General features: G+C 34.0%; 4 protein-coding genes across 4 annotated transcripts; 1 reads left to right on the top strand and 3 right to left on the bottom strand.

Annotated features, from left to right (window-relative positions):
• Nucleotides 1-11296: 11296 nt before the first annotated feature.
• LOC140047736 (extracellular calcium-sensing receptor-like) lies at nucleotides 11297-16651 on the bottom strand. Its single transcript, XM_072092770.1, has 5 exons — nucleotides 16069-16651; nucleotides 15436-15776; nucleotides 14977-15195; nucleotides 13789-13918; nucleotides 11297-13068 (listed from the first exon to the last, which is right to left on the bottom strand). Exons 1-5 carry the CDS (start codon nucleotides 16649-16651, stop codon nucleotides 11297-11299), a joined length of 3045 nt encoding a protein of 1014 aa, XP_071948871.1.
• An 8952-nt stretch (nucleotides 16652-25603) lies between these two features.
• Nucleotides 25604-26173, top strand: LOC140047735 (uncharacterized). Its single transcript, XM_072092769.1, has one exon. It carries the CDS (start codon nucleotides 25604-25606, stop codon nucleotides 26171-26173), a length of 570 nt encoding a protein of 189 aa, XP_071948870.1.
• Nucleotides 26174-42014: 15841 nt separating this feature from the next.
• LOC140047031 (uncharacterized) lies at nucleotides 42015-46317 on the bottom strand. Its single transcript, XM_072091827.1, has 2 exons — nucleotides 42287-46317; nucleotides 42015-42101 (listed from the first exon to the last, which is right to left on the bottom strand). The coding sequence occupies exon 1, from the start codon at nucleotides 46272-46274 to the stop codon at nucleotides 42936-42938; it is 3339 nt and encodes a 1112-aa protein (XP_071947928.1). The 5' UTR covers nucleotides 46275-46317; the 3' UTR covers nucleotides 42015-42101; nucleotides 42287-42935.
• Nucleotides 42112-57427, bottom strand: LOC140047032 (uncharacterized). Its single transcript, XM_072091828.1, has 3 exons — nucleotides 56996-57427; nucleotides 55540-55974; nucleotides 42112-42352 (listed from the first exon to the last, which is right to left on the bottom strand). Exons 2-3 carry the CDS (start codon nucleotides 55839-55841, stop codon nucleotides 42337-42339), a joined length of 318 nt encoding a protein of 105 aa, XP_071947929.1. The 5' UTR covers nucleotides 55842-55974; nucleotides 56996-57427; the 3' UTR covers nucleotides 42112-42336.
• Nucleotides 57428-60948: the final 3521 nt, after the last annotated feature.

The following is a 60948-nucleotide window of genomic DNA, read 5'->3' as shown; positions in this document are numbered from 1 at the left end:
GTGGTTAAAAGATGAACAGAAAATACTATTACTAATGTTTCAAACAAAAAACATATCTCTACACAACTTATCCTTAGACAGTAATGTTATGCAATATGATACTTTAAATTGTTTCAATTTCAAGTAGGCCTACTAGTTTTTATTGCTGTCCACGAGAACATTTTGATATAAACGTCAAGCTCAACAGTTCTTTTCAGAATGCTAGAAGTAACTTGCCATGTGTATCCGATTAAACGCACCGGGCATTTATTGTTCAAAAGGGTTTTTAGGGGGAGGGGAGGCATCTTTATTTGGGGTATAATATGGTAACATGTATAATCAAATAAATACCACCTAGATGTAAAAAAAATACAGCACAATTAATATAAAAAATGATAACATTATGTCAAAATGCTTGGTAATTGTAGATTATGGTAATTAATGAAATGTGTTGTGATACAATTATTTTGTAAATGCATGTGGCGGAGCGTTTATTCCACATGATGATCTATTGAAGGGAATGGAGGCTTTTATTCAAAGCGGGTGTTAATTCGAATAAATACTCGAGCTCAACAGTTAAGAATGCTAGAAGTAACTTACTATAGTTACCCGAATAAAAGGTCCGGGCATTTAGTTATTCATGGAAGGCGTTTATTTTGTTTGGGTGTAATAATGGTAACATGTATAATCAAATAAATACACCCCAGATAAAAAAAAAAAAAATTAATATAATAAGAATAATAACTGGATCAAACCTCATTCTATCCTGTTGCAAGTACAATCATGTAATAAAAGGTATCACAGACAACTATAATAGACCAATTCATTGTCATTATTCCGTAACACTGTTGCATAATATTTTTGAATGTTACCGACAAAACGTATACATAATATGTATAAGTTTTGTCGGTGTATATTATACACGTCTGTTCCCAGTGTAGATAATAAAACAATATATGTTTCTGGAGATTTATTATCAATACCACTAGAAACTTTGACATGTTTTAGGTACTGAATTCATTGACAATAAAAGCATCAGAAGTTATCATGATAAAATCATACTACAACACTGTACTACAGTACACAAGGGTGTTTTCAGGAAAGCTGGACATATTGTACAATAGTAATGAAGCTATGTATTGGCATTTAAAAATATGCAAAAGATTGTCAAATTGTAGTCACAAACAAACAGATGATAGAATGAAGATCCATTATGAGTGCAATTGTGTCAGGATAATGATATTTCATTGTTTTATATCATTATACTGGCACCTGGAAGAGAAGATCCATTTAATGTTATCTATGACAGTGTCACTTTTATTCTAAAAGACAGAACCATTTCGTTAAAAAGCATAAAGAAGAAAACGAATCTCTCAAATAAACGGCACCATTCCCTCTAATAGAACACCATGTGGAATACGCCCGCCACATGCATTTACACAATAATTGTATCACAACACATTACATTAACTACCATAATCTACAATTTACCAAGCATTTTTTTCACTTTTTGATATTAATTATGCTGTATTTTTTTTTACATCTAGGTGGTATTTATTTGATTATACATATTACCATATTATACCACAAATAAAGATGCCTCCCCTGCCCTTTGAACAATAAATGCCCGGGGAGTTTAATCGGATACACATGGCTAGTTACTTCTAGCATTCTGAAAAGAACTGTTGAGCTTGACGTTTCTATCAAAATGTTCTTGGGGACAGCAATAACTAGTACTTGAAATTGAAACAATTTAAAGTATCAGTTATTGCATAACATTACTGTCTAAGGATAAGTTATGTAGAGATATGTTTTTTGTTTGAAACATTAGTAATAGTATTTCTGTTCATCTTTTAACCACATTTTCTATTACAATGAATGTAAATATGTATATTTCGAACAATTTGATATCAAATTTAAGTTTCTACGACCAGTACTTACAGAGATATGAAGATGCCATGATATGTGGGTCAAAGGTCAGAAATGGCATTTCTGATAATTTTTGACTAAAATGTCCTATTAGATTGAATATGAAAGCATGCCTTCTGAACATTTTGAGACTAAAATTGACTTGCTGCGACGAGTGGTTGCCGAGATACAAGTATCTATTTTTATTTGTTCATATAACCTTTGACCTTGACCCTTTGACCTTTTGTAACATTTTTAAAAATGTGCTACAAAATAATAAATATTTATTTCAAACAATTTAAGACCAAAATTAAGTGTCTACGATCAGTAGTTATGGAGATACATACATGCCCTGAGGTGTGGGTCAAAGGTCAGAAATGGCATTTCCGGTCATTTTTGACTAAAATGTCCCATTAGACTGAATATAAATGTATACCTTCTGATCAATTTGAGACCAAAATTACTTCGCTGTGACCAATGGTTGTTGAGATTTAAGGACATATTGGTGTTTGGTCTTATGACCTTTCACCCTGACCTTTTGACCTTTCGCCACATTTTCAAAATGTGTAACCAAGCCAAAAATGATTGTTTGACCACCCTAAACCAATTTCTGAAGTCAAATTCTCTGGACCTCAAAGTGCATACGAAAGTTGATCTAGCTACTAGAGTACAATGACTCATCATATAATTGTGGTTAAATTTTGAAGGATCAGGGTTAAAAATCAATGTCCACAAAAAAATAAAAAATAATAAAGAAAAAACTCTCAGTGGGAATTGAACCAGCGATCTCAACTATGTGAGAGGCTAGATACATAACATTACACCGAACTCTCATCCACAACTTTGTAGTGTGCAGTTAGCCTATTTACACTTAGAACTAATTAAAATATATATATATATTTTCCGGGGAAATTTTATGTAGGAGAATTTTACAGGAGGCGGAGGTTTGTACTCTCGGAGTACTCTCTATTTCATAATTAATACGCCGTACATTTATCCTCGGCATGTGGTCTCAAATCAGTTTAAATGTGCTCTCCTTAAAAGAGCACTAGGCCTACAGTACATCATTATTTCTGTTTTGAATTTTGCTGTACATATTATATAGTAGGCCTAGTTTATATTTACAATGTCATGTATCATCAAAATGTTATAATTAATTGACAATGAAAAATACAATTTAATTCGAGTAAACGCCAAAAACCGGAAATAAAAGTTTTCTTTTAAAGAAATTTTCAGGTAGTATTCAATGCAGTATGCTATTAGAAAACAAAATTGCCACGCCCATAACTATAAAAACACAGGCCCACCTGGTTGACATTTTATAGCCGGTCACATAAAATACTCATTATAATATATTATTATATATATAGTAGCATTATACACTACAAGATTAAGACTAACTATATAATACGTTTGTAATTGTTTAAATAGAAGTACAAAACGATTAGTTTTTACTTCCTTATATAGTTCAACACTAATCATGCGTAATATTTTGTTCCTAATTTACACACTGTAAATAATATACTCTCTATTTGATTATAGAAGTATGTGAAAAACAGTTTTTAGTCGTGGGCAAACGCGACTCTACAGCTCACTATGTCGGTCGGTCGGTTGGTCGGTAAACACTAACTCAAATTTGAGCACGCGACTGCAGCCATGTTTGACCTTGTTTACTTTCTTTCCAGGTTCAAATCGGCTCAAATGTTCTTTGACGTTTACATGGTAGGCCTAATAAATACGGTACCCTCCACTGTATTTGATGATTCATTTTCAGAACTATATGCTCGAGGAAGTAAGAACAACCGTACGGTTCCTCTCCTAGGTTTAAAGTTTGCCATACTGTGCGTTTTTAATTGTTCCTAATGTGTACACTGTAACGGGTAACGGCACCTTTCATTTGGATACGTCTATAAACTATGCTAGTTTTTTTATATAGAGGAAATAAGAACAGCAATAAGTTTTCACTTCCAGGTTCAAAGCTTTAAACGGTATACCCTTGCTGTTATGCATTTTCTATACAAGGTTTCTCAACAATGTGCCTTTTAATTTGTCCACAATGTGTACTGTAATTAATACCCGTTACCACATTGTGATTGTTTAGCTAAATTAATGCTGATTTTCGCAATGGAGAAAGTAAGACGAAATTAGTTTCACAACTTGTTCACACATGGTATAAACGATCAGTTATGAGTACATCACCTTTTGACTTTGTTCATAATACGTGCATAAAGTTTTATATTTGATTGTAAATTTGAACCATGGTTGATGTAAGATTTAGCCTACGTCATATAAGTGCTGTTTTTTCCATGGGGTATTTAAGATAAAATTACATTTTGCTTACAATTCTTCTACTTTTTTTGTACCGGTTTGTGTTATTTGCTTGTAGTCTTGATTCATGGTCTTGTTTTGGCTTTTAAACGTTTAGTCTACTGGTACTGTCACTGGTCCTTTTACCGTGATACTAGATCACTTATGGACACTACATGTTGTTTCTCAAAACAACATCACTTCCGCAACCCACTAGACCACAATTGTATAGCCTATATATGCATTTTATAATTTTTATTTTTGTAGCTGAACGTATAAATGTTTCTAGGTATGTGATTATTAGATTCGCTGGTTTTTACCATGCTGGATTCAAGATACAATTACATTTTGCTTTCCTATTTTACTGCACTGTTTGTGTTATTTGCGAGGTCTGCATTATTTATTGGTCTGGTTTTGGTTTTTAAACGTTTAATCTATAACGTATAAATGTTTCTAGATGAATTCGCTGGTTTTTACCATGTTAGGTGTAAGATCAAATTAGATTTTGCTTCCCTGTATGGTTTTTACTGTGTTATTTTCGAGGTCTTATTGTCTCTTATTTTGGCTTTTAAACCTATAAGTATAATGTTTCTATAAGTATTTGATCATAAATATGTTGGTTTTTCCATGATGGATGCAAGATAAAATTAGATTTTACTTTTCAATGTAAGCCTATATATTTCTTGTAGGACTACTATTGTTATTTGCGAGGTCTTAGTTTTGATTGCTTTTCTTTTGGTTTTCAAACCGTTAGTCTCAATGTAAAATTGTTTGTTTATGAACACTATACAGTCTGTCGATAGTACAATGAGTTTTACGGCTTCTTATTATAAAACAATAATGGCTTGAATACTTATATTATTGCCCGTTATTTCATAATATTCCCTGTCCCATATTTTGTTTATTATAGGCAGGCCTGGCGTTTTATTGTATCAATCAAAAAACATCAAGTTATACTTCCTTCCCTATTGCTAAATAAACATACAATAAACAAGCTGTGTATAGATATGTAAAGTATATAAACCGCAATGAATTACCGTATATGACATTGTTCGATTTCCATGGACAACTACTATCGAATCCATGGATATATCCGATCATGAGTCACCAGAGTACGTCACATGGTCACATGTACATTATTTTTAACAGTAAACAAATACACGTATGATATACACCAAGGACAATAAATATTCTATCTATCCTTGTACTGATGTCATCGATAATAATAGACAAGATACATTATCATAAAATAATTTCATTATTAAGCATATCTATAATAATTAATATTAATATAGCCTATTGATTATATCAAATTATCTTTTCAGAATGTGTTAGATATGATAAATGTTGTTTCGGAGTCTCAAAACAAACGTAGGCCCCAACTATAATAAACTGAATTGACTGGTCGACAAACGCATAAATTAAACGCAACACCACAATAATTGTTTGGTGTCGCCGAAGCTTCCATTTATTTGTTGTATTGGCTACACCCAGCACGAAGCTCAATTGTCGACTGACCCGCAAAACAACCTGTGCAATGTTTATATATAGCTAATTTGCATAAAGGTGTAACAAAGAACAATACAGTATGCTCTATTGCACACTGATGTATTCACCTTCTGAACAAATGTTATTGAACAAACGCTTTTAATTTTAAATACAGGGAGTAGTAATACACTTTCTTAAACTTAATTCAGACAGTATCTTGGACGTGGTGGATACAACAAAATATAAAACAAGAATTCAAAACAAACTAATTCTTATATAAAATACAAACTTTCAAAATTTTTACTTTTTCTTAAACACTTTAAAAACAATCTATTGTATCAGGCATTAGGACTATTTTTGCAATTAATCAGAATTAAGCAAACTAAAATCATTATTGCTTTTGGAATTTTCTTTTTTTCTGAGAAATATTATGGAAAAAATGTAAATCATAATATGCATATGGTGATTGAATTATGACCCCTAGAAATGGGAAGTCATAATAGTATAATGGTTATCTTAATATTACTGTATCAAAGTAAAATACTTTATTTTAAGGTCTAACAAAACACAAACAATTCAGGTTGAGAAAGCAATTTGTGCAATAATGATCCACAGACTAACCTCTTATAAAATTCAAAATTAATTAAATCTGTAGTTTAAAATTAATTACTTGATAATTATTCAGGCTACGTGTTATAACTATATTTTAATTATTCAAATCACTTATTAATTTCTTTTTTCGTATAGCAGAGTGTACATGGATATTCCAATTAAGAAATCCGAATTGCAACATTTCAGTACGTGACAAGTATAGGATACTATTATATAGGCTATGTCATAAATAGTCTATTTTGAACAACACTTATGTATTCAAACAATAAACAACATAAATAGTCTATTTTGAACAACACAAATGCATTCAACCAATAAACAAACAACAAAAAGAACTGATTCAGAAATACAGCATGACTCACTCTACTCCAATAATACACCGTGTATTACCCTTTTAAGATCCAACTATTTGACAATAGAAATGCATTTTTCGGAAATTCCTTTTTTGACAGATTGAAACATGTTTTGATAAATTCTGAGAATGTGAAAACAGCATTACAACTAGATTGGCTTAGAATTGATTCATCAAACTCACACTATCTAATATCATGTTCCACGCGGCCAAGTTAGTGTTTACCGACCGACCAACCAACCGACCAACCGACCGAAATTGCTGAACATGTTTAAACATGTTTAAAATGTTTAAAACGATTTACATTTTTCACGCTGCTGCTCTAGCCCGCTACGTCACACGAGATGACTCATTCATTAGATGAAATCAAGCAGCTTTATAGTACTACACTTTGACATTTTTGTTAAAATGGAAACTCCACTATAATTTATTGGTACCACCTGTTGAATCCAAAAACGGCTGAGAAAAGAGTCTAACGACAAATCCCAAAGCATTCTGGTATTTATGAGTCCCATGATATAATTCGCTGTCAGATAATCATTGAATTATTATCAAAACAGTCCATTGAAGTTTTTGTTTGTAATAGGATACTTGAAGTATCTAGGCGTGATGAAGTGACCCCCAGACTTGACCTTAGCAATAACAATAAGCGAGCAGCGTTTTTTGTAAGAAATATTCTTGTTTAATTTACACGTATATGAATCTCTTGAGCAACGAAATAGCTAAATTGCCTCAACACACTCATGAATACCACTGATTTCGCATCGTGATATTCTACAAAACACTTGATTTTCATGTTCCCACCTAAATTAAATATCTCGGCTATTATAAATCGGATTTTTTTGGATAGTAGCTCAAAATAAACTGTAGACAATACTGAACATAATGATATATGTTTGAAATTGTAAAGTTACAAAAAGGATGTGTCATTTTACGTTTTAAAACTCACCATCCATTGCCCGCTGACAGTGTGATGTCAATGTTTTGCCTATTTTCTAAAGCCCCACAGTGTTTTATTTGCAATTTTGGATAGTTTCTTAAAAGAAAGCTGATTCCTTACATACTTTTCTTATGAGTATTGGCTTAAAATAGACTGTGTCAAAATAGCAAAATCTATTTTGAAAAAATCTAAAAAATCCTCAAAAAGGAGGCAAAATTCAAATAAGGTTTGCCTGTGTTATCAAGCCTTCACTTGACAGACCGTTTGATTGTAGCTAAGTTTGGGGTTAATTTTTCATTATATAATTGTACGTAGCATTTTAATTTTTATATCATTCTAATGTTTGATATATAAGGAACAATTATTAGGTGTTATTTAGTTCTATATGTCGTGTTTTATATTCACAATTGCCAAATTAAGATACCTATGTTTGAGTGTTAGCGAGCTGGGATCTACCATTTTTCACTCGGGTAATGGTTATGATTATCTTTCTGTGACCTGTTTAATGAATAGATGGTAATTATTACAAAGTCTGGAAATGTTCATACTTTACTAGTTTATGTCATTTTAATTTTTTTGGTTAAAAAATGTAATCATTAATTATGGAAATTAGTTGTAGTCATAATAGTTGACCCCCCTATATAATGGACGATGACAAGACTTGGGTTGCATGAACTTGGTATGAACCGATAAGTAGATAAACAGCTCAATACAGGTACTGTACATATTAAAAATCACTGTTTGGTCCCGTTGCAAAATTTGCCCCAAGAGATTCATAGCGGCGGCGTAGCCTGAAATTTCGAGTTGGAAGGTGAATCAAATAGGCTATGATGACATTATTAAAGAAAGGTCGTAAAACAGAAATCGGGCAAAAAGAGATCACAGACTAATTGCAGAAACGGAGCAGAATGCAATCCCCTTGACTAGTCATAGCCCGTCTCTCAGTTTAGAACGTGTTATCTGAGGTCACGTCAGAACCTTTTCAACGCCAACGGGGTTATAGATAGATACCGTATGAATGTACTTTTACCTGAACATTGTCACTTACTCTATGCATTTGCTAATTTTTAACCCTATAGATAACCTTTATTAAACTATAATATCCATTGTATTACATAATGGTAATCTTTTGACCTAGATTCAGATAACAGTGCTTACTTTTGCAGGCTATCTCCACAAAATTGAGGAAGTACTTCACGCAACTTCAAGAAAAGTTCCCCTTCAATGTTTTTGTTCGACCTTTAGCTTCTGCTTTTCTATATATCAATGATTGACACTAATAATGGTACCATGACATTCCATGTAATGTCATGGTACCATGACATTACATTGTATAATACATTACAATGTAGTCGGAGAGTGAATAACAGATTTAATATAAAACTTTGGTTTATTTCGGTCGTTATTTTATAGAATTGCTAGACCAATATTTCCAGTCGATATCTCGTCGGTATCACGTTTATCGACATTAAACACCCTGCACCTGTATCGCGTCTGATGACGGAAAGTCCCATCTACAACATCTACTTCCTAATTAATATACTTAACCCTCTAAAATATCTAACTACTCTACAGTAGGCTTATCCCATAGGGGACGAATGTGACTGTGAGGATTTTTAGATGCACTGTTTTCTGGTTTCATATAACTTTTATCCTTATGATAATTATATATTAATCAACAAAAACACAATATATCTTTGGGACATTTCCCGAATGTTCTACTTTCAGAGGAAATCACCGAAGGGAATTCCAGTAGAATTGTTTCGAAACAATTTACGTCAACCAAGCCACAAAAACAAATACTAGACACAGACCGAGAATCTTCCATTTTTTATTTGCATTGTTTATAGGCCTATTAGTCACAGCAATGTTTTAAATTGTCTTTGGATCACTACTCATCAATATCATTATTTCCTGATCCACCCGGACGTTGCTATATCGGAAGCCATCACAATGGCAATTGTCTTTCATTATATTTAATATGACTATCCATGATAAGTACCTTGTGTCTCATAACCAGCAGATTAAGGCAAGTATTATGCAAATTGCTGAATACAGTCACTTGTTGCATTTGTTTTTACCCTTATAACATAAACGTTAAAATACGATTCCAATTCCAATTGTTAGCTGCACCGTAACGCAGGGGGAAAAGTCGCCTGGTTTAGCACTCCCAAGGGGCCCTCCAACACTAAAGTAGTTGCATTGAGGTTTTTCATGCTCGGGGCCCCGGCCTCTGGGTTTAGCCAGTGAGAGATAGTCGCCACGTCATGTATCACTGCACATTGTTAATGCACTGAACAAACAAAGAGAAGAATATCGGATGAATAATTATGTCAGTTATAACAATTAGGCCAAAGTGCTGTAATTTGATAATTTACTTTTTACACTTCATTACTGTTTTGTATTCAAAACAGCATTAGGCCTAAACCTAGTGAAATCAGGTCTAAAGTAAAGACGAATTAATTGTATTACCGAATACGATAATAAAGCTCTAATAACACAGTATATATAACAGTTTAAATCCTAATATATAGGCCTAGATTAAAGCTATAGAACAAGAATTTTTTTAGGGGAATTTTTGAAAAATAATTGCACACACAAGAAGTTGGGTCCAATTTCAAAAGTTATGACATTGTTCAGGGCAATAAACAAGGTAATAAATTAAAGGAATACCTCTCTTTCCTGACTTTATGACTCGAATACTGTATCATATGGATATTATCCTTGTAGAGGGAGACATACACAATAACAACATTTAGTGATCAATGATTTTATTGTTATATTAACGATTACTTGTTTAAATTTGTTCTGTACTTTTTACTTTTTACTACCAGATAATGAACCACACGCAAGTAAAAGTTCAACAGCTATTCCAAATTTAAATTGTGTGAACTAGAAGTAAGTAGAAGACCTACACGATATTGTTATAAAGATCAATGACAGTAAGGTTACTTCATCACTATTTCTCTTCTACAGAAATTGGAAAGAACACGTTAGAACACGTGGTTATTCTTTTAAATTAAAATTTAAGTTCTCACGCACAAATTGGACGAGGGACTCATTTGGTCGAAAAGCTATTATATTATGGAATTCGTTATCGGAGGATGTAGTAGCTTCAAGATCAAGCAATCAATTTAAGTCCGGTCTTGAACGGGCATGGTCCAACCACCCTCTTAAATTTGCGCCATATTCAAGAGTTGATGTAATTATCAAGAGGGGCTTATAGGCATAGCCTAGCCTCGACTCCGGACCCAGCATTGCTGAGCTCCGGAAACAAGTAAACAAGTAAGTAAGTAAGTAAACAAGTAAAGGGTTTAGTTTAATCCCTTGCTTGTAATCGATAACGTACTTTTCAAGTAGTTCTTTTATATTTTCTCATTTGACAGCAAGAAACATGATTTTCATGATATTTATTATGTTGTTGCCATGTGCTCTCAGTTGTCTTTAATTTTAACTGTTCTAGCAATTTGAAAATTTACAATGACAATCCTCATCTAGTTGTGTAGTTGTTCTGCTTGAATATTTAACAATCTTCTTTAACAACTCCCATAGCAGGTTCAACAACTAATTTCCTCTAGTTTTTATAACACGTAGAAACTGAATCTTCTCCACCAGCAACCGGTTCAGCAACTAAATCAAGGTCTTTCTCTTTCAAATGTTCTTTAAAAATATCAAATTTGTCCTCTTGATCTACAGAAACTGAACTTTTTCTAACAACTTTCCACGTCAGTTTCAGAAACTGAACTATGCCGATAACTAAGTGATGCTTTAGACATTCTCAAGTTTTCTTCATTTATCTGATCTCCAGAAGCTGGAATTTCACTAACATCTCCCACCACAGGTTCATAAACTGAATTACGTCGATCACTAAGTGATGCTTTAGACATTCTCAAGTTTTCATTTAGCTGATCTCCAGAAGCTGGACTTTCACTAACATCTCCCACAACAGGTTCATAAACTGAATTACGTCGATCACTAAGTGATGCTTTAGACATTCTCAAGTTTTCTTCATTTATCTGATCTCCAGAAGCTGGACTTTCACTAACATCTCCCACAACAGGTTCATAAACTGAATTACGTCGATCACTAAGTGATGCTTTAGACATTCTCAAGTTTTCTTCATTTATCTGATCTCCAGAAGCTGGACTTTCACTAACAACTTCCACAACATGTTCATAAACTAAATTACGTTGATCATTAAGTGATGCTTTGGAAATCTGCAATTTTTGGTCTATCTGACCTCCAGAAGATGCAGAGCTTTCTCTTACAATTTCCACAACATTTTCAGAAACTGCGTTTCGCCGATTACGCATATTTTCCTTTTTTAGTGGTTCAGTGATAATTTCTACGCTCCTGTTTGTTTCATCTACAGAAACCGAATTATCTTTTCTTATAACAGTAGATCTCATAGTGGAATTATCTTGTTGTTTCATAACAGTAGGTCTCATAGTGGAATTATCTTGTTGTTCTGTGCTGATTTCAAAAGAGGCTGATACCGTTCTTATCGCCGGGTTACTTGCAGAGGAACGAACTGAAGCCTTGTGCGAAGCTGCTGACTCGAAGTAAGAAATAGACCGGCGTTGCGTGTGCACCAGAGTCATTCGCCTGGACTCTTCAATTGTGTTTCTTTCTGGACAAAATATTATTACGTAAACTTTCGGCATAAAAAGACATAGTAACAACGTATATGCAGCAAAAACAAGAACCGCTAGTTGTAATAACGTCTTGAGACGCCCTTTTAAGAGTAAATATGGCGGTAAAAGTGTAAGCCAGACGGTATAATATGCTGCCATTGTGATTGTCATGTGACGAGATTCGTTGTAGTTTACCGGAAGGTGTCTGGCTCGAAAAGACAATATGAAACAAAGAGTAGCAATGATCCAATTGTATGAGTATACAGCAATTATAGCAACACCTGTGTACTGGCACTGTATGTATGTTATATTAGGTTCTTCAATGTAAACAACATACGGTGGTTGGTAAATTAAATAAACTGTTACAGATACAATTTCGATTAGAGTGAGAATAAACACGAGGATGAATTGTAAATGATGGCCCATCAACCATTTTTTGTTCAGAGATGGTAAACGAGATTCGAAGATAGTTAACACGCGATGTGTCTTTACAAGAAATATCGATAAAGCGATGGTGACAGACGGGCCTTGTAATGCGACTGCTAAAAGGCATTTGAAATATGACGGCAATCCAATATGAATGAAAGGAAGAGAAAAGTCTAATAAAAGACTAAACAGCAGAAGCATGCTGAGGTGATAATTAGATGCTTTAACGATGGGCGTGACTCGATATTTAATGAATATCACCATGACGACTAACGTTGTCAAATGACCAATAAACGCTAGAATGAGTCCAATGTACGTGCCGATATCTGTCCATTCTAAGTAATCGATAATATTACTTTCGCATCTCCCGAGTTGCACGTCGAAATATTGATGCGGTTCGCACTCTAAGCATCCGATTAAACCTGAAAATACGATTACAAATTAATTCAAACTATCAAATTAAGTTGATGGAAATGATGCAACCTATAAATAATGTATAACACGTAATTGTTCACAATAGTAACAGAGGCGATTTAAAACACATCTTACTAAAATTACAAAAGCGACAAGTTTATGGTTTAATTATTGAGTAATAAAGTTCCCTTAATTTTATAACTCGTCTGGCGCATGTTTGTTGAAAGTACAGCAGGACAAAGACTATTTCTATAGGAGAGTAATTAAAACAACTTTAGCACAGCAATACTTTATTATCTCGTACTGGGAGATAGAAAATCTGTACGGTTATTCGGTATTTGCCTAATTGGAAATAGGGTTAGGTCGGGTAGCTACAGTATGTAGGATTTGTTGGGGATGTTAATGACAGATTGTACCGATAGATTATAAGCATTTTAACCATTCTCGATAATGTGGCTGGTGGGGTGGAGGGTACCCGCATTGGAGTCTATCTTTCCTAGCAGCTTTATAATTAATGTACTAACAAATGATGTTTATGGAAGATAATATTAAAATTAGTTTTTTGAATTTATACTTTTATGTTAATTATATTCTATAGGCCTATTCAATAATAGCATAAATCACGATTGCTAAACATATTTTGCGAGTGACTGTCCTCTTCCAATTTCCATTCATTTAATCAGTGAGATAAATTAATACATTTTGTTTGCGTTTGTGATAAAACTTACCTGTTGAACTATTTAGAAATGGAATAGAATTTTCGCATTCTAGGCAAATAGTACAGCACTGCCGCGAGTGATGTTGTTTAATCTCATAAGAACCCGTCTTGCATGGCTCATGACATGTAGAAACTGGTATCTAAGAATAAATAACGTCCTTTTATTATTTACTTAATCCTATAATAAAACTTAAAAGAAAGTATTAGTAGGTCGATACACAGATGACGCAAGCGGATACCCAGAAGCGAAGATTTTTAATTTAAATGGACGTTTACAATGTATGAAAGATAATTTTTAGATGATTAATATTTGAGTCTGACTCTTCAATTTGTAAAAATCAGAACATATTGCAAATTTATTTTCAACAGTTAGACTGTCTTATGTACATTACGTGTCATCCTCTGTGCTATGTATGTATACGTTGTTTGACTTTCGTGAGGTTAACATGATATCTAAAATATAGTTAATTTAATATGAAACTGAAAATGTTATACAATGTTTAAACTTCGTATTGTTGTCAATGCTTTCGGTTAATTTAATCACAAACAATCTGTTATACAGTAATTTGACAAAGCGTTAATTTTTGTTTAAAATTAGAATGTCAGATTGAATTTTGTTTGATTTTTTATCCAACAAATATTAATCGTTCAGTATTTCACCAAAGTGGTAACATAGTAACATTATTTTATAGTAATGTTTAAACTGCGTGATGTTATTAATGTAGTATCAGCCAAGCACGTGATCTTTAATGGACTATTCATCAGTATAAAAACATGTTACTATTTGTTTTATCTATGGTAAATAATTGTTATGTTCGTGATATCCAATTTGAGTGCTTTACAAACGCGATAACATACGGTACTGTTGAAGAGGAAGATTCAACTAAATAGATATCTACAATCTGAACCAGAACCATTAACACATACATTCAGTTATGTTATTTATAGTTATTTTGAAAGAAAAACAAATTAAAATGAAATAAATAGGCACTGTACACTATTGTCTGGCACATGAAAGCCCCAAACTGGGTGTCCAAATGCGTTTTTATATCAACTTAAAAGGTTCTTTCTCCGGAATTTCAATTATTGAAAAAACTTGCTAATCCCTGTGGCATCCAACATAATAAAATTTCTAGTTTTTTTTAACCTTAACATTGACCATAGAGGAGAAATATTAATTCATAAAAACAAAACTTACGTTTTCTTCGGAATTTTGAAATACTGTTTCTGAAATGTTGATTCTTAATTCATTGCTGCCCGACATGGTTTCGCTGTACGTGCCAACAAACTTTCTTACTACGCCATTTGTTTGTTGTTCCGTGATTTCTGTTTGATAGTTTACCAGAATAAAGTTAGTAGGAGAGTAGTTGTTTTTGTCAAAATAAAACTGCTTTCCGTCTGAACCGATGAAGTTCACCTAAATAAAAAGGTGAAATTGATTAAGTTTGAGAAACAGGCCTATAATTTTAAAAAAAAACTACTACGCAACATGGATGGATCAACTTCTCTGTTAAAAATTGTTGAAATAAGAAAAATAACTCGATGAATAATCACAATGAGTAATTTCTTAATGTCTGTATTACTGCAGTTATTAATATTTATGAAATACCATCTTGCCTACCTTTTGTAGATTGTCTACGAACGCAGTCTTATTTACCGTTAAACTACCTTGGTGGTCATCTAGAGTACTTGTCAATGAATGCGCTATGGCCTCTACGGCTCGTTCCACATTTCTGTTTTTAGCTTGCACATTTCCATGTAAAGATTGTAAATCATTACATATAAAATCTGTTACAATATATTTACTACAAGCTAACGCATTGCCTGTGTTTTCACCAAACTGGTTGTCACGTGAGCTGTTGCAAATGCTTTCCAAACCGGTGTACCATTGACTGCCAATTTCATGCTGGTCATGTGGTTCTCGGGTGATGCCCATTCCTTGAATGTATGGTGTTATGACAGAGTTCGTTCGGTCTTTAGGTATAACCCAAACAAGGTCTGTAATAAATAAATATGTTATTCTTACTCTATGTCATGCGATTGAGAAAATAGAAAATTTATATATATGTGATAATTTGAAAGCAAAAAAAGGAGTAAAATAGCATAGTTTGCAGTAAACATACCTAAAATACTATTAAATTGGTGAAAGAATAGCGTTTTCCGAAAATTGGCTTATGCCGTGAAAACTACTGAACATTGTTGTTGGATATTTATGAAAAACACCATGAAAGGAAATGTATTAAATAGATTATGTTGAATGAATGGTCAAATATTAGGTGACAATGCTTACCAAAAAAGGTTTCATCCGATGGCAAACTTATAATATCCTTAAAGTGATAAATATCTAAAAACGAAATTATTACTTTAACTTTCGCAAAATCTGTTATAGTCTGTTTAAGTGACATTTGATCCTCTGAGACGTAACCTGTCATGAATACCTCGAAAGCAGAGCAGATATTATACATTGGAGCTTCTGATAACACGTGACTAACAAACAGACGACTGTCGGACGTATCAGGAGCAATTATACCTATCCAATCCCAACAAAATTGACTAAGAAGCTTTAAAATCGCGCTAATAATCGAACGCCAATTTTCTCCAACATAAAAAACGTTTTCGTTAAAATCTTGAAACATTTCCTGATGGTTATCAATTATTATTGGAGTATGAAACGCTTTAGAGATTTCCATCATACTTTTGGTAATGCCGCTGCTCATTGTTACAACCAAACTGATTAAGTTATTTGTTGTATTACATAATCCTTCAAGTTGTTCAATATCATTCCTTACTAAAGATATATCGCTAAACATGACGACTCCTAATGTTATGTTTTGCAAAACATCTTCGTTAACATAATCTACTGCCGCTAACATGTTTATAGTGATGTTCAAAATCGAATGCGAATCGTCTGAAAAATCTGATGTTTCTCCAGAATCTACGTATCCAATGAGATAATCTCCTGGTTGGTAATAGATGACTTTCGATGATATAGATTTAACATGTATTATAACTAAAACATACATACAAACGAAAAATGAAATATTTAACCGGCCATGAATCATTGTTCTAGGAGACTTTGAGTACGATGAAAAAATCCATTACTGCAGATAAGAAAGTCTATTTCATTAAAGAAGACAAGATAAATGAGTCAGAGCTTTTTGTAAGAAAACAGACAATAAATGCAGATTAAACGATGCTTTCAAATATAAAATACAGCATTATTGAATTTTGTCTTAAATGTATGCAAAAATGCCACTTAATAAAATAACGACTATTCAAGAACCACTAAATAAAATAACTTGTCTGTATCATCGGCTCCATAAAAAATTAAATTTAACGCTCAACAAAACAATATATACAACTCAGTCAAATTGTATCCACTAAGCTGATGACCGTTGGAAAGTTTCTATACTGGAAACCGTTAGTAGGGTTGTTGTAATTTCTCGTCAAGTGACATCAATCCTTGTATACCGTATTTAGTACAGTAAATCGGTGTCTCTCGTTAGGCCTAAATCGGTTTCTCTCGTTAGGCATATTGTTCTTTACAAACGTACATTAAAGCGACTTGTTACCTCAAACGCATCCATTTGGAACGTAACTGTATATAAACGTTGAATGTAGATTAGACTCAATTATCAGTCTGAGGTATATAGGTATATTCATGCTTTAATACAGTTACTATTATTGATTAATTTAGATGAATATCACCGACCGCGGTATTAATAGAAGTAGTCATCTTCAAGCGTGTTTAATGTCATCTCATCTCATTGTACTAAATCTTATTAAACAATTCGCACAATTGTGTTGTCCGTAACCATAAGAAACAGAAATACATGATTGTATTATCATCGCGAAATCATCTAAACAAAATAGCTAAAAGAGGGATAATTCTGTACATTTTTCTTTTGTGCGATCTCGTTATGCGTTGATGTTTTTTGTTCAATAGAAGTAGATAATATAATATATATAATAATATTTGAATCATTCCTAGCGGGATGGTTAAAAACGGATTTCGAACCAGTATTGGATTGTAAACAGTATGGTAACGTGAGAGGAACTAGTACAACACACTACTTAAGTAGATATGTTGAATACGGTTATATCCAATATTGATGTGCCAGGGACCTACGCCACATTATGTACAGTTGATTTCACAACTGCGTTTGATAGGATAAACCATAATGTTGCTATTTCAAAGATGATAGAATCTGGTGTTAGACCGTCGATAATTCCAACGATTAGCAGTTTTCTGATGAATCGCACCCAGTGTGTGAAATTTAAGGGACATTGTTCTGGACTAAGAACTATAACGTGTGGGGTCCCCCAGGGTACCAAACTGGGACCCAGCATATTTACTGTTATGGTGAATGATGCGGGTAACATCACTGATAATCGTTGGAAATTTGTGGATGATCTAACACTGGGAGAAATAATTAATATAAAAAATAATAGTACATCATCAGAACTTCAATCCCATTTAGATTCCTTGAGTTGTTGGTGTAAACAAAATGACATGCTACCCAAGCCTTCGAAGTGCCATGTTATTAATATAAATTTTATGAAATCCCAAATAAACTACCCCCAATTTACTATAAGTGGTGAAAAAATTGATACTGTACATAGTATGAAATTATTAGGTCTTGAGCTACAAGACAATTTAGGTTGGGATATCCAAATCAAAAGTATTATCTCTAGAGCAAGTAGAAGAATGTTTCTTCTTTATGCATTGAGAGGATATAGTGCACCTATTGGTGACATGTTAAGTATTTATCAACTCTATATTCGGCCGCTGACTGAGTATGCATGTGTTGTTTGGCACTCTAGCATTACAAAACATCAGACCAATGAAATTGAGAGGTTGCAAAAGCGAGCATGCAAAATTATACTTGCCCAGGACTATGACAGCTATGATACGGCCCTTACTCAACTTAAAATTACCAGCCTTGCTGAACGTAGAGAAAAATTAACATTCAAATTTGGAGAAGGTATCCTTAAGTCAGAGAGACATCGTAATATGCTGCCTGCTGAAAGACCTAATATATCTAGATTACGTAACCCCAATAGATTTACATTACCTAAAATAAAAACTAACCGATATAAAAATTCAACGATTCCCTATATTATAAACAAATTAAATTCCTCCTGTGAAAAATTTAATTAAAAAAATATATAATAAATGATTGTGCAATATTACCGCCTAAAATAATCAAATGAAGAGCACTGCAGACAACGTTTAATATTAATATATACTGTAAACTTTTATTTTCCGAAATTTAATATATTTTTGTAGATTTTTAATGTTGTGAATATTTTAGTGAATAATTGTGCAATGTTGCCACCTATACTAAAAGATAATAATAATAATAATCAAATAAAGAACAGTGCAGATAGGTTTTACTTTAGTATATTATAATGTAAATTTTTCGTTTTTTTTTAAAATAAAGGTGCAATTGTATTTTCCAAAGTTGTGTATATATTTTAAGATTCTTAATATTTTAAATTTTAGTGAATAATTGTGAAATTTTGTAATTGTATATTCCGAATTTATTATTGTAGTTTTTATAGATTTCATTTCAATATTTTTTATTGTAATACAAACGTTATTAGCTATGTGCTATTGTTTTTGTAATTTTATATATACCGTAATAAATAAATAAATAAATAAATAAATAAGTAACAGGTTAATTTTCGATTTTCAAAAGAAACAAGTTAAGAATAGAATTAAAGTTCATGGTATAATGTGCGAATTCGCATACGTAGGCCTACGTTATGTGGAATTCTAATTTAATCTCCGTTATGGGTCTGAGCTTTCAATAGTAGTGTGATCCTAGAGGAATCTAAATAATTCCTCCAGGATTTAAGAAATGTCCGTGCTCAGTGTTAATCTTAAGGGGATGGCTAACAATAAAATTATAGTAACAAACATCCTTTCTCTTCAATTCAATATTATATAAATGATATATGCCAACTATTAAAACAAATACAGCCTTGATTTCATTGGATATAGTAATTTTAATTAATTTGTAAATATTATAGTGTATAGTATCATAGTGATTATTACATAATTATCCACCAAGCGACGTTCTGATGCTTAAAATATAGCGAAACAACCATTAATATAGTCTGTCATAAAAAATGTTCTTAACGTTTGAATGAATCTATTTATATTTCCTTAGTTTTTAGTAGATCTAATGTACCATGTTTGTCTAGAATATTACTACCCAGTGAATTTAACCATAATTACAATGCTATTATTTTATATATAACATTTTCTCAAATGATTAGACGTTTTATAGTTGAATGATCATTTCTTAACAAATCTATATTAGATATGGAAACAATTCTATTGTCATGATTACACAAATGATTAACACATACCATTTTCTTATAATAATATAGGCCTAAATAATTCTTGTATGGAATACATTTAGTCATATGTTGATAATGAAAACTATAATTAACAGTTTCTTTTAATCATCAAGGGTTAAGGAACTGTTTGTTGTAAGAGAAAGGTAAACACTTTATTTAAAATTAAAATTATTGGAATGAAAAAAGTGTTTACATAATATTAAAAATACGCTCTCACATCTTAAATTCGAATTGGTCACATTAAAACTGAATTAATTATTTTTGCAGAAAATATAAAGTCTTTCGTTTCTTATATCGTTTAATAGATAAAAAATAGCAAAAAGTATTTTTTTATTTTACTTTCATTTTGGCAACCTGATATTTGACTTACATGACAATGATTTAACAATACGTGCTCTATGTGTAGAAAACAACAAAGAAACACAAGAAAGTCGCACTAGAATCAACATTTCTACAAAATTGTAAAACGTTCGGAGTTTATCAAATATTGAATAATATATGTTTAAACAATGCAATTAATAAAAAGATATCTAATATATAAATACACTTACATCTATTGTCCCTTACAATTAGAAATATACTACATTATTGTAAGGCCTACTACCAGTAGTATAATCATACATGTATTGTCTAAATTTTAGTCCAGTTTCAAAACTAAACTAATTTCAGTATAAATTATGTATTCTTTAAAATCATAGTTTAGTATAAGAAAATTAACGCTTTCTATGTAGATATAATAATTATAATAAAAGTATTAAAATATTTAGTAACCTAAATAGGCCTGTCTACTTACAATGGATTCATTTAATATTAAAAGTAATGTTTGATTACTAAATTTGCTTATAGGCTAGTCAATCTAGCAAAAAAAACAGCCCAAAGTGAAACAAATTGCAAACAGAGATTTTTCTTTTTTAAATGGTCATATATGATGAGGAGATCAAAATTTGAGCATCACACCTCTGTCACTCATCCCGATGATATGCAAATTAGCTTAAATATGCAAATTAGGGTGAAATTACAGGGTTACCATATCGCAAAAACTACTAGTCCGAGAGAGTTGATTTTTTCACTGATCTATTCAAAAGGTATATATTTATATTTACTATAATGAAACATTTTACGAAAAAATGACCGGAAGTACAACATTTGACCTTCGACCTCACTTCTCAATGTTTGCATATACAATGTGACTAAAATGTCTGTAGAGACTTTATTTTGCCCTCAAATGACCCAGACATAGGTTCCTAATAGCCAGCATAGGATCACTTTGTAATTCCCAAAATCACACCTTTGTCACACACCTCGAAAGTATGCAAATTAGTAGTACAATTTAAATAAAATATGCAAATAAGGGGAAAAAATTACAGTTGTCCTATATCTCGAAAACCACTAATGCTAGAGAGCTGATTTTTTCACAGCCGTATTCAGAATATACATATTTCTATTTGCTCCAATAAAACATTTTACAAAAAATTGACCGGAAGTATGACATTTGACCCTCGACCCCATTTCTCAATATTGCATATATAAATGAAACTAAAAAACATTTTAGTTTTTGTTTTGGACTCAAATAACTCGGATACATGTTTCCTATAGTCAGCTTTGTAATTCCCAAAATCACGCCTTCGTTTTGGCATGGTTGGAATTCCCTTTTTTCGTATTAGTTTATGTACAGCGCTTAGAGGTTTCACAACATTAGGCGCTATATAAATCCATGATATTATTATTATTATTTCTCAATATTTGCATATAATGCAACTAAAATGTATGTACAGACTTTGTTTTGGCCTCAAATGACTCGGATACAGGTTTTATATAGCCAGTATAAGTCAAGCACCTCGAAAGTATGCAAATTAGTAGTACAGGCTATATGAAATATGCAAATTACAGTGAATTGCCTTATGTATCTCGAAAACGCTAATGACCGAGAGAGAGAGAGATATGGCAACTTTCTTGTACTACTGATTTGCATACTTTCAAGCGAAGTAACAGAGGTGTGATTTTGAGAATTACTAAACAGTTCTATGCTGGCTATAGAAAACCTGTATCTGGGTCATTATTGAAAAAAAAAATTATCGAAAGTATGACATTTGACCCTCGAACCTATTTCTCAATATTTGCATATAATGCAACTGAAATGTATGTACAGACTTTGTTTTGGCCTCAAATGACTTGGATACAGGTTTTATATAGCCAGTATAGGATCGTTTAGTAATTCCAAAAGTCAAGTAACTCCAAAGTATGCAAATTATTAGTACAAGTTATATGAAATATGCAAATTACAGCCTTATATATCTCAAAAAACGCTAATGACCGATAGAGATATGGCAACATTCACCTCTTGTACTACTAATTTGCATATTTTCTAGGGAAGTAACAAAGGTGTGATTTTGAGAATTACTAACAGTTCTATGCTGGCTATAGAAAACCTGTATCTGAGTCATTTGAGGCCAAAACAGTCTGTACAGATATTTTAGTTGAATTATATGAAAATATTGAGAAATAGGGTCAAGGGTCAAATGTCATAATTCAATCAAGACAATTTTTGCGTAAAATGTTTCATTACAGCGAATATAAATATGTACATTCTGAATCAACTCTGGATTCAAATCAACTCTACTAGCATTAATGGCTTTCGAGATATGGGAAGACTGTAATTTCACCCCTAATTTGCATATTTCATGTAACTTGTACTAATAATTTGCATACTTTCAAGGTATGTGACAAAGATGTGATTTTGGGAATTACAAAGAGGTCCTATGCTGACGATAGGAAAACTGTATCCGAGTCATTTGAGTCCAAAAAAATTATCTACAGACATTTTAGTTGCATTATGTATGCAAACATTGATAAATAGGGTCAAGGGTCAATTGTGGTATTTCCGGTCATTTTTTCGTAAAATGTTTCATTAGAGCAAATATAAATATGTACATTCTGAACAAGTTTTTGAAAAAAATCAACTCTCTACCTTAGCGGTTTTCGATACATATAGGAACCTGTAATTTTACCCCTAATTTGCATATTTCATGTAACTTGTACTAATAATTTGCATACTTTGAATGTGAGTGATACAGGTGTGATTTTGAGATTTACTAAACATTCCTATGTTGGCTATTAGAAACCTGTATCCGAGTCATTTGAGGGCAAAACAAAGTCTCTACAGACATTTCAGTTTTCATTGTAATATTGAGAAATGGGGTCGAGGGTCAAATGTCACAGTTCCGGGAATTTTTTTGTAAAATGTCTCATTACAGCAAATATAAATATATACATTTTAAATATTTTAGTGAAAAAATCAACACTCTAGCATTAGCGGTTTTCGAGATATGGCAACGCTGTAATTTCACTCCCTAATTTGCATATTTAATATTACTTGTACTACTAATTTGCATACTTTCGAGGTGCGTGACGACGTTGTGATGTTAGGAATTATAATACAGTTCTATGGTGGGTATTGAAAAACAATATCCAAGTCATTGAGTCCAAAATAAAGTCTCTACAGACATTTTAATCACATATTTATGTAAATATTGAGAAATGGGGTCAAGGGTCAAAATTTGGTACTTCCGGACATTTTAATGTAAAATGTCTCATTAGAACAAATATAAATATATATATTCTGAACCAGACTGTGCAAAAATGAACTCTCTACGATTAGTAGTTTTTAAGATATGGTAACCCTGTAATTTCACCCTAATTTGCATATTTAAGCTAATTTGCATACCTTCGGGATGAGTGTCAGAGGTGTGATGCTCAAAAAATAATCACCTTATCATATGTAACCATTTAAAAAAAAAAAATCTCTGTTTGCAATTTGTTTCACTCAAAATGCTAGATTGTTGACTAGCCTATTAATGTTTAGCTTTAGGTTTTTTGTTCTTAAAAGTTCAGGTTATTAATGTTTAGTTATGGTAATACTCCAGACAATGATGCAATGATTAGCGATTAATTATTTTACTATAAGCATTAGTAGGGCATATATATTCATATAAAATATGTTTAGTATTAATATAATTCATAATTCATAATTCAGATAATATTTATTTAGATAATAATGAATGAATATGTACAAAATAGAAAAAATATATTAAAGTGAACATAGATAAAGCAGTAATTGGTAGTCATTATTATAATGGATCCCTTCTAGAAGTTAAAAACTTGTCTCGTAGGGACCCACAACAAAACACATTACTAAAAAAATAAAAATAAACCTAGAATATATAATTATATAATTTAGGATAAAAAATTACAGTATAATAATAACATAACTAACATCTTCTTTATCAAAATTATTTAAATTATATTTCAATAGTTTCATGATATAAATGAAATAAATACCGATATTGGTAAATGAAAAAAATATGTATACATATAATTTATGTATATATATAGTATATACTATATATACATTATATATAGTATAGATTAAAGATTGCAATAATAAACAACAACTAATATTTTGTGTAAACATAAATAGTATATGAGTATAAATAATGATAATAAGCATATTAACTAAGCAGTATAATATTTAGATATATAATGATTCTTTAACTTTTTTCGGAAAGTAAATAATGATATTGACGTTTTGATATTTGGCGGGATATGATTCCACAAATTAGGACCTGATATAGTTATAACAAATTTAGTTTTAGTAAGTCTAGCAAAAGGAATGTTTAAATGAGAAGATAGAGATGACACTTAGGTTTACTTAAAGGCAATAAGATAACTTGAATAGGCTTGAACATCATTAAATATGACGATAATTTGAGGATTGTTAGGATCATTACAAACACTGTGAAAGCCATCTGGTGGTGCCAACATGTCAGGTTTTCCTTGTGTACATTTCCCCACAAGAACATGACACATGTAGATGTGTTTTTGTCCGTTTGCATTTCGTATTGAATATTTGTCACGAGCAGAATAACCAGCAGAGGTAGCGAAGTATGTTCCTTGCCCATAATAAGTTGCTGAAAGAAATAAACAAATTTTAAATAACTTTATAGCTAAAATAATTACAATGGTTAATAATAATGACAAAAATATTTGAAAGGCAGAGACATTGGGTGAGTGAGCACGTACAACTTTTTTGCTCTCGATTTTCACCTTTCAAAAAGACATTTATCTTTGTTTTTTCCCGATTGTATCATTATCATCGTAAATAGCATCTAGGACTTATCATGTAAACTTTTAAAGATGATGGTCAATGCTCTGTCGGTGTAAATAAGCAGTGAGTATTTTACCCCCATGATACCGCATCTATTGCCATTGGCTCGCCGTTGAAAGCACTGCAAGGTTAACTATTACTGTGCTAGCCATATGCAAATCAAAATCCTTCAATAAGGTTTCCAAACATCTGCGTCACTTATGCAAATTAGTAAATTTGGCCGAAATTACCAGCTGTGATTGTGACCTGATATGTAAAACAGTGGTGGTACTGTAAAAAAGCAAGTGTAATCATGGCCCCGAAGTTAGATGTTGATAAGCTGAAGAAAGACTTGCTTCAGGAGCTGACTACTTCTATTACTGAGACATTAAACAAAGCATTTGATAAGCTGCAGGAGCAAATCAGTAATATTGAAACCAGATTGGACTATTTAGAACAATATTCACGTCGTAATAACCTTAGATTCTACGGTTTACAGGACTCGACAAAGTCAACTGATGATTTGGTGGCGGAGGTTATTCGCGACAAAATGGGTATCACTTTCAAGTCCGACGATATTGAAGTATCTCATCGAATCGGTCCTATTACTGACAAGCCTAGGCCAATAATTGTTCGGTTCAATTCAATCAGGACCCGTAACAATGTGTTTGCAGCCAAATCCAAACTGAAGGGTATGCCGGTTTATATCTCGGAAGACCTAACAAAAGCAAATTTCAATCTCTTTTGGAAGGTAAGACACCATGATGGAGTTCAACGTGCCTGGACTAACCGATGCAAGATATGGGCCCTGTGTAAAGGTGAAGAAAAACCCAAGCATATCAAGAATGAAAATGATTTTAAACGACTGATTGCTGAACATTAAGAACGTTTAGACTGTGCGGTGTCATTAACAGTACGTTTCTTACCGACAGAGTTTGACCATTATTTGTTGATTTTAGATAGCAAAAACGTGTTCTCTTGTTTTTATTTCAATGTTTACTATGTTCGTTTGGCTAAGTGTTCTCATATGTGCTAGCGTTTTTAAAGTGAGTACTTTACTTATTTTTTTTACTGATAATGGATAATTTATTTATCATAAATTTGGGGCGTAATAATGTTCTAATGTGCAAGCTTTTAATGTGCGGCGATATACATCCAAATCCTGGTCCGGAACAGTTTACAGTTTGCCATATTAACATACGTAGTCTAATCGTTCCAGGTAAACTAGCTGAAATTCAACACCTAGCAAATTTAAATAACTATGATATTATTGCTTTAACAGAAACATGGCTAGATCAAACTATCTTGAACCATGACATTTTACTAGACGGTTATCAAGAACCTATTAGAAATGATAGAAACCGCCATGGCGGCGGATGTGCTTTTTACATATCTAATTCTATACACTTAGTTAATTCCCATATTTGTAATGATCTCTTGTCAGATGTGATAAGGTGTGAAATACAAGTTTCAAACTGGACGATTTTGACTTATGTATGTTATAGGCTCAGGATCTACTTGACTATTTTCAAAACAGTACTAATAACTTTGTTTTGTCTCGACACAGCTTAACTTTAATGATGGGCGATATGAATGCTCAAAATAACAACTGGTACAATGATGGAAACACAAATAGATTTGGAAAATCATTTTACGAATTTTTACAACAAAACGGTTTAACTCAACACATCAATATGCCAACACGTTGTATAAAAGACCAACGGTCTTGTATTGACCATATAGTTACTAGTCAAAATGTATATATTAATGATTTTGGTGCATTGTGCCCACTTTTAAATTGTGATCACAGTCCAGTATATGCAAATATTGATATTCGTATCACACGGGACAAGCCATACAATCGTAAAATATATCTTTTTGAAAAAACTGATTTTAATTTATATCGTAATGCTCTTAATTCTGTAAATTGGGAAGAAGTTTATTCATCTTCAAAGGTTGAAGATGTTTGTCATAATTGGATTGACTTATTTAATAATTGTGTTGATAACTATATTATATCTAAAATTATAACTGTGCATCCTAATGACAAGCCTTGGATTAATGCGCATATTAGAACTCTTATTCGCAAAAGAAATCGCGCCCATTCCACTCGAAATAACTCAAATTCGCATATGCAACGTTTTAAGAAAATTCGCGCAAAAGTTGTTAAAGCAATAAGAAAAGCTAAACAAACTTTTTTGGATAAACAATTTGATGTATTAATGAATAAAAACTGTGATTCAAAAACTTGGTGGTCTACCATAAATTCAGTTTGTAATTCCAAACAATATTATAAGATTCCTCCAATCAAATTAAACGATGATGTCCTAACTTTAAATAGTGAGAAAGTTAAAGCGTTTAACAATTATTTTAAATCTCAATCGTTTATTCCTAATCATGATGATTTTCCTTCGGACTTCACATATAGAACTGCATCGAGACTCTCAACTCTCAAATTATCTGTTGATGAGATCATGAAATTATTAACTATGCTGGATAAAAACAAGGCGATGGGACCTGATGAAATTCACAGTATCATACTAATAGAATCTGCTGAAATTATTGCACCCCATTTGACAAAGCTTTATAACTTCTGCATAAGCCAAGGATATTTTCCTGTGGAATGGAAAAAATCAAATGTCATTCCTCTGCATAAAAAAGGCAATAAATCCCTTATTGAGAACTACCGCCCTATATCCATACTTTCCAACTTTGCAAAAATTTTGGAGCGTGCAGTTTTTGATATAGTATATAAATACTTTGTGGATAATAAACTTCTTACTCAATTCCAATCTGGTTTTACACCAGGTGACTCGACAACGTATCAACTTCTTTATCTTATAGATACATTTAATAGAGCTTTAGATTTAAGGAAAGAAGTAATCTTGGTATTTTTGGATATTTCCAAAGCCTTCGATAAAGTTTGGCATAATGGGATTATATACAAATTAAATCAATATGGAATTAATGGCACTCTTCTAAAATGGTTCCAAAGTTACTTAAACTCACGTGAGCAACGTGTTATTATTGAAGGAACTACCAGTCCTTGGGTGACCATTACAGCAGGAGTACCCCAAGGATCTGTTTTGGGTCCATTTTTATTTATTGTATTCATAAATGATATGGTTGATAATATCAAATCTAATATTAGTTTATATGCAGATGATACTTCGTTATATGATATTTGTACAGATCGTAATATTTCAGAACAAAAATTAAATGGTGATCTTAATGTCATTTATAATTGGGCAAAAAAATGGAAAGTAACATTCAATGCTAACAAAACGAAAGCTATACTGTTTACACGTAAACATTTAGATAACTATGTTAGTTTAAATTTCAATAATGTAAATCTACAATTTGTAAATGATCATAGGCATCTTGGTGTAATGCTTAATGCAAAACTCAAGTGGGATTCCCATATCCAATCTGTAATTAACAAAGCGTCTTTATCTTTAAATATGCTACGTCGTGTCAAACATATTCTACCTCGACAGGCTCTCTGTCACATTTACATATCACACGTTAGACCATTAATGGAATATGCAGCTCCTGTTTGGTGTAATATCCCAGATAAATTAAGTGATGAACTAGAAAATATCCAGATTTCTGCAGGTAGAATATGTACTGGTGCGTGGAAACATACAAGTCATAATGCATTAAGACAAGAATTAGGCTGGTTATCATTGGAAAAACGTAGACAATTTCTTAACCTAATACTGTTTTTTAAAATTATTCATAAGTTAACACCAGTGTATCTTTACTCCTTATTTAATTTTTCTGACAATATTGAAGTTTATAACTTGCGTAACATCCGAAATATAATAATTCCATTTTGTAAGACCACATCATATCGTTTATCTTTTGTCCCATCTATTATAACACATTGGAATGAGTTAAATAATGAAATAAAAAATTCCTCATTTCTTGTTGAGTTTAAAAAATTGCTACTGAAATCCAATTTGTTTGAAACAAAAAAACGTTCTTATTATGATACAGGTGATAAGAAGATTAACCAAATTCACACTAGAATCCGACTTGGTTTCAGCTGTCTCAATTCGCATTTATTCTTACATGGACTTCGGGACAATCCAAATTGTACTTGTGGCTTTAATGTTGAGAATCCGCTTCATTTCTTATGTTACTGCCCTAATTATAATACACAAAGAGATATTCTACTTGTAAGCGCTAACTCAATTATTGAGGATATCTTAGCCAAGGATTTTTCTTTAACATTTAATTTTACATTTTTAAGTGAAATTTTTATTTTTGGTTCCGATCTTCTTTCGAATTATGAAAATGCTTTATTATTTTATTATGTACAACAATTTCTTGTTAATTCTGGAAGATTTAATTGATGTTTCTGTTAGTTGTTTTAAAATGTTGTATTTGTTTATCTGAGGCGCCTTGAAGCTAAGATGGTTCCATCTTGTAAGGCGCCTCTGTGTAATATACTGAATAAAAAAAAAAAAAAAAAAAAAAAAATATTTGAAAAGTAATAACAAAAGCGACTGAAATATGGACATGTGAAAATGTGAAAATACTTATACTGTAAATAATAAATATCAATAACATATCATAATAAAATATTCTAGAAAAGTTGCCAACCCTTCCAATATTCAAACTCATTAAATTGTTTTAATGTACATTTTTTTACAGAATTAATATTATGTAAAAATGTAAAAATTATTAGTGACCATGTTTGAGCGCATTACATTACAAAGCTGATAGAAAAGAAAAGATGGAAAGGTCTCTAGAAATAGTTTTAAAAAAATCAACAAAATTAAAAAGAGACTAGGCCTATATATTAAAAATAAACTTGACGATTATTTATAATAAAAAATTTCGTCATCGTTTTGAATGGAAAGGCCACCTGATCATTTCAATGGAAGTGCTTTTATTACTAGGCCATTATTAAATTTTATTTTATGTGGAAATACCATTTTTTTCCAGCATAGCTTCTGTTGAAACCTCCTATGTTGATCTTTTCAATGGTTCCATCATCAGTACCGTGGTACAGAACTTGTTCAAATGCTTGACTGGGCATAGTCTTTTCAAAAGTTTCTTTTTTAGCAGCATATTGTTTCCACAACTCAATATTCTGAATGCGACTTATCTATAATGAAAGAAATAATAGCAGTTTGACTTTTGTAGCTAATGTAATATAACGATATACTTTTATATTTAAGAAATTGACCTTTGTATCGGAATTTAAATAAGTTCACAGACTTGACCCAGAAGGTCCAGAGGAGAGTTTGTCCAGATGTTTTAATTACCATTTAGTTTATAATAGAATCCCTAGCTTAACTTTGTGACTGTTCCCATCGTAAAACAATTAGATATTGACAGTTTTTAGCAGAGATTCGACAGGGCCAATTCATCATTGTAACCTCCCCAGATAAGATCAATCACTCGCACTTAAACACCCCTGGACCAACTTAGGACCAATCAGTAACCTCTAAGATTACGTAGTGACATATGTAAATGAACCGAGAGCCAATATACTCCCAAGTTTCAGAAGGGCCCAGACACACCTTACAGCCACTTCACGGGGCACACACCTTACAGCCACTTCACGGAGCACACACCTCACAGCCACTTCTTCAGAAGCAGACCTACACACTTCACACCTCACCGACAGTATCATTGATCCTCCGTTCCTTATCTATACTTATAGTTGTATATTGTACTGAAGTATTATACTGAATAAACAATATATGTGTTACGACAGTCAAGCGAGTCAGAGTCTTCATTAGTACCTCAACAACGCAACATTATATTACATGGTGGAAGACCCAAATTTCATAAGGAACAGAGTGAGAAAACAAGAAATAAACACTTAACAAGACACGAAGACGAAGACGAAGACAAAATAACCATATTTGTTTGAAAAGAGAAAACCAGAAATTTACTTTGACTCAAAAGACAAGCTGAAATTATATTTGAATGAGATCGAGACAAGCAGAAATTTTATCAAATTATTACCATTGGATGAAGACAAAGAAGATAATCGAGGAAGACACAAAAGACAAGCTGAAATTATATTTGAATGAGACCGAGACAAGCAGAAATTTTATCAAATTATAACCATTGGATAAAGACAAAGAAGATAATCGAGGAAGACCCAAGAAGAATCAAAACAGAAGCAAGCGGACAAGAACTGTTTCGTTTGGACACTTTCAACTTCACGCCGTTTTTTTTCGATCGTTTTTTTTTAACATTTACTTTTTTTTGACCAATTTGAACATTGATGAACACTTTTAACATTCCTTTAATTCGTTGTTTGAACATTTAAACATTTTTGAACACTTTTTGCATTCCTTTAATTCATTTTTAATTGGATCCGAAGCATTTGGGGTAAGTCAAAACCATTTTGATTTTTGATTTGTAACCTTGATTGAAAAAGTGAGAGTTTACATATATATACACTAAATTGTTTTTGATATTTTGATTAATTAATATTATAAAGTATGGTCGACGTTGTTGATAACGAAGTAATTTTAAATGAGCCCGTCAATCCTCACCCCGTGCCCCACCTAAGACAAACCGATTTCCTTCCCAAAAGATATGACGGTTCCATAACCGATCACGACCAATGTAGTGCACATTACTTGTCGTTTACCGATTACCTTGAGGCCCACACTTTAGAAAACCCTGTAAACAATGCCCAATTAATTAATGTAATAAGTATTTTTAAACGTAGCCTTCAGGGCCAAGCTAGACTCTGGATTGAGGGAAAGCAGTTCGATTCACTGGAATCCTTAAAAACCCAATTCATCAACAGGTTTAGTAAAAACAAATCAATCTATGCGCACATAAGAGAATACGATTCAATTACTTACACCACCGGCGACAACGCCGAAAAGCACTTAACCAAAATCAAACAAGCCGCAGACAGAATTGGATACGCTGACCAGCAGATAAAGAATAAATTTATTTCGACCCTTCCACCAAAATGTAGAGCAGCTGTAGCCATGTCCACCCCAATCGATGCCACTATTGACAATATCGTAAATAGCACACAAAATTACCTTGACCTTTCCGTAGATGATGCCACACGGGAAGTTTCATTCAATATCAATAAGGAAACAGATAATAGTCTCGAATCGCTCCAACATGAGATAAATTCTCTCAAGTTAGACATGGCCACAACAAAACGATCCCTTAATGATGATACTCGACGCTCACGTTCCCCCACCCGAAATTATACCCCAAGACGAAACCGAAGCCCAAGTCCCTACAAACCCCAATTCCAGACCCCACCGACTCCAAGATATAGACAACCTCCCCCAACCTGTTATTACTGCGGGAAACCAGGCCACATAGCAAGGCACTGCCGACAACAAAACCGTTCTTACGGAAATTATCCCCCGCCATACCCATACCAACAGTCAAACAATTATTACCCTAGCCACTAGCAGGATTTTTAAAAAGGGGACTAGATGCCGCCTATAATCTGGCCCCCCATACTAAATACGACAATTTTAAGGCAAAATACTTAGGGAATTCAGATAATATTGATTTGTTACTTAACGACAGAAATTACGTTAAAGGAAATTTACCAAATGGTAGAAATGTTTTAACTTTATTTGACAGTGGTTCAACTAGAACTATAATCTCACAATCGTACGTTAATTCCTCACTTTATTTATCGCGTCTAAAGCCAATTAAAGTGAACACAACTAAATTTCCATTAGGCAACGGTGACTTCTTATACGCCAACCACTTAGTGCAATTCGAATTATTTATCCAAGGACACAAATTTAAAATTTCAGGGTTAATCGTTAAAAATTTGACAGGTATTGACCTGATACTTGGAACCGAAACATTGTCTGAACTCGACGGTACTTTAAATTTTAAGGAAAACACATTTCGCATTAGACCAAAGATTTTTAGCTTTCGTCAAGTACACAAGATTTTTCTTAAACCCGGTGATACTAAAACAGTTAAATTAAAAGGAAGGGTTCCCGCCTTTGTACGCAATTCTGATGTTGTTCTACATGCAACCACCCATATTTCAAAACTTTGTCCATCAGATATGTTAGTAAAATTACACAGAGGAGAAACCAACATTGATATCACTAACAACACAAACAGAAACGTATCTCTAAATACACATCAACCTATCGCGAGCCTTCACTTAACCAACCTTGTAACAGTTACTAACGACCTACCAATTGATAGAATAAAGTTGACCAATGAAAACGCAAACAAGTACCCACATTTAGAACGTACAGACCCATTGCTAACTTTAACCGAGGAAGAAATAATCAGAAAACAAGTTGATTTAACAGACAGCGTTTTAACACATAGAGAAAAAGAAGATTTGTATAAAACCTTACAACAAAACAGAAACGCATTTTCACTATATGGTGAACTATCTAGCTGCCCAAACTTCAAAGCTGACATACACCTTTCTAATGATGACCCATTTTTTATTCGACCATACTTCGCGACAGACAAAGACAAACATGTTATTGAGGCCGAATTGAACAAATTAGTCAAACTAGGAATCTTAGCAGTAGGACACCAATCGTATACTTCCCCTGTCCTTCTTGTTTCAAAGAAAAATTCAAAAGATAAAAGAGTTGTCACAGACTTTCGCTATCTAAATTCCAGGATAAAACGTATTAATCACCCATTCCCATTATTGGCCGAAACTTTGAAAACAATAGGTAACGCTAATGCACAGATTCTTAGCGTAATTGATTTGAAATCAGCGTTTCACTGTGTATCATTAGCCGAACATGCCCAACAATATACAGGTATAGCTTCATATCATGGTGGAAAACATTATTATTATAAGAGATTAGCACAAGGATTAAACGTTTCGCCAGGTATATTTCAAGCAAAGATTGATGAAATTTTAAATGAAATCCCAAATTCTAGAGAATTCTGTATCGCCCATCATGATGATATTATTTTATTTAGCCAAGACAAATTCGCTCATAAGCAGCACCTTGTTTCCGTTTTACAAGCCCTACAATTAAATGGTTTTAGAATTTGTCCAAAGAAATGTAAGTTATTCAAGAATAAAGTGCAATATATGGGACACACCATCCTGATTAATTCTTCAGGACACGCATGTATCACACCATTAGGCGACAGGTGTGCAGCTATCCGAAATTTGCCAGTCCCACGAACCCATAAAGAAACTAAACGATTTATTGGTGCAGTAAATTATGTATCCCATTTTTTCCCTCAAATACAAATCAATTTTACGTCCGTTACATACACTCGCAAGTAAACGCCGAAAATTTGTTTGGTCTACTGAACACCAGAAAGCATTTGACGAAATTAAACAATTAATGGTTAAACCACCAACTCTTCAAATGCCTAGAAAAGAAGGTAGAGTTACGCTATATAGCGACACTTCAAGAACCGCAACAGGTTCATATTTAACACAAACAGTAAACGGTAAAGAACACATAATAGGTTATTATTCCAAAATCTTACCACAAGCCTGTCAACGATATAGCGTCACAGAATTAGAGTTATTTGGACTTTACATTAACGTTTCAGCATTTCGACATTTACTAAAGGGTTGCGAATTTGATGCATTCGTAGACCACTCAGCAATTGTACAAATTTGGAATTCAAAAGATCAGCCATGTACACCCCGTTTACAGAAACTAATATTACGATTGTCCGGATACATTTTCCAAATTGGTTATAAGAAAGGAACTGAATTAGTTTTAGCAGATTTTCTCTCCCGAGCCCCTCGTGACGACGATTCCGAAATTGATCAAGTTGTACCCATTGCATTTAATATTACAGAGACTGAATCTCTTAACCCGATTACAAACACATCTACTTGCAGACCAGTAACAAGGTCATACGCCAAGAAAATGGGAATAAATATACCTGACCTACATAAACCCAAACCAGTACAAACGCCCGTCATTAATCAAAACCCAGTGACAACAAACACGCGACCTACACCTCAACCTACCACTACACCACAGATAATCACGAGACAACAAACAAACGCACATCGATCACCGCCTATCATAACGCCATCTATCGTAACACCACCCCGAATACGTAATGTAAACATTCGACAACCTCCAGAGGAACGACTAGTAGACAAAAATACTGTAAGCAAAGCAAAGACACTACACATCGAAATGTACCAGTTGAATTGTATACATCGCCCAAACCACTAGTACCTAACATAACTGAATTTAAGTCAGCACACATCCCAAAACAACAAGACTTAGATAGATTAATAGATGTTATTCAAAGAAAGATAATTAGAGATTATAACCTCCCAGTAGATGTTAAACAATTACGTGTTGAACAAGAAACTTCACCATTTTTTAAGCCAGTTTACGATTATTTAGCTCATGATATCCTTCCAGCTGATAAGAAAGCAGCTCGTGCAGTTCAGAATAAGTCAGAGCAGTACATATTGTGCAACGGTTTACTATTCCGTTTATTTTTCCAAGATAAAGGTGGAGAATTTGTATTGCAATTAGCTGTTCCTGAAAACTTAGCCGAGACTATTATTTCTCAGTATCACGACAATTTGTTAAGTAGCCACCAAGGTACTATTACTATTAGGAAATTATTTTACATGCCCCTTATGTTCGAGAAAGTCAACAATTATACCCAAGCGTGTCTTAGATGTCAACAATTTCGTCCCAAAACCGATAAATTACGTCCTTTACACGATCGAGTACCAGCAACTTACCGTCCCTTTCATACACTCAGTCTAGATTTTAAGAGTATGCCAACATCACCTTCAGGTTTTAAACATATTATGGTAGTATGTGATGAGATAACTAGATTTTTGATTTGTGTACCTTTGAAATCCATTGATGCCGAAACAATTTGTGAAGCACTAATTCAAAAGGTCATCAGTATTTTTGGACCCCCATCTCGTCTTATTTCAGATGCAGCAACCTCCCTTACAGGAAAATTATTAACACTATTATGTAACACCCTTAATATTGATAGGAAAATCATCAGCGTCCACAATCACGGTAGTTTACAAGTTGAACGTCATATCCGCACCGTATCGGACCTGTTAAAGGTCAACCTTAACCAATTCGGAACAGATTGGGTTAGATTTGTATCAACAACATGTTATGCTTATAACTCGTTTACATCCCCACATCTAGGAAACCACTCCCCTTACGAATTAGTTTTTGGCCGCCAACCTCCAAGTTTGACCTCATTAGCATTTAACCCTATTTCAGGATTGTCTCATTCCTATGAAGAATACTTTGAACATCTCAAGAAGAAATTTCAAAACATTTCACAGACAATGCTACAATTACAGCGAACACAATAAAACGTCCAAAACTCGAAAATTTCTCAACGCTTAGAAAAAAGTCCAATTTACCCAGTAGGACAACTCGTATATTTATACAAGCCAACATCATCATCACTAACAGCAAATTCAAAGAAAATCGCCGCAGAATGGGTCGGACCATTAGTGATTCATGAAGTACTAGACAGAACACACTACATCCTAGCGACGATTAAAGGAGAAATACTTCGCGACGTATTCAATTATAACAGACTGAAACTTTGTTTTATGAAAACACCCAAAGAACGCAAAAATTTTACACATCTACAAAAACTTAAACAATTGTTGAATGAACCCACTGATGATAATAACGATAAAATCCAAAACACCATTAATGTAGTAAATGACGAAATCAATGTTGAATTTGTAGACGAACATGATAGGACACCAGCCCAATTGCAATCAGATACCCTTACACATCCAACTAAAGTAGAACCCCTTAACTTACAACCTTACTTTGACTGTTTAGAGAATAACATGGGATTAGCAGCCCCATTCCAAATGAAAGAGGAACAAATTAAGGAACAAACTAATCTAATTATGACAGCACCTAATGATTCAAGTATGACATTAAACCGAGGTAGATTTAAAGCAGAACATTTCCAAGTTTTAGTTTCATATTCTAAACCGACTTCAGCCAAACGCAACACTGATAAAACAAAACAAGAATCTAATGATCGCAAATTTTGGTGGAATATTGACAGATATAACGATACAGATAAATTAATTAAAGAGATCATTAATGATAAACAGATACCGATAAGTGGATCGCCAAAACGATTCATAAAACGTTTGTATAATGCAACGAATTACTGATTTAATTTTTTTTGCAAGATTATTTTTAAATTACGACATTTGCTAAATTAATGATAGCATAGTCTACGTATTTGATGAGATTTGTTTAGTAATGATGTGATTTCAGTTAAAAGAGAATTGAAATTATGATTAAGTATTGATTTTGTAACGAGTTTTTTGATAAAGATTAATTTTGAATTTTGATGATCGATATATTGAGATATTGAAAAGAACGACAATCATTTTGTAACAAATATTTTGTTTAACCTTTGAGTCGTTAATCTCAAGCATTAATTAATTGATATACAATAACAGGAGATTTTCATAGTACTTTTAATTGTAATTTTTTTGACATTGAGTACAAAAGTCGAATTTGTCGACCGATTGAAATCGTAATTGCCTGTAAATATAAATGCTTAAAAAAATCGATAAAGTTGTGACGATAACGATATATTGTGGATAAGTTTGTGTCAACAGGACACACACACATTTGTTTCTTTAAAGTTTTAAGTGATTAAGTTTGATATTTGATTTTAGGCTAATCAGCCACAGTTTCTTGAGTTTTATGTTTTGATTTGATGATTTATGTTTGAAGGCCATTAGAACACGATGAGTTGTCGCACGATTTGATGTATGTTCAATGTAACATACTATTTTTAAGTTTTGTATTTTTATTTTCAACTGATTTATGTTTGATTTACGCGAATTTTATACCAAATTCATTTTAATTTCATTTTTTTAAAGAGAGAGAAGAGAGAGAGTGAAAGTGATAAGGTTACACTTCAGAGTCAATGGTTTTGGCTAACTCAATTTTGCTTATATGTATAATAATGTTTTTTTTCTTTTATATAACTTTAATTTTGCATGCCACTATTATAACCATTTTTATATTTAAAATAGATTAGAAGAAAAAAAAAGGGAAACAGAGGGATGTAATATAACGATATACTTTTATATTTAAGAAATTGACCTTTGTATCGGAATTTAAATAAGTTCACAGACTTGACCCAGAAGGTCCAGAGGAGAGTTTGTCCAGATGTTTTAATGACCATTTAGTTAATCCCAAGGGTAAAAACCAAATAAACGTGTATTTCAATCGCCGTACGAACACGGTCATAGAGTCCCTAAAGAAAACACTTAGCTTAACTTTGTGACTGTTCCCATCGTAAAACAATTAGATATTGACAGTTTTAAGCAGAGATTCGACAGGGCCAATTCATCATTGTAACCTCCCCAGATAAGATCAATCATTCCCACTTAAACACCCCTGGACCAACTTAGGACCAATCGTTACCCTCACAGATTACGTAGTGACATATGCAAATGAACCGAGGGCCAATATACTCCCAAGTTTCAGAAGGGCCCAGACACACCTTACAGCCACCTCACGGAGCACACACCTCACAGCCACTTCTTCAGAGGAACATCTACACCTCACAGCCACTTCTTCAGAAGCAGACCTACACACTTCACACCTCACCGACAGCATCATTGATCCTCCGTTCCTTATTGTAATATAAAGATATACTTTTATATTTAAGAAATTGACCTTTGTATCGGAATTCAAATAGGTTCACAAACTGACCCAGAAAGTCCAAAGGAGAGTTTGTCCAGATGTTTTAATGACCATTTAGTTTATAATAGAGTCCCTAAAGAAAACACTTAGCTTAATTTTGTGACCTTTCCCATCGTTAAACCAGGAGTGATGGACACTATTTAAGTACAGATTTGACAGTGTCATCCATCACAGAAATACCTTATTATACCGTTAATCACTCCCACTTAAACACCCCTGGATCAACTTAGGACCAATCGTTACCCTCACAGATGATGTAGTGACATATGCAAATGAACTGAGCCAATATACTCCCAAGTTTCAGAAGGGCACAGACACACCTTACAGCCACCTCACGGAGCACACACCTCACAGCAGACTAACACACTTCACACCTCACCGACAGCATCATTGATCCTCCGCGTTCCTTATCTATACTTATAGTTGTATATTGTACTGAAGTATTATACTGAATAAATAATATATGTGTTACGACAGTCAAGCGAGTTAGAGTCTTTCATTAGTACCTCAACAACCCAACATTATATTACATGGTGGAAGAGTCCGACAACAAACAGGCATCATACCCCAAGACGAATTAAAACCTAGCGAACACTCACCATTTGGATATGTTGTAACTAAATATAAGAAAAAACTATATTCGCACATTCGTAACATGCAGTACCTGAAAAATAAATACAAAGATACCCCCTGCCAAATTTGTCAATGTAACCCCGAAATTAAAAACTTTCATACTGATTGTACAATCAACAAATGCTGCGGAACATTGTTTCACAAAAATTGCCAACAAATAAACAAGAAATACCAATGACGGCACACTGTGGACTACATCCTATTATTATCGATTATTATATGATTGATTTCAATTTATCCTTTATAAATTTTTTTTCTATTTCAAATAATTAACGAGAGTCGACTTCTTGACCGATGTTTTTTAGGGAAACCCAACCGTTGTGATGTTTATATTTCGGTAATCCGAGTGTAGCATGCCTCCAAAGCAACGGACCCACAATTATGTCGATCTTGAAGAACACTTTTGTTTTTTTATATACATTTTTTTGTTTCAAATTTTATATAAATTCCGGAATTTTTATACCAAATTCATTTTTAATTTCATTTTTTTTAAGAGAGAGAAGAGAGAGAGTGAAAGTGATAAGGTTACACTTCAGAGTCAATGGTTTTGGCTAACTCAATTTTTGCTTATATGTATAATAATGTTTTTTTCTTTTATATAACTTTAATTTTGCATGCCACTATTATAACCATTTTTATATGTTAAATAGATTAGAAAAAAAAAAAGGGAAACAGAGGGATGTAATATAAAGATATACTTTTATATTTAAGAAATTGACCTTTGTATCGGAATTCAAATAGGTTCACAAACTGACCCAGAAAGTCCAAAGGAGAGTTTGTCCAGATGTTTTAATGACCATTTAGTTTATAATAGAGTCCCTAAAGAAAACACTTAGCTTAATTTTGTGACCTTTCCCATCGTTAAACCAGGAGTGATGGACACTATTTAAGTACAGATTTGACAGTGTCATCCATCACAGAAATACCTTATTATACCGTTAATCACTCCCACTTAAACACCCCTGGATCAACTTAGGACCAATCGTTACCCTCACAGATGATGTAGTGACATATGCAAATGAACTGAGCCAATATACTCCCAAGTTTCAGAAGGGCATAGACACACCTTACAGCCACCTCACGGAGCACACACCTCACAGCAGACTAACATACTTCACACCTCACCGACAGCATCATTGATCCTCCGCGTTCCTTATCTATACTTATAGTTGTATATTGTACTGAAGTATTATACTGAATAAATAATATATGTGTTACGACAGTCAAGCGAGTTAGAGTCTTTCATTAGTACCTCAACAACCCAACATTATATTACATTATCTATACTTATAGTTGTATATTGTACTGAAGTATTATACTGAATAAACAATCAAGCGAGTCAGAGTCTTCATTAGTACCTCAACAACGCAACATTATATTACAATACTATATGACACAAAATTGACAGAATTCAGCACTAACAGCATATCATATTCTTCAGTTCTTGTCATAATGCCATAATCTTTATCTGTGTGCAATATTCCAACGTATGACGTGCACGTGGCGTTTGTCGTGGTGCGGATAACTAACTCGTCAAAGTGACGAGTTTCATGTCTAGTTATTATATTGAAGATGTTTACTTTGGACATGGCATTTTGACCGATAAGTATCAGAACATTGATGCATATTTCACCAAAAATTGTGTAAACAATTATGATTGGTAATTACTATCTTTTATTTTATTTAAAGATGTATTTTCCCCAAAAAACATGAAAAATGAAGATTATTTAAAATCAGACTTTGAATAGGCCATTTTGTAGTTTTAACAAAGCCAATTTGACTAGTTTTTTTCAGGTAATAATTTTTTTTTCCAGCTGTGTACAGTGGCTATGAGCGCTCACTGGTTAAATTCAGGTGCCCCGGAGCACTACCATTTTCATCTTAATCTTAATAAATGTTAATGGTATTAATATATTTTATGATAGTTTATCCATATTTGTATATAAAATTAATAAAATTGTTTGGTTTTATCTCAGCCTGTTAGAGTGCAGGTTTCATATCTCTGTTGGCTGTGAATAAGACAAATTAAAATTAAAAGTTATTTATACTTTTAATTCTCTTTTTCTTCTCCTATAATGCAATGTAAAAATGTTATTTAATATTATTTATAGTATTTTCTTTGTTAATATGCATATATTTATATTTTGGTGAAATGAATATATTATTATTATTGCTTTGTCAATAATGTCATTGTTTGTCAATAATGTCATTATCAATTATGTCATTGTTTGTCAATAAATGTCATTGGCAATTATGTCATTGCTTTGTCAATAATGTCATTGTTTGTCAATAATGTCATTGTTTGGCAATAATGTCATTGCTTTGTCAATACTGTAATGTCATTGTTTGTCAATAAATGTAATTTCTTTTCAATAATGTCTGTAGAATATCTGGGCTTGATGTAGTCTACGAACAATGAGGGCACCAACACAACAACGCAAACTATGTAAATTTCAGTACTTTTATTCTCTGACTCTGAAAATAGTCTGGTGACTAGAAAAATACAAATAATAATCACTTAATATCGTTTAACAAGTCTCAAATAAACAAACAATTTGAATAACTAACCAGAACGTGGTTCTATGAACAATGTTATACAGTATGTCTAACAAATGATCAAATAGATGGTTTTAATTAAATACTACATATGAGTTAATCCAATAATGTTCAAACCTTACATGAATTATGGCGCAAACTCATAAACCACAAGCCTTCAATTCAGTAATCGTTAAGTTACAAGTTGACTGTAAAACAAATATCAATAACATATAACAATCAATTAATGACTTTCTTTCAATAAATCAATAGTTATTAAATCGAAATAATGAAGGTTTATAATCAATTATCAATATCACAAGCAATAATATAACAAATGTATTCTCCGATGGGAGCAGCCATCTTGGAATCTACTGTTTTGACACGTGACCGTAAAGTGATCCATCTTCGTCACTTGACCTTAAGATGCTCGAACATGCTCGAAGCATGAGAACACACACATCGTGTTAGATGAATGTCTAACTTTCAAAATAAGAAAACTATGTTAAATTACCATCAAACATGCTGTAGTCTGGCAATTAATGATCTCAAACAATTACTTAAACTAATACTAACAAATTAAAGATAAAACATACCCAAAAACAAGCTTTTTTGATGCATAAGATTGAGTAGCAGCGACGAAGGATGCATCTCATTCGTACCTCTTCTGCTACTGACGCGCCAAACCAAATACTGTATAGCGCCACCACAGTTACAAAATGGCATTTATCTTAAAATTATTTACACTCCCCTCTGTAAAATCTTAAATTTTACACATACATTAAATCTCTATTACATTGCTAACTGACTCCTGTAGACAATGCATAACTTAGTTATTGGTCTTCTTAACTGTTTACCTCTTACTTTCACTTCCACACTTCTCACCTTTCCATCACTACTCTTACGCACAGATGTCACCTTTCCCAAAGGCCATTTACCACGAGGAACAGTCTCGTCTGTAAGAAGGACAATATCTCCTTCCATGACATTATCTCGGGGTGTGGTCCATTTTTGCCTTTTTTGAAGGAGAGGCAAATACTCCTTTCGCCATCTAAGCCAAAAGGTAGAAGCCAAGTGCTGCACCTGCAGCCATCTTCTCCTTCCAAAGGAATTAGAAACTCCCTGACTCACTGGAGCACCAGGGCCTTGTCTTAACAAAATAAGATGATTAGGGGTAATTGGGTAATCATCTTTGGGGTCAAATGATACATCAGTTAAAGGTCGGGAATTCAAGATTGACTCTACTTCTGTAAACACAGTAGTCAACACCTCTTCATTCACGGTCTGTTGGCCAAGAATACCATAAAGTATTCTTCTTACCGACCTAATTAGCCTTTCCCAGGCTCCACCATAGTGACTCGCCGAGGGCGGATTGAAGTGCCACTCGCAACCTCTGTTGTGGAAGAAAGACTCAATCTTACCATCGTTCATGGATCGAAGAGCTTGACGCAGCTCTTTTTCTCCTGCTTGGAAATTTGTTCCATTGTCACTAAAAACTTTCTCTGGTTCTCCTCGCCTCGCAACAAAGCGACGGAATGCGTTAAGGAAAGAATCTGTATCTAAAGACGCAGAAACCTCCAAATGAACTGCTCTAGAAGCCAAGCAGGTGAAGATACAACCGTACCTTTTCACAAGTGATCGACCACGTTTGATCTCGATAGGTCCAAAATAATCAACGCCCACAAAACAAAAAGGGGGTTTGTCGGCGGAAACTCTTTCCAATGGCAGTCTCGCCATCTCCTGCTCTGCCGGCCTGGCAAGCAACTTGCGACAAACAACACATTTACTCAACCTTCCCTTAACCGTAGACCTACCATTCACTAGCCAAAACTTCTGGCGAATAGCATTTAAGGTCATAGCTAATCCTCCATGACCAACAGACTCGTGATAGTACCTTATAATCAGATTAGTAAGTGGACCCTTTGGAGACAGAATAATGGGGTGTTTTGCATTAAAACTTAAGTCTGAATTGTCAAGTCGACCTCCAACTCTAAGAAGGTCACTGAGCAGAACAGGTTTCAATTTGACCAATCTCTGATCACCTTGCCACGATTTAAATTCCGATTTCTGCGAATAGGAAACTAAAATCGACTCACTAGCGTCGAGCTCAGAGACTGACAGACCTCCGACACACATGGGCCTTATACGTCTACAATTGTTTATGAAACTACGTATCCAAGCAAACACTTTGACTAACTTCATTAGTGAAGAGAACTTTCCTATTAGTCGTTCTAGCATATCAGAGGGAATGACAAAGGTATGAAAGGTCGATACAGATTTCTTAACTTCAGGGTCCAAAGGTAAAACGACCCCTTCACTTGAAGTAGGCCACTTACTACTATTTGTTAACAAAAATTCAGGGCCTGAAAGCCATTTGCCTAAATCGAAAGTACCCCTAGATCCATCATCTGCTGGGTTCTGTTTAGAGCCCACATGTCTCCATTGTTGAGGGGAAGATATGTCTCGAATTTTCGACACTCTGTTGGCAACAAATGTTTTAAAGCGTCGTGTTTCATTTTGGATGTAGCCAAGAACTATCATTGAGTCTGTCCAATATGTGCATTCACCCAGACCAAATCGTAACTCAGTGGTGATGGTGGTACTTAATGATGTAGCAAGAATAGCGGCCATTAATTCCAGTCTGGGAATTGATACTGACTTCATGGGGCTGACTCGCGCCTTGCCAAGAACAAACAAACATCTTACAACACCATCGATATCAACAACTCTCAAGTATGCTACTGCAGCATACCCTACCATTGATGCATCACAAAATATGTGAAGTTCCACCGATTTTGACTCATCCAACCTAATCCACCTCGGGATTTCTACCTTGGAAAGAGAAGGAACCTGACTAAGCCATTCCTTCCATCTACTGAGTTCATCGACCGACAACTGCTCATCCCAGTCGCAACCTTTTCTGCAAACAGACTGCAGGAGTGACCGTGCTATAAGAATAAATGGGGCACCAAAGCCTAAGGGATCAAAAATCTGGCTAGCTGAAGATAATAACCCACGCCTAGTAAAGGGTTTCTCTTGAAGTGAGACTTTAAATTTGAATTTGTCAATTTCAGCGTCCCAACAGACACCAAGGGTTCTTTCTGTGGGCAATTCATTGATGTTTGTGATGGTAGGAGCTCGCTCTGAAGCGGGGATAGTATTCAGCACACTACGACTATTGCTAAACCACTTGGCAAGCTTAAACCCAGCCTCCTTCAAGGTGCGCCTAAGGCGATCTACAAAGTTCACTGCAACATCTTCATGACTCGTTGAAGTCAAGAGATCGTCCACATAAAAATCATTTTTGATTGCCATAATCACCTGATTGCCAATAACATCATCATTTATTTTCTGACTGTTGTCAGCTGCCCGCTGCAAAGCATATCCTGCACAAGCAGGGCTTGAAGTAGCACCAAACAAGTGAACCGCCATTCTGTACGTGCTTGGAGGACCATCTAACTTTCCTCCAGGCCACCATAAAAACCTTAGAACATCCCTATCTTCAGGAATCACCTTAGCCTGATGAAACATAGCTTCCACGTCAGCCACTAAGGCTATACGCTCCTGCCTGAAACGGAGCAAAACTCCAACTAAGCTATTGATTGTGTCTGGACCTTTCATTAGGCATTCATTCAAGGAGATACCTCTCCATTTTGCAGCGCAATCGAAAACTACTCTCAACTTTCCCTTTTGGGGATGGACTACTGGGTGATGGGGTAGGTGCCATGTCTTTCCGGATGGCCCTTCGGTAAACACCGGCTCTGCGTATCCCTTCTCAATGTACCCATCTACTGTTTTGGCATATTCATGTAGCAAGTCTTTATTTTTCTCCAGCTTTCGTTTTAAGCTGGATAATCTAGTCTCTGCTAGTAACTTATTTGAGGGTAAAGAACAATTAACATCCTTCCATAGAAGGCCCAACTGATAATGACCATCTTTCGTTCGCAAGACAGTAGCATCCATTATAGCCTTAGCCTTACCATCCTCAACGGACTCACCCTCCCCATTGATGGGATCGTCCACTGACCAGCTTTGTTTAAGGTGTAGCAGAATGTCCTCGTTTGAGCAGCAAGATATTCTATTGTTATTGGACAATTTCTTGTGAAATACGCCAGAACCACCAGGTCCCATTACCGACCATCCAAGGGGCGTTCTAATCCCATATGGATCTTTGGGCGGCGGTAACCTTGACAGGAAGCATTCTCAGGAATACTTGGCTGCCACAAATGGCTGCGTTATTATTTACTGAATGGTCCGGGTTATGCAGAAGATTATGGTGTTTGTTGGATTTACAGGATGAACATACAGTATCTCTCTTGCATTTCGCAATGGGACGGCCAGGAAAAAGGCATCTGAAACACAACCTTTTGGTCTTCACGACATTCAGTCTCTCATCATACGACATTTTCTTAAACTCTTCACAATCGAACAACCTATGTTCACCATCACACGAGAAACATTTTAATGGTTTGGATTTAACAAAGTTAGAATTAGCCTTAGGCTTCTCATCATTTGCCTTACTTGACTTAGCTGCTTTATTTACACCTATGCTTTTACCAAACATGTTACAAGCTATCTCTAGGTATCCCAATGTAAAAATTCAAATTAATGATGGTACTTTTTCTTTCAGTTAATCAGAAGGAACTTACTGAACATAAACTTTTGCAATTTAAATGATTGAAATCGGATTATCCATTCAAAAGTTATGGTCCGTTAAAGTGCCCAAAAAACAGTGATTTTTGCTTGAAAAATGGCACTTTTTCTAATTATATTTGAACCCATTTTTGAAGGGTTATAACTTTTATACTAATAATTTTAAAGTTCTTATTTTTTCCAAACCCATAGATACAACAGAGTTGGGTGTCCTCGACATTTTTTTTTTTAGATATCGCCCTACAAAATTCGTCCGAGGGCTTTTTACGCGTGATTTTCCCAATGTCTCAAAAATGCCCAAAAAGTTCCTGTCTTTAAATGATTCATAACTTTTGAACCAATGTGTGAATTAACTTCTTTTTTTTTGCATTGCATAAAATGTAATATGTATTTTAGTAAGGTTATTTATATTGACAGGTAAGGTAATTCTGAAATACAACATAAAATATTGTTAAAAAATGTTAAAATGTGAAAAAAAAAAATATTGCGTTAAAAAACTGTGTGGGTATTGTTTCTTTTCATTAAATATTATTTTTCGTAAGTATACATTTTTTTAATAATTCTAGTATTTAAAGTTATATTTATAATCATATATTATTTTAATTGATTTTCGAACCGCCAAAAATAAGAATTAAGCCCGTGCTTATTATGTGTTCGATTCCATTTGGAGCGCCGGGCCGAACGTAGACTCGGCCGCGCCTACTACAAGTTAAGTTATATAGGCCCCTAGTAAGGTCTAAAAGCCTGACGCTAAATTCTGCCTAAGAAATATCGGGAAGAAATTTTTTATTTAACAAAGTAATTACCTCAATGGTATAATTGTAACATGTTTAATTTTATTTCCCTTTCGATTATTCTAACCGAAAGTTGCACTTTGAATTGAAATATACGGAATAAAATTTAGGCCTAGAAACAGCGTAGACATACAACGGCAACACAGGCCAAAGCGCGTTTCGGCCGCCTACATAGAATGGCTTACGGCCGCTGCATAGCAAAATCAAAGCTTCTTAAATTTCTTCGGTACATTTCTTCCTAACGTACTTGCTTTATATAGTAGATTTATAAATATGCCACTTATTAAATAATTTAATAAATCGGTAAAATTGACGTTTCGAAGCAAATATTCCATGAGAGGCGACATTTTTCGACATGCCTCGTGTGCGGCGAAGACTAGTTCAGAAAATGGAACAGTCCACTGCAGGGGTTATCCTATCATTAATTAACGCGCTAATACATGCATACCATGCACATTGTCTGGGCGACGGTAATTTAGTAATAAGCGGAGAACTGAATCCCCCCCCCCCCCCGTAAGGAAAATGGTAAACACTGATATTTATGGTAGGGATTATTTTTTTCAGTGGTTGGTCTTGTTGGCCTCTTCGCACGAGGTCCACGCAAAGTCAAATAAAACGATGTGGTTTATCAAACAGAAATATAAATTAGCTTCCATTCAATACTAAATTAGCCAGATTTTGATAATGAAAAAGACTAAAAAATTCAATTTTTATCGTTAAAATTGACATTTGAGGCGGATGTACATAATAATAATAACCGATTTACATATCAAAATAAATAGTATTTAAAGCCTGATAACATGCAACAAAAATTACTCCACCACCTATTATGGACCTCGTGCGATCGTGTTTTGAAAATGGGTAGGTGTTTTCCAAAGTTATTTTTAGCGCGCGGATTTCGGCTCGCCGGCTTTTGTACCTCATTTTTAACTCGCGTTTTCTATTAAAATATTGAATAAACATAGATTAAAAATATATGAAAATAATCCCTTAAACAAGATCTTTCCAGACATATAATTTTTATTCACATGTGTATATCAGAAATAGTATATTTTTAACTTCAAAGACACGTCACTTTTTGAAATTTCACGAACGTGTTAAAATCGCGGTAACGAAAATCCGCTTCATTGGGATACAGTACAGGATTATTGCAAAAATCCCAACGCATTCAACACGTTGTCGTTGCGTTGTGTTTGCGTTGCGTTGAACGGCTTTCAACGTTTAGTTGTTTATTCAACGAAAGTCATTATCAGCATGTCAAGTAAACAATTAGTTATTTCAACGCTAGCTGCTGCAGCGCTAGACTGGCCGATTGCACGCCTGAACGATCAGTAACAACAACAGGCAAAATACCTATCGGCAGTCACTACCAGATATTTTAATATAAATAAAAAATATATATGAAGCTTAGATATATTTTTAAGTATTGAACGGACAGTTACCAAGTAAAACACACAGTGATATTTCCCAGTGTTTAGTGAAGGAAAACATCGAATAATAAGGTCGATGCCAAGTCTAACAGTTAACACTGTACTGTAGGCCTTCCGGGGGAAAACACGATCTCACGTCGTAAAATCAAACAACGTGGAAATTACTGACATCAACACACGAGGCCGCCACCCTGGTTTCCTCAAGAAAAACACCACGTGTGTTATGACGTATTTAACGATCGTTAATGACGACGAAGTAATTAATTTTATTTAGGCCTACATTTTTTAGCTGTTCGAGATTCAAGAGATAAAGTTAAAATATTGTTTCTCTATTTTGGTTTTTATTTTATAATTGTCCCATTGTTTGTTGTAATGTAATTTGAAAGAACTAAAAAATTTGACGTGTCCGACACCCATGAACCAATTTAAATCTTTATAAATCGAACAACATTACATTTTTAAGTACAAAAAGCGTTTTGAATACGTTAACAATAGAGCGTGTTGAATGTGTTGAACCCATTGACCGTTCATTGACGACGTTAAACAATTGAATCCCATAGCGTTGAACGCGTTGAAAACGTTGCGCGTTTTGAAAAGCATCACACTGTAAACTGATTTAAATGTTGGCTGTTCGCTCGCATATTCTCGCAACTCCCATCCCATTCATACAGTTTCAGGAGGAGGCCAATATAATTATATTAAGAAACAAAACAATAGTATGTTACAGAGAAAACGCCTAAACCTCGCCTGTAATAATATATTGTCTTGCATCAGAATAAAGTGGTTCTTTATTCTGAATTGTTTGGTTATTCAAATATTTGTGGGTTACACCTTGGCGTGAATAATATGGTATGGCACAGGTTTTGATTTTAAAGAAAACGCCTAAAATTGCCTATTGTCATCAAATTGGTCATTCCTATTTCTTGGTTATTATATTTAACGCTTTTCTCTGCATGGGTTACGTTAGGCATCACAATAATTAATTTATAATATAATGCATGATAATGATATATTTATGGATAATAATAAAACTAAACGATTTTTTCCCTTTTAATTACGCGTTATTTCATAATGAATGAACTCTTCATTGTTGACACTGAATAGTTTCAAAATATAATATTCTATTAAGAAACACAAATAAAACCCTAAATAGTTGGCTTTTATAGGTTCAAAAACTTTACTAAAGGACAATGCTGTATTATTCACTAACTGTGAATTAAACTTCGTCGTGAGCGGTTGTGTTTACTCGGACCTCTCTCTAGGCCTCAAAAGTACCCGAGCAGTCTAGGCTATACCGGGGCAAACAGAATTTTTAACCACTTCGCATTGGTGGCTCAGGGGCACTCCCTAAGCCTAAGTAAAACAACGAAACCAATTGGTGGATTAATGGCCTTTTAATTGCGTTTTTCTCTTCGCATCGTAGTACTTCAACTACACAACGAAGCCATTTGGTGGATAATCAACGCTTTATTAGTCTACGGTTTCAGCAAGGTAAGCGTATTTGACTTCTCACACCTGAAACCAGGAAAAAATGTACATAACCAAAGATTAACATTTTCCGACGAAGCCTTTTGGTGGATAACTTTTCTGTTATTTTATCGGATGAATCGTTTTTTGATGTTTCTATTTTCACTTTTTAACATTAACTGTATCGGTATTTGATATACCATTGGGTTGCTGAATTCTTGGAATTCCATTTGATTGAATTGTGGATACGCTTACAATTGTATTTTGTAACGTGGACGGATACAGACGAGCTCAACACGAGCTATTTTTCGAGCAACGCGATCTTTTGATCTTAGAGGGAAAGGCTTACTCTTTGCTATCTTGCTTAAATGTGGTGATATTTCTCCAAACCCGGGACCCGGAATCCATCTCAATGTGGAGGAAGACTTCAATGTTTTTAAAGAAAAGGGCCTTCACTTCATTCATCTTAACGTAAGGTCAATACTGCCAAAGATGTCTGAACTCCGCCTACTCGCAATAAAAACCAATGCAGCCGTTATCTCTATATGTGAAACTATGTTGGATAATACTGTTCCTGATGCGGAGCTCAACATTGAAGGATACAACGTTTTCCGTCGAGATCGAAATCGGTCTGGAGGAGGTGTTTGTTTTTTTGTCAAGGAAAGACTATCTATACGCGAACGCCGGGACCTGGATTCTGAAAGTATTGAATCAATTTGGATGGAAATTTTGCTTCCGAGGACGCGTCCTATTGTTGTTGGATCAATTTATCGTCCACCAAGTCAATCATATAAGCTATGTATTGACTCGTTTGAAAATATATTGGCTGCTATTCGACCAGATGTCGAAGTTATTGTCCTTGGTGACTTCAATATTAATTTGAAAAATGAATCTGCATCAATATACAAAATGTTAGAAACAACTCTTGAAACTTTTAGCTTTACCCATCTGATAAAGGAACCAACTCGAATTACTAAGTATACATCAACAGTTTTAGATATTATCATATGTAACCATTCGCAAAAAATTTTGCAATCGGGTGTCATCCATGTAGGCATTAGTGACCACAGCCTAACGTTTTGTACTCGTAAATCTTTAAAATATAAATTTAACCAACATAAAACTATCAAAATTCGTTCACTTAAGAACTACGATGTTAATATTTTTAATGAGCAATTGACACAATCTGATTGGTCGCCTGTTCTCGATTCATCAGATGTGGACTTTGCCTGGTGCTCTTTTAAAAAAATTTTTTTGTCTCTTATAAACAGAATGGCTCCTCTCAAACAGGTGCGCCTAAAACAAAAATCTGAAGAGTGGATGACACCGGAAATATTAAGTGCCATAAAAGAAAGAGACTCGCTATTAAATAAGTTCAAGAATAACCCAAATAGGCCAGACCTTTACGATGCATTTCGTAAGTTACGTAATCGCATACAAAAGGACATAAAGAAAGCAAAATCTGAATGTTTTTTAAATAAGGTAGAAGTTAACAAAAATAATCCCAATAAACTCTGGAAATGCCTTAAAGATTTGGGATATAAAAATAAGCCACAAAAGGGTAGCACTGTTTCGTTAGATGTTAATGGGAATCTTTGCCATAATGAAAGCGAAGTTTCAAATTATTTCAATAAATACTTCGCAAATATTGCTTCCGATTTAATGAAGAAATTGCCTTCTCCCAGTAACCTTTTTAGTGTGGGTTCGAATGCCTTTAAAAATTACTATAATAGCAAAATCAAACATGTTTCTGGTTTTTCTCTCGAAGAAATTGACGAGAGCCTTATCGAAGAGGAATTGAGAAATCTCAACCCATCTAAAAGTGTAGGCCTTGATCAGATTCCTGCAAAATTTCTTAGAGACGGAGCTCCTAATATTAAAATACCAATAACACATATAATTAACCTCTCCATTAAATACGAACGTATTCCCTCGGATTTTAAACTCGCAAAAGTCACGCCCCTTCATAAAAAGAATTCCAGAACTGAGGCTAACAATTACAGACCTATAAGCATTCTCTCCTCAGTTTCGAAAATTCTGGAGAAGGTGGTATATATACAAGTTTCCGATTACCTTGAAAGGAATCAACTTATCTACGATCATCAATCCGGTTTTCGTAGATCATTTTCTACCGACACATGTCTTATCCATCTTAGAGATCACCTTAGAGTTCAAATGTCAAATGGTTTATTTACGGGTATGGTTTTACTCGATGTCCAAAAGGCCTTTGACTCGGTCAATCATGATATTTTGTGTAAAAAACTTAAGTATCTAGGATGCCGGTCTATCGGTTGGTTTCAAGCGTACCTGTCTGGGCGAAATCAGATTGTCGATATTAAAGGTACCAAATCGAACTCTATTGAGATTGGATGTGGAGTCCCCCAGGGTAGCCTTTTGGGTCCTCTCTTGTTTCTTATTTACGTGAATGACCTACCATCTAGTATCGAAAGTGAATGTAAAGTTGTTTTGTACGCTGACGATTGTGCAATTTTTTACTCCCATAAAGATCCAATCGCAATCCAATCTAAACTCCAAAACAATCTCGTATCATGCAATAATTGGCTGATCGACAATCAACTTTCGCTTCATATGGGTAAGACCGAATGCATCCTGTTTGGTTCTAAACGTAGATTAAGCAAAGTAAACGAATTCTATATTGATTGCTTTGGAACGACTATAAATGGATCAAAATCTATCAAATATCTAGGTATTGAGATTGACCAAAATGTATCAGGTGACGTCATTGCCCGCTCTGTTATAAACAAAGCAAACGGCAGACTGAAATTTCTGTACCGACAATCATCATTTCTTAATTCGCATTGTCGCAAAATTCTTAGTTTTGCTTTAATCCAACCGATGTTCGATTATTCGGTTTGCTCATGGTCTTCTACGGTAAATAAAAATTTAAAATCAAAATTACAAACGACTCAAAACAAAATGGTTCGTTTTATAAAAAAGTTAGGTCCCCGATCTCATGTTGGTCAATCTCAGCTAAACGACGTTGGTATGTTAAAAGTCCAAGACCGTGTCGAATTTCTTAGAGTCTGTCATGTTTTTAAAACATATAATCATTGTTGTCCACCTTATTTATGCAATCGTTTTATTAGAATTTCAGACAGTCATAACTACAATACTAGGGGATGCAATTTTAATTTTAGAATCCCAACTATCAAGCCAATGGCACATGTGACCTTTTTTTACAATGCTATTAAAGAATGGAATAATTTACCAATTAACATTAAGGAATCACAAACTGTTTGTTGTTTTAAAAGTAAAGTTAAAAAGTATCTACAGGAACGTTCACTAGCTCTAGAAACTAATTAATTAGCGCTTCTTCTTTTTTCGATTGTCCTTTTTGCTGTTTTTTGTCATTTTTTTTATGTTGCTTTGTTTGTCTTTTTTGATGTTCTTTCAAAGGACCTCATTGGAAACAAGTCCGTAGAGGACTTTTATGAGTTATCCTTGGCATCCTTGTTTTATATTGGTATTTTTATATTTGTCAATTTTAATTGTATGTCTGTGATATTTTATGTACTGATGCCGAAATAAATCAAATCAAATCAAAATTCACCTTTCGATCAGTTCGTCCCTCACGTCACGAAAAGCATGCGTGAAAAAGACGACGACCATGCTGGATCGTTATGTTGGTGGTGTATTGTTGCCTTCCATGGCGGCGGGTGTAGGCTACGTTGTTTTTATAAATAATCGAGAAAAATGTAGTACAGTACTGCGAAGTTTTTAGTTTGGAAATAATTAATTACGATGTGACCTAGCCTCCAAGATTCACCGCCGCCTTAACTTTGGTATTTAATACTCCAGTTAATATAGGCACACAGTAATTAAGGACATGACCACTACTTTTAACTGCGATGGCAGACGCGGCTCATACACACGGGGCCTACTCGTTAGTAGTAGGCCTAGCCTAGTGTAATATATTAAGCTAGGTTTCCGCGGAAAAATACACATTATGTTTGTTTTCTTAAATATTTGTAATACTGTATTTTATACTATTACTACTACTACTAATACACACTGGCAATCTGTAAATACCATACGAATCCGATTGTTCGTTATTTCAACGCAAACTCAACGCAACACATTGTGTTGGTTGAATAAACAGTTCAACGAACTCAACACTTTCAACGCCAACGGACAACGCAGTTTCAACGCGTTGTCAACACTTTAACAATGCGTTGAATGCGTTCAAAATCTGCAATAATTCTGTCCGGTACTGTACCTACTATCTCCGCCTGACCCTCTAAAAACGTTAACAAATCTAAAAAGATAGGTTCCCTGGACTTCAAAATTCCCTGGGCGACCTTGGCCCATGCGTTTTGCATATAGATAGGTAACAGCCCCTGAACCCTGATTAAATTACTCGTCGAGTTCAAATCGGTAACATGGCCCATTTGGGTGAGTGTTATATGACAGGTTTGCATACACGATATTAGTTCTCTCAACGCTATCCCATTTTGTGCCTTAATGGCTTTACGATCAGTTAAATCACTCATTAATGCATTTAATATTAAGTGGGGTTGACCATAGTTGCACTTCAATATAGATCTTGCGCGTTCATACCCTTCATCTGGAAGCCATGCACAACTCTCTATGCATGCCCTAGCATTACCCTTACAAAGTTGTAAAAGATACTGCAACCTAGTTGAGTCATTGCTTAATTTACTCGCAACATTAACTTCAAAGTTTTTAATAAAGGGCCAATACCCAATAGCATTGCCGTGAAACTCAGCAATTTCAGCCTTTGGTAATTCTAAAGCTAACTTTAATTCACTCAAGGCAGAGTGAGTTTTAACAGTGGTACTAGTACTAGTCTGTAAATTTGAACTCGCAGGCTCAACAGGATTGCTCTGCACAGAACTACTTATAGGAGCCTGATCAGGCATACTATTATCATCTATGTTGGAAGCACCATTGCTACCAAATACAACATTGGAACCCGCACTCTCTACAGGTTCTGCTAACTCTAACTGAACACTGGGTTCAGATACTCTGCCTATCGCAGATTCGACATGGTCATTAACCATATTCACTGACCTCGTTAAATATTTCTCAACCTGTACTCTGGCTGCAACAAACACAGCTTCAGCCTCTATCATCCAGGCTTCCTCTCTTTCGAATGCTTCATCCTCCTTGAGTGTGTCAACCAGTTCCTGATGCGCAGCCTCTACGGCTTCCCATTGCTGTTTTGACTTTTCATACCTTTCGTAAACTGTTTCATTCTCCGCATCTACTGCCATTAACGCTTCCAACGACTTCAAACTTCTGGTTAACGCTCCCTTTCGATTCCTCCGCACTACCGCTAACGTACTGCTTACAACTACTGCTGGTTCCACCATGACTGCAGTAATTCATTCACTGTAGAATATCTGGGCTTGATGTAGTTTACGAACAATGAGGGCACCAACACAACAACGCAAACTATGTAAATTTCAGTACTTTTATTCTCTGACTCTGAAAATAGTCTGGTGACTAGAAAAATACAAATAATAATCACTTAATATCGTTTAACAAGTCTCAAATAAACAAACAATTTGAATAACTAACCAGAACGTGGTTCTATGGGGATATGACCGGTTGGGCCGCCGACAAGTTGAGCCGCCGGTAATTTCTATGAAACGCCCAGTGCGTCTTTTACGGCATTTCGCGTAGTGATAGAGGAGTGTCCTAGTACATAAGTTCATGGTCTTTAGGTTTATTGTGTCATGAAAATAAATAATAATTACATACTACAATTTTGTTGGTTTGAACCGCCATAACAACACAGCAAAGGAAAGTAGTCATATTTAATAATTTAATTGTTTTTAATCTTTAAAGGTAAAAATGCAGTGCACTCCATAATATTTTTCTCGCGTAAAATCATGTTGTCTCTCACTGAGACTCTCAGGACTAATAGAGTATTGATACTCTTCGAATGAGGTTAAATAATTATTATTTTTTATCTACTATCTTTTAATATCATATTTTATTGAATTTTACAATGTTAATACACAAAATATTTAACTAAAAAACGGTGATTTTATGCAATTATTTTACCGAAAAATGGAGTAGGCCTAGTTCATACAACTGCCGCCTAAGGGGGCAACATGTTTACGTCATTTTTGGCTAAAAACGATCATTTTCGGTCATGTTTTAGGCCTTATATTTTGGAATCTACAAACAAGTCAGATATTCATAATTATTTCTCTTTAATTATAATATTTAATAATATACTAAAAACCGTGATATAAAAACTTTGGAATATACATCGTTATATCTAATAATTAATATAAATAGAACTTCTATTAAATAGAAACGAGCACCGGCGAAAGTATAAGCATTTGGCGTTTCATAGAAAATAACGTTTTTCTGGCGGCGGCTCAACTTGTCGGCGGCTCAACTTGGCCTAATCCGTTCTATGAACAATGTTATACAGTATGTCTAACAAATGATCAAATAGATGGTTTTAATTAAATACTACATATGAGTTAATCCAATAATGTTCAAACCTTACATGAATTATGGCGCAAACTCATAAACCACAAGCCTTCAATTCAGTAATCGTTAAGTTACAAGTTGACTGTAAAACAAATATCAATAACATATAACAATCAATTAATGACTTTCTTTCAATAAATCAATAGTTATTAAATCGAAATAATGAAGGTTTATAATCAATTATCAATATCACAAGCAATAATATAACAAATGTATTCTCCGATGGGAGCAGCCATCTTGGAATCTACTGTTTTGACACGTGACCGTAAAGTGATCCATCTTCGTCACTTGACCTTAAGATGCTCGAACATGCTCGAAGCATGAGAACACACACATCGTGTTAGATGAATGTCTAACTTTCAAACTAAGAAAACTACGTTTAAATTACCATCAAACATGCTGTAGTCTGGCAATTAATGATCTCAAACAATTACTTAAACTAATACTAACAAATTAATATGGAACGCCGTTTACGCAACATTTCGATGATATGAATTTTATGACGCGATATGTGAATGAAATGCATCGATATGAATTAAATGGTGCGATATATGAATGAAATGTTTTGAATTGAATGCTTTGAATTGAATATTTTGAATGAAATGTTTTGAATGAAATGTTTTGAATGAAATGTTTTGAATGAAATGTTTTGAATGAAATGTTTTGAATGAAATGTTTTGAATGAAATGTTTTGAATGAAATGTTTTGAAAGAAATGTTTTGAATGAAATGTTTGAATTGAATTGAAAAGTCAAACTATTGGTGGCGTGTGTCATTCTCGCTCGCGATTATTTTCTCAACCTCTTAGGCCTAAGCCTGGGTACCCTCATCTCCTTTCTTCCACGCTGCCTTTACAGAGAATCCTAACAGACCTGGGTTCGGAAATATGTATTCCAATGTTTCAGTCTGTTAGGGAGTCTCTGTAAAGGATTCATATTGATGACAGCGTTGAAAGGAAATGAGGGTACCCATATGCTTAGGCCTATTAAGAGGTTGAAAAAAAATCGCGAGCGGGAATGACATACGCCGCCAATAGTTTGACTTTTCAATTCAATTCAAACATTTCATTCAAAACATTTAATTCAAAACATTTCATTCAAAACATTTCATTCAAAACATTTCATTCAAAACATTCAATTCAAAACATTTCATTCAAAACATTTCATTCAAAACATTCAATTCAAAGCATTCAATTCAAAACATTTCATTCATATATCACGCCATTCAATTCATATCGATGCATTTCATTCACATATCGCGTCATAAAATTCATATCATCGAAATGTTGCGTAAACGGCGTTCCATAAATTAAAGATAAAACATACCCAAAAACAAGCTTTTTTGATGCATAACATTGAGTAGCAGCGACGAAGGATGCATCTCATTCGTACCTCTTCTGCTACTGACGCGCCAAACCAAATACTGTATAGCGCCGCCACAGTTACAAAATGGCATTTATCTTAAAGTTATTTACAATGTCATTATGTTTTCAGTGATCAAGACAGTATTTCAGGATGTACATTCGCAGACCTTGCCAAATCACGTATTACTCTTACCAAATACGAAATTGGAACTAATTACCATGAGGTATGTACAGTATAAATTTGCACTGTGATGAGGCTCTAAAGCGTGGTTCCCACTAGCGACGCAACGCAAGGACGTAACGCAACGAAAGTGAATTGACCAATCACAAGCGATGGCTTATTCGCTTGTGATTGCTAACTGTCTATAACTTCGCTTGTCATTGGTTAAAATGCTTGCGTTGCGTTTACGTCCTTGCGTTACGTTCTAGTGGGAACCAAGCTTTAATGAGCACTACCAATCCTAAATGCAGCAGTGGCTATGAGCATTCATTTGCTAAACCCAGGGGCCTCAGAGGTTAAGGGAACCCAGATTGACAGCTCAAATGCAACTACCCAGCGTTGAAGGGCTCCTTAGGAGTGCTAAGCCATAGGCCTTTCCTCCTGTATTATGCCACTGGAATGCAGGTCAACTCTCTGTCTTCCAAAAGATGCACTGAGTTCTTTAAAATGCACACAATCTAAATGTGTACACTGGAGCTCCAGTTTTAAGTACTTCTATCCAAGATTAAGAAACGTGTTCTACAGTACCACCAGAACTAAATTTGATGAGGAGAGCTGATTTTTTTAATATATTTTACGGCGTCACTGCCAAACTGCTTGGCCATTCGACTCCACTGTACACTGTTATTGTTTACACTTGCAGTATATTTAGCTTTTTATCTTCTTCAGGAAAAAAAGACAGAATTTTACCTCAAAGTGATGGAATTTAGCTTACTCAGTACTGAACAATTCTCTCAAATGAATGTCGATGATGAGAATTACATATTAGACAAAAGGTAAGAGAACTGTCATTCTTAAGTGGAAACAAACATTTTCTGCAATCCCTATGAATGTGATGTGCCCAAATATGGTAATGATATGGCCAATTATGGTAGTGGTATCATCATGTCAATATATGTGCACATCACATTTTTTTGTCACATAAAGTTTGATAGTGTAGACAGAGCTTTATGTCTTGTTGGGTCCAACGTTAGTTTCATCTTTAATAGCTAAATTGTCTCTTGCGTCATTTGTAATAACAAATCTCATTTGTATTTAGACGTGTGAAGTTTGTGGGAAATAATTCTGAAGAGAGTATTTACAACTTATCCAACTTACTGTATGCAATTTTGTGAATGATTCTCGTATGGAAATGAACTCCGAGTATGAAACGCAAGAATCTAACAATACCATGGAAAACGTTGGTACTATAAACGTAGCAGGGCTGATTATTTACAAAGATGATTTAGAGGTAAATCATTTTATTCTCTATCTTTGTGTCTCACCACCTCTTCCCAACTTTTTGGGATAGGTTAGCTGGTGGAATCCATACCATGGTACTTAAATAGTTAAGCTCTGTCACCACTATCAAACTAGTTTGACAAAAAAAGTGTGATGTGCCCAAATATGGTACTGATATGACGTCATTGTTTCCATATATGGGCACATCATATTTTTTTCACATAAAGTTTGGTAGTGTAGATGGAGCTTAATGATGTCACTGTATGTGTTTTTGTCTTTTGTGGGGCTCAAATATTCTAAACCATCTATTTAGATTTTCTTCTTTTTTTTTGCTTTGCAGTGTGTAAAAAGCACATTAATACTATACATTTTTTACATTATATGTTAAACAATGTGTAAAGCTCTGTCTTATCAGACTTTATGTGACAAAAATGTGATTTGCCCAATATGGTCTGTGGTATGGCCAAATATGGTAGTGTTATGACATCTTCATGTCCATATATGGGCACATCACATTTTGTCACATCAAGTTTGATAGTGTAGACAGAGCCTAAGTTTTTCATTTCAAACTCTGAGTTCCCTTCGATCTGATTGTTAATGAACAGTCTAGTACAGTAGTATTAAGGCCTAATGTAAAAACAACGTAAAAACTATGTATTAAATAAATGATACTACTACTTTCTGACCTTTTCTTAATGTTTTTATCAAGCTTGAACTTTTGTCCTCCTCTGAGGAAGAATTACTGGAAGAAGAAGTTGAAGAATTGGGAATTAGAAAACTAGAAAACCCAGAAATTGTACTACTAAAAAACGTAAATGTTACTTTTTTTGTACAATCTTCTATAAAGCATGCTTCTAAAGCCTTTTTTCCAATTGACATAACGTTAAGGCGAGTTGCATTGAATGTTCAAATTGTCAAGTTTAAAATAAATAACAATAACGATGATCGAGCCAGACTACTAATATTTACAGATTTTTGCACCGTTTTCCTGGAAAATCGTTGGATCCATCTATTCAACGTGATGTAACGTCGACTGGAAAACAGGCTTTAATGGTTTAATAGAACAGCATACAAAATTATGAACCATGTAGAAATATGTTAGATAAAGTAACTCTATTAAGGGGACAACTTTAGAACCAAACAAAAACCTGTCACCTTAATAGGGG

Source organism: Antedon mediterranea, chromosome 4 (genome assembly GCF_964355755.1).
Source record: "Antedon mediterranea chromosome 4, ecAntMedi1.1, whole genome shotgun sequence".
Lineage (NCBI taxonomy): Eukaryota > Metazoa > Echinodermata > Crinoidea > Comatulida > Antedonidae > Antedon > Antedon mediterranea.
The sequence above is the reverse complement of the archived record's forward strand: the minus strand, read 5'-3'. Positions and strand labels throughout refer to the sequence as shown.

Bases quoted from the DNA above. Each gene is read 5' to 3' on its own strand.
- LOC140047736 (XM_072092770.1), bottom strand. From the start codon at position 16,651: ATGTTAGCGGCAGTAGATTATGTTAACGAAGATGTTTTGCAAAACATA. The intron at 15,777-16,068 runs GTAAGCATTGTC...TATTTATTACAG, and splicing joins ATCGGATGAAACCTTTTTTG to ACCTTGTTTGGGTTATACCT. The intron at 15,196-15,435 runs GTAAATAAGACT...CTTTTTATTTAG, and splicing joins ACCACCAAGGTAGTTTAACG to GTGAACTTCATCGGTTCAGA.
- LOC140047031 (XM_072091827.1), bottom strand. From the start codon at position 46,274: ATGGGACCTGGTGGTTCTGGCGTATTTCACAAGAAATTGTCCAATAAC.
- LOC140047735 (XM_072092769.1), top strand. From the start codon at position 25,604: ATGGCCCCGAAGTTAGATGTTGATAAGCTGAAGAAAGACTTGCTTCAG.
- LOC140047032 (XM_072091828.1), bottom strand. From the start codon at position 55,841: ATGGTGGAACCAGCAGTAGTTGTAAGCAGTACGTTAGCGGTAGTGCGG.